At 43.5% G+C, this 60,948-nt stretch overlaps 4 protein-coding genes and 1 non-coding gene across 8 annotated transcripts; 3 read left to right on the forward strand and 2 right to left on the reverse strand.

Moving 5' to 3' along the window:
• The first annotated feature begins 2,511 nt into the window (after positions 1 to 2,511).
• On the forward strand, positions 2,512 to 6,837 carry LOC100830190 (formate dehydrogenase, mitochondrial). Its single transcript, XM_003563826.4, has 6 exons — positions 2,512 to 2,715; positions 3,108 to 3,279; positions 4,730 to 5,270; positions 5,351 to 5,475; positions 6,009 to 6,121; positions 6,452 to 6,837. Exons 1-6 carry the CDS (start codon positions 2,647 to 2,649, stop codon positions 6,563 to 6,565), a joined length of 1,134 nt encoding a protein of 377 aa, XP_003563874.1. The 5' UTR covers positions 2,512 to 2,646; the 3' UTR covers positions 6,566 to 6,837.
• A 10,186-nt stretch (positions 6,838 to 17,023) lies between these two features.
• Positions 17,024 to 31,484, reverse strand: LOC100833641 (ubiquitin-like-specific protease 1D). Of its 2 annotated transcripts, none has more exons than XM_010229395.3 (14): positions 31,065 to 31,484; positions 29,166 to 29,217; positions 27,957 to 28,033; positions 27,640 to 27,887; positions 26,365 to 26,413; positions 24,489 to 24,559; positions 24,265 to 24,294; positions 24,080 to 24,175; positions 23,895 to 23,994; positions 22,852 to 22,946; positions 20,705 to 20,827; positions 20,285 to 20,399; positions 17,796 to 17,903; positions 17,024 to 17,681 (listed from the first exon to the last, which is right to left on the reverse strand). In XM_010229395.3, exons 1-14 carry the CDS (start codon positions 31,344 to 31,346, stop codon positions 17,400 to 17,402), a joined length of 1,728 nt encoding a protein of 575 aa, XP_010227697.1. In that variant the 5' UTR covers positions 31,347 to 31,484; the 3' UTR covers positions 17,024 to 17,399. The 2 variants fall into 2 exon arrangements, with proteins under 2 accessions (XP_010227697.1, XP_024313883.1); XM_024458115.1 differs by lacking the exon at positions 31,065 to 31,484 and adding an exon at positions 30,063 to 30,329 and having other exon boundaries at positions 29,166 to 29,237.
• Positions 31,485 to 39,680: 8,196 nt separating this feature from the next.
• Positions 39,681 to 43,340, forward strand: LOC100833953 (proline-rich receptor-like protein kinase PERK8). Of its 2 annotated transcripts, none has more exons than XM_024458116.1 (6): positions 39,681 to 39,960; positions 40,482 to 42,034; positions 42,121 to 42,191; positions 42,294 to 42,370; positions 42,484 to 42,631; positions 42,750 to 43,340. In XM_024458116.1, exons 2-6 carry the CDS (start codon positions 40,492 to 40,494, stop codon positions 43,107 to 43,109), a joined length of 2,199 nt encoding a protein of 732 aa, XP_024313884.1. In that variant the 5' UTR covers positions 39,681 to 39,960; positions 40,482 to 40,491; the 3' UTR covers positions 43,110 to 43,340. The 2 variants fall into 2 exon arrangements, with proteins under 2 accessions (XP_024313884.1, XP_014751733.1); XM_014896247.2 differs by having other exon boundaries at positions 40,485 to 42,034.
• Positions 43,341 to 48,941: 5,601 nt separating this feature from the next.
• LOC100830497 (putative phospholipid-transporting ATPase 9) lies at positions 48,942 to 56,212 on the reverse strand. 2 transcript variants are annotated; one of them, XM_010229397.3, is made up of 12 exons: positions 55,624 to 56,212; positions 54,902 to 55,420; positions 52,461 to 53,812; positions 52,275 to 52,385; positions 51,896 to 52,172; positions 51,703 to 51,791; positions 51,488 to 51,596; positions 51,071 to 51,283; positions 50,836 to 50,958; positions 50,638 to 50,736; positions 50,369 to 50,560; positions 48,942 to 49,951 (listed from the first exon to the last, which is right to left on the reverse strand). In XM_010229397.3, exons 2-12 carry the CDS (start codon positions 55,298 to 55,300, stop codon positions 49,304 to 49,306), a joined length of 3,612 nt encoding a protein of 1,203 aa, XP_010227699.1. In that variant the 5' UTR covers positions 55,301 to 55,420; positions 55,624 to 56,212; the 3' UTR covers positions 48,942 to 49,303. The 2 variants fall into 2 exon arrangements, with proteins under 2 accessions (XP_010227699.1, XP_014752718.1); XM_014897232.2 differs by lacking the exon at positions 55,624 to 56,212 and having other exon boundaries at positions 52,461 to 53,637; positions 53,714 to 53,812; positions 54,902 to 55,040.
• Positions 56,213 to 56,843: 631 nt separating this feature from the next.
• LOC112270223 lies at positions 56,844 to 56,962 on the forward strand. Its single transcript, XR_002962624.1, has one exon. It is a non-coding gene; the product is annotated as a 5S ribosomal RNA (ribosomal RNA).
• Positions 56,963 to 60,948: the final 3,986 nt, after the last annotated feature.

Raw genomic sequence — 60,948 nt, forward strand, 5'->3', positions numbered from 1 at the left:
GCTCAATGTTTCCATGCGATTTAAATTAAAATTATAATGATTGAATGTGACGTTGACAGAAAAAAGACGTCAGCTGTAACTTTTTTTCGTCACATAAGAAACATCACTGACGTGTTCTTGTTCAGCGAAGTGTCAAAGATAACCATTTCTGACACTTCTTTAGACCCAAAAGAGTCAGCAAAAATACCTCGATATGACCAATGAGACTCGGAGAAGACCATTCCTGACATGTTCCCTAGAAGAAGCGTCAGGAGGTATTCACTACTTCTGACGCGTCTCCACGCGTTAGAGGTTTCCAAGTTATCTCTGACACTTGATTAGAGATGCGTCCATTTTGCGTCAGCATAGAGGTTTTCCGACGCGTCAGAAATAAGTGATTCTGTAGTAGTGACAATACATCCTAAGGTAATGTGGACTAAGTAGGCTTGGGCCGGAACATGCTAACCGTACTTTTCCAATAAGCAGCATCCGTCTGTATCGAGTCGCATATCACATCAAAAACATAAATAGAATGAGTACTATAGAATAGTTAGCTATTGCAACATTGATGTGACATGCACAAAATACGGTACAAATTAACCATAGAATCTATTACAATATATTAAATTGGAATTGGTGGTGATGGGTGGGTGCCGTTGGTCGGTATTGGTCGGTCAACTTCGTTAAAATTACAATCAATATGCCACTATCCCTTATTTTCTTTCCCTCCCACCTTATTCACGATTTCAGTAGCAGAAATTCTACGGTTTAGAGTCCTAAAATAAATCGATCTCCTTAGCATGAAATCCAAAATTCTTCGTATCCATCTCAGTATGGAAATCAATCCGAACCCAAACAAAAAATCTCGGTATCAATCTCAGTATGGAAATCAATCCAATCGAAAAATCAATGTCCAGACTTCGCCTCCACCGGCTCGTGCTTGATACACTTTCCGTTGTTCCGTAGCATCGCATGGGTTCTTTTGCTAGTACTAATAAGATTGCAACACAAAAGTAAATAGAGTATGACAAAAAAGATACAACACTGACAGAAGATGGCCCACGATAAGAAGTGGTGTCCATCTATAACAGGGCTAAAGTCAACGATTGTAGAATCCTACTAATCCTCGGCCCCTATCTCCTGAGTCGGATCACCCAACTATAAATATTCCATCTCTGCATTTTCATAGAAAGGGTAACATGTGTACTTAAGAACTCAACAGTACTTATTTTACAAGTTTTATTAGGTTTCGTAGATATAAGACATCATCATTAATAACTACAAGGGACATTTGACTAAGGTCAGTGATAGTGAACCAATAGATACAATTCCATTTGAAGTATATACATGTTTAAGTGAAAACTGAAGTGGTACACTGGTCATGTTTTAAACTATCACGTGGTAAGTCCAACGGTCTCCACTCAACAACTAAATCTGCGTGGCGAACTGAGAAAGTCTCAGATTTGGCATGAGTTCTTGCATTTCTCTGGATTAATTTTAGGGCTTAACGGCTTGTGCTTTTAATGGGAGTGACTTATCCGTCAACTATGAGGCGGTTGTGGTGACTTCGTCAATCTCAAGATGATGTGCTGGACCGGCCTCTTGGAGGTACTCATAGGATAGGATGTGCGTGCGTTTCATAGGGATGAGTGTACGTGCGTTGTGAACGGCTGCGTCTGTACCGTGTTTCCTAAAAAACCAAATCTGCGTATGCAGACAGACAGTTTGTCTTCACTATGACAACTCCACAATTCCATATCTATGTTGTTGGGCAGCCGTATGCTGCTGTTATTGGAATAAGATGAGGCTATTTTGACTTCCTCACCCCACTTCATACATAGCCTTTGGAGATATTTCAAAATTTAGTTAAGAGTTTGGGTTTAGATCTTAGCCCACAAGTCACTTCGTCAGCTTATAATCATTTCATATGTAATTTGCCAAACGACCAACCTTCGTGACAGCCGTTTCTACAGCATGGCAAAACACCACAACCAGTCCACAGCCGTTTACACGAGAGCCACGGCCCAACAAACAGAACCAAAATCTTTTGGACCGTTCTGTTCTTCCCGGTGGCGAGCAAAAGAGGAGTTGGTTGCGTAGCAGCGGTATGGTTTCCAGAATGTGCAGGCATGCATGACTCACACAACATTCTTCCTGGAAGCAGCAAGAAATTTGCGTGCTTAGCAGTGCTTCGGTTTCCTCATCATTCATTAATCACGGAATCTTCTCGCCTAATAATCCTCGACTACAGTGGGCAGCTTCCCTTTGTTTAAGTCATTTTCTTATCGGAACAAAAGGCAAAAGAAAAACACTACGCACGCAGCGCTCCGCACCAATTTTACACGCGCACGGAGAGACGGACAAGTGGAGCACCGAACGCCACCACGGAGCGGGGGCTCCACAAGTCATCGGTCCGTTCACGTCTCATCCGGGACGTCACAGCCGCGCGGCGCAGTCCACGTGCGAATGAAGCGGCGCTGGCGAGTGGAGCCCACCTGTCGGCCTGACGCCACGGAGCTTTATATCCATCTACCAGGCGGTCCCGTCTTCATCTCTCTCTCTGCACTGGCTGACTCATCACTCTCATCGTCGCTTTCCTCCCTCGCCGCCCCCCCGTGAAGCTTAGCGATTGTAGGTTTCTCCGCCGGGATATCCGTCCGTCCGTCCATGGCGATGTGGAGAGCCGCCGCGAGGCAGCTCGTCGACCGGGCGCTTGTTGGATCCAGGGCCGCGCACGTATGCCATCCTCTCCTTACTTGCTTTTGCTTCCCTTTCCTTTTCCTTCGTTGTTGTTATTCGTGTTTGTTTCGCTCGGTTTGCTTCGGTTGCTGCTGTGGATTTCTGCTCTGCTCTTCGTATTTGGTGTTTATTTGACTGAAAACGGGATAAGGCATTGTTCTCTATTTATCTTCTATTTTGCGTGTGATGGGGAATAATTTGCAGCAGACTGGGGGTTTATGCGGATTTCATATGTTTCCGTAAATAACTACTCCGTATTTTTTTTCCTTTGAATTATGATGAATAATCGGATCCGAATTTCGGATTTTGCTACAAAATTCGCTTTTCTCAAGTAATACTGTTGGTTGATATAACTCTGAAGAATGCCGGGTTTTGATTTATTTTTGTAGACATCTGCGGGCAGCAAGAAGATTGTGGGCGTGTTCTACAAGGCCGGCGAGTACGCCGACAAGAACCCCAACTTCGTCGGCTGCGTTGAGGGCGCCCTCGGCATACGCAACTGGCTGGAATCCAAGGGCCATCAATACATTGTCACGGACGACAAAGAGGGACTGGACAGCGGTCGGTATCTAACACCATACCCACTTCTTTTCCTCTAATTTATTTCCCTATGTCTCTCTAAAGCAATTCTTGTGTGTGTGTAGCTATTGTACTGTACATCAGATAGAAATCTCAAAAGGCTAAATATGGTGAACTTGACCCGACTTGTGAACTTGTGTAGAACTTGGCTTCTAGTGTTTTACTGAGCAGTGGCTGAACTTCAAGTTATCTGGGTTACTGCGTAGTGTATAATATGCAGAAACATTTGGGAAGTGCCATCGGGTATTCGGGTACACATCATATAGCCGTATGTGCCAATAGTTTTAAAATCGGATAACTGGTAGTACAATACACTTACAAATGTTCGTCTACAAAAATCAAAATGAGGCACAACAATCCTAAAACTCATGAGAACATTATACATATTAACTTCTGAATCATTTGTGTACTTGTACAACTTCGTTGAAAAAGATTAATTTAATTTCCTGTGTAAAATGGCAAGTTTAATGCTTAAATTTTGCTTTTCAAAAGCACCGATTTGTTTTTATATTTTGCTGATGTGGGTGCAAAAATTTCTTTTTCAAAAGGAAATTTTACAAGTACATTGACAGAAGACATGGAAATTTTGTGTGTAATTGTTTTCCTTGTTTGAACTTCTCTATGTATTTTTATGAAATACTGTCCTGCTCGCTCGTATTGATCACACATGTGTATGAATACCAGCCCTATGGCTATCAATCAATCATCAACTCAGAACTTTCAGAGAGCAGCTGAGTGGCCGAATTGGGCTGTTGTGTTGTGGGCTGTGAGTTAGCTAGTTGGGCTGTGTGAACAGTTGCAGAGCGTTTTTGTGGTTTTTGCCTGAGCGCCTTTGGCGATGACGTTTGCACCCAGATAGAAGAAGGGCACGACGCTGATTCCCAGGCAAACCACTCTCCATGCCATGGTTGTACACGTGCTAACTTCATCTCTGCTTCAACATCCACATGAGCCCGGATGCTGCCCAGGGTTGCCAGGCCCTATGACTATGAGTATAGGACCACTCTGTTTATTTTTTTATTTTTTGCTAGAGGGAGGTTTCATCTGTTCCGTGAGATATGGGACAATTTGGCTCTTTATTTGGCTAAGCAGCTGTTGTTTTGATAAAATAATTTTCATATTGATGGTTTTCTTCCAGTTTAACCCAATCTCCCAAGCTAACTGAAATTACACTCAAATTCATGTGATGTTCTGGCATGTTTGCTTGCTGCTGCTGCAGGTCGATTCAAATGCTTCTATATTACAATTTGGCATGTATGCTTCAATCAATTATTTTGTGCTTTTGTTCTTGCAAAGATGAAAAAAAATATCAAATATGATATATTAAATTTCTAAGATTGTTGTAAAGCTCATATTAAACTTCTAAGATTGGTGTATAGCTCGTTATTAGATTCTGGCTACATGCATAAATGATGGCTGTTCTTATTCTCAGAACTGGAGAAGCACATTGAAGACATGCACGTCCTGATAACCACCCCATTCCATCCAGCCTATGTTTCCGCAGAGAGGATCAAGAAAGCAAAGAACCTTGAGCTGCTTCTCACTGCTGGGATTGGCTCTGATCATATTGATTTGCCAGCTGCTGCTGCTGCTGGCTTAACTGTGGCAGAGGTTACTGGAAGTAACACTGTTTCAGTGGCGGAAGACGAGCTCATGCGCATCTTGATTCTGCTCAGGAACTTCTTGCCTGGCTATCAACAGGTTGTTCAAGGTGATTGGAATGTTGCAGGCATTGCACATAGAGCTTATGATCTGGAAGGAAAGACAGTCGGCACTGTCGGGGCTGGTCGTATCGGCAGGCTCTTACTTCAGCGTCTTAAGCCCTTCAACTGTAACTTGCTCTACCATGACAGACTTCAGATTAACCCAGAGCTTGAGAAAGAAATCGGGGCCAAATTTGAAGAGGATCTGGATGCTATGCTCCCAAAGTGTGATGTCATTGTGATCAACACACCTCTTACAGAGAAAACAAGGTTTCCATCCATCATATTCTTTTTCTTTACATTATCTTTATATTCAACTTCTCTTAAGTTTTGTTTGGTCCTTTCTTCAGAGGCATGTTTAATAAAGAAAAGATCGCAAAAATGAAGAAAGGTGTGATCGTAGTGAATAATGCCCGAGGAGCAATCATGGACACCCAGGCAGTCGCGGACGCTTGTTCCAGCGGTCACATTGCTGGTACCATTCTTTATCAAACACCACTAAACCAGCATGCATGCTGCAGAATACTTATTCTTAGTATTGTGATTTATCAAATACTCCCTCTGATCCTAAATTCTTGACTCAAATTTGTCCAAATATGAATGTATCTATTCTTAAAATGCGTCTAGATACATGTAATATTTCGACAACAATTTAGGTCGGAGGGAGTACATCATTTGATTGAGTTTGTCATGCTTCGCACTTACCAGTTGTGGGAAAAGCTTAAAATCAGTATAACATAATGCAATGATGCCAAATACTCAAGTATGACAATTTGTTATTTGTAGTGAATATTTCATTACTGTTTAAAAAAACAAAAGGTGAACTATACCTCTATAATTTTTTCTCCCCGTAGCACTGTTTTTAATTGGCTGGGGAACTACAAATTATGCTTTCAATAAAGAAATACTTATTATTGTGCCCCACTGAAAGAAGAGGAGAATGATCCCGTATCTTATATTTCTAGCTTGACCAGTATTCCATTTGACATGCTCTTTCCTATATTTTAGGATATGGAGGTGACGTCTGGTTCCCTCAACCAGCACCGAAAGATCACCCGTGGCGCTACATGCCTAATCACGCAATGACCCCTCACATCTCTGGGACTACAATTGATGCACAGGTTATCTTCTGTTTCTTCTTCTGCTTTTATCACGGGCCTTAGGATTTAGCATATCGTCGATTATAGCTCTGACACCCTATTCTATGCTTTAGTAACACACAAAACCACGGACCATTCTGTCACTTGTCAGCTACGCTGTATTAGGGAGGAACTCGGTAGATGGCAACTCATGTTTCCTGTGAAAGTGGAGCATTAAGGGCAATGTTAGCTAGAACAGAGGCATTAGGCCAGTCTATCATGATCCTACGATAATCTCGTTTCGAATCACACTCGTGTTCCGGGATCAGGATATTACTTTAAACTCAAGTTTATATATATTACTGTGTGCAGCTGAGGTACGCGGCGGGAGTGAAAGACATGCTGGACAGGCACTTCAAGGGGGAGGACTTCCCTGCGGAGAATTACATCGTCAAGGAAGGGGAGCTCGCGAGCCAGTACCGGTAGTAGAAGAAACCAAGACCAGCCTAGCTAGCTAAGCTGCATGATGCCATTTCTGAAGCGAGATGCAAAGAGAAGAAACCAAACCGTTTGTTGTCGTAAGAGTGTGGTGTGAGGACCTGTCGGACACCGGAAATAATTGGCTCCCTGCTTGGGGCTGCAACCATAGTCCATATACATGGCGGTGAATAAAAGCTTTGAGATCGGACTATCAGGCTGTGCTGTGCGTGGAACAATTGCTTTGTTACGATGTGCAAACGCTGGATCTCGTAGCTTCACGATTCAGCTTCACTGCCGTGATCTTTTTGGTTACGACCAACCTCATTGCTCGTTGCACACGACATCTGATCAGGGAGGTGATCTCGTAGGCGCCCAGATTAATCACCGGATCACCCCTGTGATTATCTAGACTCAATTCTCCTGACCAATAGATAATGTCACAATCGAATCAACACGAATATCATCATAATCATACTTGAATAAACATCACAATTTCTTATATACAGATAAACTTCGGAGGTTGGATACTGACGTACAAAGCCATATAACATCTCCAATGGCAGGAGCTACTGAGCAGCTTAACGTGATAGCTAGCTATATATAAAACATAATAACTCCACTCGTTTGGTATCAACCAATTGGTTCTCTGGCCAGCAGCGCTGTCTTGTGCTGGATTCACGAGTTTGTGAGTTCAAGTCATGTGTCTGCCATCATTTGTTTTTTCTTTCCTCTTTGTTATTTCCTTTTCTTATTTATACTTTGTTTCCTTTTTTGTCTCTTGATTTTTCTCGTTTTTATTATCCTTTTAGAATCGTGCATAAAATTTCATGTGCACTTTTTAGAACGGCACATAAATTTCACGTGCAACTTTTAGAATCGCGCACAAATTTCACGTCCAATTAGAATCGCGGATAAAATTTGCCCACAAATTTTGATGTCCAATTAGATCGCGGATAAAATTTCACGTGCAATTTTTAGAATCGCGCACAAAATTTCACGTGCAGTTAGAATCGCGGATAAAAGTGCAATGTTTAGACATGCACAAAATTTCGCGTGCCACTTTTTGAATCGCCCACAAATTATGACATACAATTAGAATCGCGGATAAAATTTCATGTGCAATCTTTAGAATCGCCCACAAAATTTCACGTGCAATTTTTTAAATCAGGCATAAAGTTTCAGGTGCAATTTTTAAATCGCGCAAAAGTTTCAGGTGTAATGTTTAAAATTTGGTAATCTGAAACCTGTTGTTATTAATGAATTCAACAAAAAAACAAAAAAAAGACTAGGCTACCTATCAGCAAAGCCAGCACGCATGGGCACCCACACTCACAGATGCACAAACACGGGAATCCACGCACACCCACACACATGCACACACGGCGCACGCACACACCCACATACATGCACATGCACATGCACACAGGCACACACACCGGCAGACACCCACATCGCGCGGCACTATGCCAGGGAGATCCAGTCGACTCAGAAATTGAATTTCTCAGTCAACTGAGCCCTAGACATTCCCAAAAATAAATGTCAGGAATTCAGGTAAGCAGTTTCTCTTCCGGCGTTGGGCGCTAGTTTCAAGCGCTAACTTCCTCGCAATCTAAAAACTCATACAATGGTGGACGGTTACTTGGCCTAGAATTGCAACAACATTCATCACCCAATTAATGCTCTCTCGTGACCATAGTTAGCATTTCAGCAATAATATATCATGTTTGTCTCCTTCATGCTCTAACACAAAATCTCGAGACACCAAATGAATTCTTCACTCAGTTGCTTTCTTCATGACTTGGTTAACCATGTCTCAACTCATGAGCCCATCATAACCTTTTCTTGAAGCCATATGTTGAATCCTTCTCTTATAATCATTCTCTCATGATCTTGATCCTCCACGGCTTAACTCATGAGCCCAAACATGGTCATCTTTGAGTTTCACCCTTGAAACATGTTCAACACTCAATCTTCATATGAACTTCATCTTCAGAATATTGGGTCGAAAACATCGAACCAAAACTTTATGCCTTGAAATTCTCTTTACGATCTTCTTTATCATATTTGATTCACTCACTGAACTCCATTTTGATGCATTCAAAATCATATCATTTGGTTATTATTGATCATAACGTATTCATCACTTCTACTCAATAATCTTCTTAACTATCTTGTTTTGATTTCTTTCATCATCTAATCAATTCACTGGTCTTCAACATGATATAGGACAAACCTTCATATATAGCTCAATGCAACCACTTGTCCATATGGTTTGTCATCGGTTACCAAGACCACATATTCAATTGTCAACAGCTCAATGTATATTTTTATTTTCATGATGACATTTATCATTGAATCAACCAAGTGCTCTTCATGTATTGCCTATATATGGAACATTCTTTCAAATACATCTCAAATAAAACACTAGTCCATAGGGATTGTTATTAATAACCAAAACCACACATGAGGACAGCATGCACTTTTAGCATGGCTTCAAGGTAGAGGGATCGCGTTAGAGTCATAAGGGTATCCTAACCTCGCTACTTGGAAAGACTCATTCGGTCCAAATCCGAGGCAACCCCGAATGATCTCTCGCTAACGGTGACTCGAGAACACCCGTTCGGTCGAGCGCTTAGCTAACAACCTCCTCCACGCCTTTCATAACATAGGACTAAGTTGCACCCGCAGGGTTGATCGAACCTATTAAAGAAACATCGATGTGTCAGCATTGTCCAAGTATATGACGACCTTCGCCATAAAGTCGTCGTATATGTCCTACTTTACACATCATACAATCAACACATCGGTACCCGTATAATAAGTGTTGTTCGACAATGACAAAAACCTGTGTGTCCAATTGACAATTCATTTTCACCATCACCTTCATTGCAACAAAATTTTCAAAATGAGATCCTATATATATTTATCTTCAGAATAGATTTCGTATGGTAAGTTTTGGTAAAAAAATCGTCTGTGGTCACCAAGTTATATAGTCACTTGCTTACCAAGTTATAGCTAGATTGATCCTCAGCTAATAGTCACTTGGTTGCTAATTTACTGAACATCACTCTACACCCATGATCTCCAGACTGGCGCGGGAGGGGGAGAAGATCTCCGAGGTAGATCTCAAAGGTTTCGCTACTGGCCTACACCAAGCTTTTTGAGTGGCCGTTGTCCCTGGAACATATCTTGGCCATTCTCTCTTTGTTTGGGTGGGAGCCTGATGTGTTGGCTCTCATGGCTGACGATGCGCCGATGGTGGTCGTTGCCTGAGTTGCTTCTGTTTTTGGTCGTATTTTGTGGAATTTTCTCATGTCTTCGGCCAATTCAAAAAAATTGGTGTGGAATGCGTGTGGGCTAAATTCTTTAGCGAAGCGTAGTGCGGTTTTCCAGGTGGTTTCATAATCAGGGGCTTCGATTGTTTGCTTACAGGAATCTAAGCTCCAAGTGGTTACGGCCGGCATTGTGGCTCAGTGTATTGGGCAGGAGTTCGCTAATAATTTCTTTTTCTTGCCGGCGGCGGGTACTCGTGGGGGGATAATCCTTGCCTGGAGAGCTTGTGATGTGGTGTTGACTAACCCCCACTACACTGAACATACTCTGACTGCCCAAATTAACTCGCCAGATGGATGTTGGTGGCTGACTGGTGTATATGGGCCGCACAGAGAAGTGGATAATCCCAATTTCTTGCTTGAGCCAAGGGATGTAAGAGACCTCCATGCTGGGCCTTGGGTTGTAGCAGGCGATTTCAACCTGATCGTTAACTTCGAGGATAAGAGTAATTCTCGGTTGCATCGTGGAATGATGGGTCGTTTCTGACGGCTACTTGCCTATCTGGAGTTAAAGGAGTTCTACCTAGCGGGCCAACAATTCACATGGTCGAATGAACGTGGCGATCCTACCCTTGAGACAATTTACCGGGTTTTTTCTATAGTGGAGTGGGAGGCGATGATGCCAAATGCCTATCTCAGTGCGATGAGTACTGCTACCTCTGATCATTGTCCTCTTCTTTTGGACTTGGCAACTGATCTTAGGATTGGTAGGAGATTTCATTTTGAATCCTTTTGGTCGAAAAGTTCCTGGTTTCTTACAAGTGGTGGAGCCTGCATGGAAGGAGAATGATCTTCAAATCCTCAATCCTTTCTTGCGGGTGGCAGCTCGTTTACGACACACGGCTAAACGCCTAAAGAGCTGGAGTGATAAATTTGTGGGGAATACTAAGTTGCCAATTTTGGTGGCCACGGAGGTTATACTTCGTTTGGACGTGGCGATGGAGACGCGTCGGCTCTTGGCTGAGGAGCGTGGTTTGCATTTGACTCTTAAGCGCAAGCTAAAGGGTCTCTCATCTCTTGAGCAAACTATTGCACGGCAGAGATCCCACTTGCTGTGGCTCAAAGAAGGTGACACAAATACTCGTTTTTTCCATCTAAGTGTGGGGTCCTCTAATCACGACGCAAAAACTTCATTGGTGCTCTGGAGGTGGACGGAGTGAGGTCCTCTAATCACGACGCAATGGCAAATGTGGCTGACGCTTTCTTCTCAAACCTGCTGGGTTCAGGCGTGGATAGGACTTTAGGTCTTGACCTGAATTTTCTGGGTGGGGAGGGTCTTGGCCCGTTGGGCCTTGACGATGATTTTTCTGAGGACGAGATTTGGCGAGTGGTCAAGGAGTTGCTGCCGGATAAGTGTCCCGGCCCGGATGGATTCACCGGGCGTTTCTTCAAGGAATGTTGGGCTATCATTAAGTCTGACACTTTGGAGTCCTTTCGCAGCTTCTGCAAGCTTGATTGTCGTGGATTGGAGGCTGTTAATCAAGCTTTTATCTTCCTCCTCCCAAAAAGGCCGGGTGCAGCGGCAATAGGGGAATTTAGACCCATAAGCTTGATCCGCGCGGTGGGCAAATTGTTCTCCAAAGTTCTAGCAAATAGATTGGGCCCGAGTTGCCGAGGCTGGTTGGTCCTCATCAAGGAGCGTTTGTCAAGGGCCGCTATCTTCACGATAATTTCATGCTTGTCCAAGGCACGGCACAACGGCTGAACAACCTTCGACGGCCGGCTGTCTTGCTCAAGTTGGATATCGCCAAGGCCTTTGATTTGCTCCACTGGTCATTCCTCTTTGACTCACTTCGTTGTCTCGGTTTTGGGCATAAGTGGTTGGGATGGATTGGCGCTTTGTTGGGCTCCGCTTCTACGCGAGTTTTGGTCAATGGTATCCCTGGGGAGACAATTTCGAACCAACGTGGTTTACGGCAAGGTGATCCACTTTCTCCGATGATCTTCATCCTCGTCATGGATGTTCTGAACTTGCTTCTTCGGAAGGCAGAGGAGGCTGGCTTGTTTCAACGCTTGGCCTCGCGAGCGGGCGTCGTTTTTCGTGGATGAGTGGTCGTGCTGCAGCCAGTTGAAAGTGGACTCCGGTCTTGTCTTGCTTTGCTGGATGATTTCACGGTGGCCTCCGAACTGAGAGTTAACTTCTTGAAGACCTCAGCCCATCCTATCCGGTGTTCTAGTGAATGAGAACTTTTGGTTCGTGAGGTGCTTGGTTGTGAGGTTAAGGCTTTTCCATGCTCCTATCTCGGCTTGCCGCTTGGTCTGAGGAAGGCATCGACTGGGCAGCTTATTCCCCATTGTGGAAAAGATAGAGAAAAAACTTCAAACGTGGTCTGTTCTGTTGTTCTCCTCCGGTGGAGAAAATTACGCAAAAACACCACATTTGCGGCACATATCTAGGAAAATCACATTTTTTTTAATTTTTTTCAAATCACCATTTTTTTAGGACCGGAGATACTGCCGCGCACTGATTTCACAGTTGAATGCGTTTTGATGGTAAAACTGACAGGAGGACCCACCTGTCCATGCCACCGTGGTGGCCACGCCGTGACTGCCGCTGTCGCAACTCCTCAAATCCAGGGCCGCCAAAGATTGCCGGCTCGGAGCACCTCCTCCACGTGCTCTTGGAGCCGTCATGCCTCCTCCGTGCACCAGCACCTCCTCAGCCCAGTTCCAATCCGGCTCAACTCCTCAAATCCTCCAAGCAAATAAAGAAAACTCCTCAAGATCCAGCACGCTTGCGGAGTCCATCCCAGTTCCAATCCGGCGACTTGCCAAAATCCTGCCGGCCGCGGGCTCAAGCAGAGGCAGAAAGAGGCGCTAGGCAGCAGATGACTACGAAGTACGGGGAGGCAGTGAATCCGGCTCGTCGGAATCTTGCGGGAGCAGGCTCCAAGCGGCAGCGACGGAAGGCAATGGCTACAGGGCACGACGAATCTCGGGACCAGGGGAAAAAAATCTGGGGACTTACGTACACCGTGAGTTCACAGAGGAGGTCAGGGAAGGAAGAGAAGCTCGGCGATGCGGAGCTCTACGGTGGCCGGCGGCGGTCAAAGCTGAGCGCCGACGCGGGGACGGCTCGGGGCTAGCGGGCACGTGAGGAGCTCACCGGCGTGTTCCTCTCGGTGGCTCGGGCCTCCCGAGCTCGACAAGGAAGACCGTAGCTCGCCAGTGGAGGAGATCGGTTTGGCGGAGCGGTCCCGCCGGACTCGGAGAAGACGAGCGCAGCGCCGGTGAAACACAGCGTCGCGGATTAATTCTTTTTTCTGAGCGGGGGGCTGCAGCTTCTAGGGCACGGTCCTGCTGGTCGTCGTTGGAGCTCACATGCTCTCTGTACTGCGCGGGCTGCGACGACGGCGGGAATCAGAGTCGCCATGGTTGAGCATGACGGCCGGACGGCGACCGCCTCAGCTTCCACATAGACGCAGCTATGCAAACACCAAGGTCAGAGACCTGCAAGGCGGCGGCCGCAGGCGGACGGAGGGGCGCGCGAGGAGCTTGAGCGGCAGCGGACGGACGGAGGCCTGCGCGACTACGGAGCAGAGGATTTTAGGAAGAAGGTGGTTGTCCAGCGTGGTGCCAAGGTGCACCGACGGATGGGCCCTCCTGTCAGTTTTATCGTCAAAACGTACTCAACTACGAAATCAAGGCGCGGAGTACATCCGGCCCCAAACATGGTGATGATTTGAAAAAAATTAAAAAAAAGGTGATTTTCCTATATATGTGTCTCAAATGTGGTGGTTTTGCGTAATTTTCTCCCTCCGGTGGTAACTTGGTAGGCTTACCTTGGTCAAACACACTTTTTGCGCCATGCCTATTTATGCCATGTTGCTTGATCTCCCGGCCAAAACTATTGCGGCGATTGAGAAGCTATGTCGGGGTTTCTTGTGGAAGAGAAAGAAGACGGCCCGAGGGGGTCATTGCCTTGTTTCGTGGCAAACTGTTTCTTCGCCTAAGGAGTTCGGCGGCCTAGGAATTCTCAATCTCAGGCTTTTTAATCTGGCTTTGCAAGCGAGCTGGGGCTGGTTGATGCAATCGGACCCCAACAGACCTTGGGCGGAGTTTAATTTGCAAATTCCAGCGCCTGCCCGAGAGATTTGTCTAGCGGCTGTTTCAGTGACAGTGGGAAATGGCAGACGGGTGAATTTTTGGAATGACCGCTGGCTTCACGGTGCAGCTCCGTGTGATATAGCGCCAAATCTCTTCTTGAATGTGTCTGGGAGAGGAAGAAAATTATGTGTGGCTGATGCTTTGGGTGACAAGCAGTGGGTGAGAGGGATCACACCAGACCTGAATGCGTTGGCCATTGATGAATTCCTGAACATTTGAGATCTTCTTACAAACTGAAGGGGCTGGACTCCATTATAAGTATCCACGACGGTATGTGCGTACCGTTGGCGATTATACTAATTGACAGGAAACGTACCGTCGACGTTACCGATGCCTGACAGTGCAAAACCTCTTGAGTATATGATAGGCCGACTGGAACTTTGGACCGTCGGCTATCTTACAAACTGAAGGGGCTGGACTCCACTCAACTATCCGCGACGGCGTGTGCGTACCCTGTGCGATTATACTAATTGACGGGACACATACCGTCGACTATTAAACATGTTGACGGTGAGAAATAACCGTTGGCCAAAACATATTCGACGGGACACGGTCGGCTATCAGAGTCACATGACCGAGCGGCCAACCGTCGGATAATTACCGTAGGTAAATACAATACCCGACTGTACCATCGGCTATTACAATAATGGCTGACGCCGCATAGCCGACGGGGGATAGCCGACGGTTCACCGTCGGTTAAACTGTTGGCCGACGGTGATTTCCCCCTCGGCTAAAATGTGATATCTAGTATGGTCCTCTCGGATATTGATGATGTTTTCCGGTGGAAGTGGGAAAGCAACGACTCTTACTCGGCGTCATCATCCTATGCGGCCTTTTTTGGTGGGCGAACTGACATGCCGGGTGCGGCAGAGGTCTGGTTCTCGCGGGTGCCAAGTCGATGTACATTCTTCCTGTGGCTGGCTTTGAGAGGACGTTGCTGGATGGCAGATCGACTGCAGAAGCGTGGACTGCCTCACCCTCAACAATGTCCTTTGTGTGATCAAGCCGATGAGGACATCAACGTACCATATTCTCCTTGGGTGTGTGGTTGCCCGTCAGGTATGGGCTGTTGTGTTTGGTCGATGGCAGAAGCAAACTTGGGTGCTGAGTGCTCACGATCGCTTGGAGTCTTGGTGGCCGAATTTGGTGGTTGTTGGGAGACATGACAGGAAAAATCTAAATACTACGATTAGTTTGGTGTGTTGGAGTATCTAGAAGCATAGGAATGAGGTGGTGTTCGACAGGGCAACGCCGAGTGCACATCACATCCTCCAGGCAATTGGGCAGGAAGGAGAAGCTTGGCAGCGCGCGGGTCTGTTTGTGGATTCGAGTCTTTTTTGTGATTTTGGTGTTGTGGATGTAATGGCGATTTTGCATGAGTAATTCCTGTAATTCGACTTTTACCACGTCGCGGTTCTCTTCTTTAATGCATGATATACCCGCTAAGGTATATTCTAGAAAAAGAAAGAAAGAAAGAAAACTCAACACCCATGTAAGACTTACATGATTGTACTTTTGTGGATAGATATCATCTCTTGTTGGTAAACTTCAACGATCACTTTCTATAATCGCATAACATTATAAAAAAGGGAGCACCTGTTTGGCGGCGTCCGCCCAAAGCAAATTCAGCGGACGAATTCCAACATCCCATTTCTTTTGCATTTCTGGAAACTTTTTATATTTTTATTTCTGGCTTTTAATTTTTTTGAGCTGCAAATTCAGCGGACGAATTCCAACATCCCATTTCTTTTGCCATTTCTGGAAACTTTTTATATTTTTAGTTCTGGCTTTTAATTTTTTTGAGCTTTTAATTTTGTTTTTGAACTTTTAATGTTTCAACTTTTAATTTTTATTCTAAGTTTTTAAGGTTTTAATTTCAAACTTTTAACTTTTATCTTTCTATTATGAAATTTTAATTTCCAAAAAAAGAGCCGGGGAGGGTCGTTGCCGGGGGGAGCCATGGTCGCCGGGGCGGGAGGCACGGCGCGAGGGAAGTGCGAGGCGGTGGCGCAGTTGGGTCGCAGTGGTGGTGCAGGCGAGGTGCCTCTCGGTTGGGCGCAGGAGGGAGAGAGAAGGAGGCATGAAGAGGAGGAGCTCCTCGCTCTTAGAGGAGGAAGTCGACTGAACGAATCGGGCGAACGAGCGCCCAAGAGGGAATCCGTGTAAAACATGATCATGTGAGATGATGGGACCCATCAAGTAGGTGTTTTTAGTAAGAAATGATGTCTCCAACATGTATTTGGTTATCACTTGTGTCATGGTACATGATCCCAAGCAGTTTCCTGTCAGGGTTATTGTTACGTCACTAAGTCACTTCATTTCATCTCTCCCACCGCAACATAAAAAACCTTAGGGCATGTACAATGTGTTCGACGTCCCTTAGATAAGACAACAAAATAAGTTGTACAATAGGTCATATCTTAGTGCCATATCTTACAATTAATGCCTACATGAATAAAATTAAATAAATAAATGTTACGAAAACTAAGCTACTTCTTTGTCTTGTACAACGGGGGATTTGCCTTTTCTTTGTCTTATCCGTCTTGTGAAGAGATCATCTCTTAGTTAAGGGAACGTTAATGTCTTTTTTATTCCTTTCTCTTTCACATCAGCAATTATCCTACGTGACATCTTTAAGAAAAAGCTAACATCACCCCTTCTTGCCCACCTTATATAGCATTGCTTTTAATAAGGCATGTTTATTGTTGGAGATGCCACACTCATCCAATAGCAATAGTAACACATGGTAGCTACTATTATAATCCGGTAACTGGTTGCGTAGAAAAATATATCATTAGAACGCAGTGAACTGTTTTGGAATCATCATCTAGACCGACAACGGTGAAGACAGATCTCAAAAATCAGAATAGTGGTCCGTGAGATAAATCATTTTCAATTTTGAGATTAAGCAATTAATGCGGTTGATGCCTAGTACTATTAGATTGTCCGAATAATCAGCCAATCTTGCGGTGGCAACCAATGCAGAACATGAGCTGATGAGCGCAGAGGTCCGACGAAAGAAACATCGTTCAAGTCAGCAGTCATAAATTAGGAGCACCATCCGGTCAAGCCTAAAGAACAAATGAAATCTGCCTTGCGCGAACCCGTTGCTCACGCACCACCAGGTTCCTAATTAACTGATCTATACAAGACAGAAATACATTAACATCAGTGTTCAAAGTTGTGCAACGCCACCTCAAATCACCCTACCATGTACCATAACCCCCAGAACACCTGCCCTCTATAACACAACTGGACCCGGAAAACCCCACGCCAAAATAAAAAAAACGAAAAAAAAAGCCTGGAGCGTGACCAGGAAGCGAAGAATGTTCCCCTTTGGGATAGAGGATTATTCCGAGCTACTTTCTATGGCAAACTAAGCTGCTTCAAAGCTAGTTACATCAACTGCATTCCAAAGGATGCTCAAAACTTGTTGGCTGAGTTGAAGTGCCTTCCAAGGGGTATGGCGATGTCATCTCAGCTGAACTGCCTTCCAAAGGTCGTTCTGACATTGTCGCTTCCACAACGTTGTTCTCAGGTTTAGCTTCCACAGCAGACTGCGGCGCTGCATGCTCCAGCGTATTGCTGTTAGGTTTAGCTTCCTCAAACAACTGAAGAAGCAGAGTCTGCATTTTCTTTCGCAGTGCAGAAGCCTCTTTGGGTTGAAACCATGTTTTGCCAAACTAACAGAAAAAAATACAGAGAAAAATGAGCTACAGGCATGAAGCATCTGCGCACAGGCCAGAGAAGCACACAGAACATAGAACGGCAAAGACATTAATGAATAGTGGCCAAACCATAGAGAGTTCTTTCTTGTGAAGCCTTTCAGGTGCCTCCTCAATGAATCGCTGCATATAGTACAGAACAAAGAGGCCACAATCGTATTCATTGTCCTGCTGCGGGACCTGAAAAGAGGTAAGAGTGTAAGGAGATAACAGCTGGAAGGACAAATGACAAAATACACCATCTATGCTATCAACAGCATATATAAATAACAAAAAAAGTATTTTCGGCCTCTAAGCTATATGTAGAGAGTAGATATGGTCCCACAACTATCCAAACAGGTATTTCTGCTCTTCAACTCTTGAAACCGTGTAGTTTTGGTCCGTCATCACAATTGAAATGTGGTTTTGGCTGATGTGATGTTTACATGTAAGCCAGTACGCCACATAACCACCACATGTTCAGTGGCGCTGCCAGGATTCTAATCCTGTCATGTCAAATCCAGTATTATGTGAAAAAATTACCCTGTTTATATGATCCTACTTGAACGTGACTTTGCCACTGCATGTGTTGGCCACATCACATTTTTGCCCATAAATTCCATATGTCTATTGTAGAAGCAGAGAAAAGGGAAAAATATAAGAAAAGGTAAACAAAACAGATAAAGGGAATGTAACTTCACCAAATCTGTTTGGGCGATACTAAGGCGTTGGAATGTCATTCCAGCTTCTGCTATTGATAAATTTGATTCTGTTGAGGATTGGTGGAATGCGGACAGGGCAAAGATCTCTCGTGATCTTAAGAGACATTTCGACGGGCTGCTCATCTATTGTCTTTGGAATGTGTGGAAGGAGCGTAACCGCAGAGTTTTCAACAATGTGTCCATGGAAGAGGAGGATGTCGCTTCCAAAGCTCAGGAGGATTTCAAGTCCTTTTTGTGGGCTAACGAGGTTAACCCGGTGTTTAACGGTGTTAGAGTGTAATCGTCTGTTGTGTTCGTGGGGGTTATGCGCCTTTATTCTAGGCGCTTCTTGTAAATATACTTTCTATCTCTTTTAATGAATGGCAGTGCTCCTGCCTTTTCCGTCAAATAAATAAATAAATAAAAGATAAAAATGAGAAAAATCAAAAAAACAAACCTTGGGATAGCAATGTTTCTGATTTAGGATAAATCCCCAAAAATTCAAAAATCAAGAAAAAAGTACGTAATTCAGACAAAATAGAAATAAGATTGTTTTGAAAAAATTAAGATCAGTCCGAATTTGCTGTTTTTAATTATATTGATTAACTAAAAAATTATTGATTTACTCGGTTTGTATGCTTTTGAATTTTCATTCAAATATTCTAAAAATATCACATTTTTCCGATTGTCTAGCATGTCCTGCTTTAAAAATAAATAGGTGAAATTTCACATCAAGTCAGATCATGGGAACATCACGTTATTGCATCAAGTCAGATGCATCCCTTCCGGCAACTGATAAAGGTATCAGAGCTCAGATTCTTCCTTGATTTTGATTGTATTTGATTCCGATTTGAAGAGGTTAGGGTTCATGTCCAACTGTCCGTGCACCGTATAATCCCCACAAACCAAAATCCAGATCAAGTCTGGCAGCAGATTGTGAGGAGACTCGTGGTGAATAAGACAAATCCCTTCCTCCCTAAGGCATATATGGGATATGTTCCTGCTCCAGTCAGGGTTATGAGAAACTCAATGGTCATTGTAAGCAAAATCAGTGCTGCCTTGCACTCATGGTGAGTTGACCACTGCCACGTAGGCTGAGGGTCTGCCTATGCTAACTAATATTTGGAGAATTTTTCAAAAGGCCACCAAAATTACTGGATTCAGGAAGCAACCCAGCCAAGCACTGGGCCCACTATTGTTGTGGACATCACTTCAAGAATGAGACCACGACAACGTCGGTGCTCATACAAGGGGGGGGGGGGGGGGAAAGATGGAGGTAAAAATGGAGGTAGTCGATTTGGGACATCCGTGACTCACTCATGTACTTTTTGAGATCCAAATATGCATTTCCATACTATCAGGACTAACTTGACAGCCCTGACATACTTCTATGACCTCCGATTTCACTCATTTCCTAATAGCTATCATTCTGGACCTAAGTTAAACTTTAGAACTTCAACTGCAAATATCTTTCACAAGAGTGTTTCAAAATCATGTGTAAATATGTTCCATAAAGTACTTTCACAACAATGTTGTGCGATTATAAATATTTCCAATAGAAATTAGTGGCCAAGGTTATATTTCGGAGAGAGTGTCAATGTCTAAACATCCTTCCGTTGCTAACACAGAATTTTGTCAATAATATAGGTAGAACATAAAACCAGATTTCAGCAACATGGAAATTAACATCACAGGTGGGCCCATGTTATTTTCTCAAGAGAAGTCCAAATAACAGTTTTGTTATTAAAATCTGAAATGAACATATCAATGCAAAAACTGTTGACTGCAGCAACCATATAAGCACCACGTATCAGCTAAAGCTAGCATGAAAAGCACACATTTCAGCACATGCAATTCAAGGAAAGAAAGCACTTGAGTTACCTCAATTGGCTTCTTCTCAATTTTACGAGGAAGGCTCTTCCAAACTTTTTCTTGTATAGGACATTCTGCTAAAGAGCAATTTTCATTCAGGTATTTCCATTCTTCTTTTAAGAATCTGCAAACAGATATAGACTGTTTTAAAAATAGAATAAAAATAATACAGTACAAACGGGACAATAACATGGAAGACCTCACACCTAGACAAGCAAAAATAATAATACGCACCAAATAATAGTCCTACATTCTAGAAGCTGGCCTTACTTGAATGCAAACATGTGTGAAACAAATGCGATTTTGATAATGAAAAGTAACTAAAACAAATTTTTAGGCTTCACGTTCATGCATTTATGTTATGCCAGAAAAGCCTACACCAAAATAAACCAGTGTTTTTGTTTTCTTTTTGTACTACTCCGTACTTACCTCTCGACAACACTGAAAATCAATCTGCTTCTGTGAAACTTCAGTGAATCCAAATGAAGTATGATGGGACCTGATTGATCTTCCTTTGCTGGCATACATATAATGACCAGGCTCCAGTGTGTACTGACCATTTGGAAACAAAAAAGGAACCATGTTGAGGAACAGAACATTGTAACAGATACTCTAGCATAGGTAGGTAAGGTTATGCATCAATTATCATGTCATGTCCCAATAAAATTTTGAATTCACTAACGCCACATAGGCAGAGACAGTAGATTTTCTCATATCAGGTGATCAATGACAAGACGACCAAGGGAAAGTTCTACATAAAAAACGGTGGACATGATCAAAGGTGCACGATTCTTCACTAAGCTCTACTTCTCCTTGGGTTATAACGAAGTCTGCATGCACTAGCCAAACATAAGGAAGATGGTCTTTCAAACCACGAGGGCTTGTCTGTATTTTTGGTAATGTCATTTGGCTTTGCAAATGCACAGCAACATTCTTGGCTCTTAAGAGCGATATCTTTCGTTCATTCCTTTGTTGCTCTGCGCTTTTTTTATGATGTTTTCATATACACCAATTCATAGGTTGATCACCCTAACACGGGCATGCATGTTCCGTCTCCTTCGCCTGTACCAGCTCTTCCTCAAGCGACCCAACTGCTGTTTCGAGGAAACTTCTGTCGCTACCTTGGCCAAGGTGGATCGCATCATGGACCGGCTGACCCACAGTCGGTTCATGCGCTCCATGCCTTCTTAGGTCTTGAGGGCCCCAACTACCACTTCATTTAGGCATCTAGGATAATGACATGGTTGCAGCACCAGTGACCCATTTGGAGCCGTCTTCCATGTCAGCCTCATCAAGACTTGTGACATTCGTCATCCAGAAGCTCCTCCACCACTGCCACCCCTCCTACATGGCAAGGTGACCCTCTCGCCAGTTAAAAAGCCATCCACGCCCACCGAGCTTATGATACCTATTAAGAGCTCATTTCATTTGAAGGCGTGTCTGCAGCCTATGCTTCCTGGAAGGACCTCACAACTTTCGGGGATAAAATCCTTCATTTGAGCTAGACGATAAGTTATTTGTCAATGGAGGGAGAGATGTTACGCAGAGGCAACAATATAAGCAGCGGGGCCGCCCCTAGGTGCGCCCAAATGGGCCAGGCCGCACCAAGCTATGGGCACCCTGGCCTTCGGTGCCCCCCTAAGATTAGATTTTCTTGGTTTCCAAGTTAGAAGTTTCCTTAATTTCTCCCGGTCTTTCCCCTCTCTCTAAACCCTATCCGCACCACTTCCCCCTCCAGGTCCCCAACATGGACCAACTAACCACCAAACATGTGAACCGGTTGCATGACCGGTGGTGCTGTATCGACCCAGCTATTTTAATCATAAAGTCATTCCAAAGTTAATTCAAGAAATAAATAAATATTTTATATTTGAACTACACTCAGGCCTGCCAAACAACAGGTCACCACAGCATCAAACCGGTGAACCGGATGCATGGCCAGTACACTAACCTGTTCGGTTTTAAAAAAAATGTTTTTAGTTCATGTTATCTGCAAGGGTAAATGAATTCGACATATTCCAACTAAGTTTAATATTACTATCATTTGTAAACAGTTGTTTGCACTTCATACCGTTCCAAAACAAGGTTTGATGTATCTGTATTACAGGGTTCTGCTGAACGTCAGTCAAAATAACGGACTACTCATGATTGCTCTCGATCAATAGTATGATTTTCCATTCAAGACCAGCCAAAAAAACTGACAGTGATCAACAAGAAACTAGTAATCCAGTACGAGACGCCTATTGGTAAGTGGTAACTGATCTAGTATATTTTCAATTAGCGGCACATTAGCCCTATATCCCACCATTGTTCACACTTTGGCACCTTCGTTTGCTTTTAAAAACTTCTCAACTCCTACAGCACCAATAATTATAATAGCTATATGATAGCTACATTTCTTCTCCAAACAATTTACATTTGCTCAAGTATGTGTTGTGTTTTACCATAAAGATCAAATCATCAGGAATGTATCTCAAACTTCTAACCAGCAGTGGTCATTGCCATTATACAAGTAAATCAAAATATCTATCTGAAGAAATGTATATTACCAAAGAAGAGGCAACAAAATTGCTTACTCTGCATGCACAGGCAATAATATATATGACTTTTGAAATATGTCTACGCCTTTCCACCATCTTCTCAGCTTTAAGAAATAAGAGGCCTTGTCGTCCTTCAGAATACAGAAACCAAAAGGAGTTTAGTGTATAAGACAGGAAATATGTTGATACAGATCAGTGACAGACATCAAATGCTCATTTCAATATAAAAAAGGTATTATATTCCCAATCTCCTTCAAGCCATCACCATTCGGCCATTCATCAGCCGATTTACTAGACAAACAAAGGTTCATAATAAAACCAAACTGTAGTAGTGTCCTTGACTTTTTTCGTACTTGCACAACCTTTCTTTCTTTTCTTCTTTTATCTAAATTGTATTGCACACCATTTCTGATTGCATGTAAAGTTAATTACTTACAGCTCCCCACTACACCAACACCAGCCCCAACCACATTAGTCTCCTTGATCTATCCAGTCACTACCCATGCTAGTCTTGCATACTACTTATGCTATGCTAGGCGGATAGGCCTGCACAACCATCCAGTTAGATAAAACTGCACTGTTGCCTTTCAGTTTCATTAGTTTTAGACAAGACCACATCAGTTATCTAATTAAATTAACTTATTTGGGGATAAGATCTGGTAAGAGATATAAGCTTTAGTTAGTCAGGATAGTTACATGTGTTTACATTTAAGGACACTCAAGCAGTACTTATCAAGCAAGGAATAAACAAGGTTCTAACTTCTATGGTCTCACATCTTATTCAGCCCACGTGAGATCAGAGCAAAGAGAAAAAGATATGCTGGCTTAAAATCCTGTATTGATTCCTTTAGATATCTCTTTATGTACATTCCCTCCGTGTGCTTGTAAATATTTAACTCTTTTTAATAATTTTTTTGCTGTAGATTTTCACCAACTGTCTTTCCTATTAAAAAGAAACCCGGAATGGATTATGTATTAGTAGCATACTTCATAGCAAGTGCGCCAATCACAGCATGGAATATTGAATTTGAATAAGAAAGTAAAGACAATGCATTTAGGAATTCAGTACCGAAAGTTACCTTTGATGTCAGGGCTTCAAGTTTGCTAAAGAAGTATGTGTTGAAAATGTGAAACTTGCCTCTTAGTGTACTAATTGATGACATTGGTCCCTGCAAGTACCTATAAGATGTGCAGTGATGACTTATTACAGTTATGAAAAAGGTGGCATATGAAGAATTAAGAAAATAACAAGAGCAATACTTACATAATGTAGAAGTTCATTATAGGTGAGGAAAGTAACGACTCAGGCTCGAGGCATTTTATGTCATCATCGGAAAGCTCAACAGAACCAGGGTGTTTGCTACCGGCAAGGGAAAAAGGAAATAATCATCAACTATATACAATAAAATATTAAGGTCGGCTGAATTTTTTTTAGTTCACATGCCAAACCTTGAAGGATAGTATATCTTCATTGCATCCCTAAAGAAGTAACAGAATTAGTTAAATCAGCCACCAAAACGTGCAGGCGATACAATATAAAAACAAAAAGATTATTATTATGTTGTATGCATCGAGTCATGGGCCAACCCCCATAATGTCTACACAGTACGCAGTAGTACACACTTATAAGAGCACCAACATAGAAAAATGGCAAGTTCTGACAACTTATTTACCATTTAATGGATGCATTTTTGGAAGATTCTGAATGGTGTGCATCTCCATCGAGTAGAACAACCTCTGGAACCTGAACCATGATGCAGATATCAGACAAACTTGTGAGTAACATCGTCACAGTTGAAAGCAAACCATAACCAGCTTAGCTTACTATTTCCCAACAGTTAGCCAGTTACGGTGATTCATTACAAGAATAATCAAGAAACACCAAAAGAGAAGTAAAAACATTTATATTTGAACGGTTAGGTCACCAAGTTGCATGTAGTACAGTCCAACGTCTAACTGAAAACTTGTCACGATCCTTTGCAAGCATCCAAAACTGTCAGTGGCTGTTTATTTTCTGGTACTTTCCCAAAAAAAAAGTTCCTCGTTTCCCATATAAATTATTTCCAGACATACACAATATGGTTTAAAGTTTACAGGTTCCCAGCTACTACTCATACCTAGATACTACCATCAGTACTTAGGGAAAGTTGTTTTGACTAGCCATGGTACCACAACATACATTTATCACTGCTACATTTATTCTTAAATGTCAACAAGATATTGCAGATTTATCATCGAGGATTGTTTTCTAGACGTATAATAGAGGATATTGCAACCATACAAGGAGTGCAACAGTTCATAAATGTATAACAGCCCTGTAAGTAGTGCGCATGTGGTATTCTGGTGTTGGCATCCTATTTAGCGTCTTGCAGACCCTAAAAAAATTAGTGTCTTGTCAGCAACATGGTTCCGCAGTATGGCAAGAAAGTATCCCTATCTTTACTATGTTAACAAACGACACCGTTTGCATTGATCGTCACATTATATGTACCATCAGACTTTGATTACAGGCTTCATCTTCCTTTCACCTTCCTCAATAATGTATGTCAGTGTCACCCCCCAATCCCACTGGCACAACCTTTCTGCTTGACATACCAGTTTATGATTTTACTATTTCATGTTGCAATTCAAGGATAATATGGCTATTTGTTAAGTATAAATGTGCTGCTAATCCTGCTCTCTTGCAATTTGATCTATGTTGCACTGTCATAATTTGGAGTGGCTCCAGTTACGGGAGTTAGTCAATGTCTTTTCCACGACACCCCTGATGGGGAATGGCTTTACAGCTTTACCCTATAATATACTATATGTGAACTCAAGGGGTATAAACTAATGGTCAAACGCCAAAAAGTTTGACCATTGTACACTCAGGAATGAAATTCCATTTGGACCAGAGGATAATATGCGGCAGAACATCAATAGCTCAGCTGTCAGTCTTGATTCTTAATAATACAAGCCTTCCGTCTTGCTTCCGTAAAATAATAAAATGCTCTGACCGTGTCCCAATAAGGGAAAGTTGACATTCTGCCCATAGGTTACAATCATAAAGATTTGTACATGGCCACAAAGTTGACGGATCTTGGACCATGAGCAAAAATTTGACACCATCATTACACATCAAGGTCTTTTATCTTAGCTTGAAGTTCTGCTAATCTTTCCATATTACTCCGTATTAACCAGTATGAGACGGTAAACAAATAAACCAATAATCACATCTACTGCCAAAAACTTGACTGGTGAGGAGCTTTGCCAATGCTACTACTTCAATACTACCTACGTCTCAAAATTTAGGGCGTATTTTCACTGTCCAATTTTGAACTTTGAATGCAAATTTATTGCACATTATTTATTAAAATTAAAAAAATTACAATGACAAGAAACTGCTTTTGAATATTAATCATGGTAACAATTTGGTCAAGGCATAGATTTTTGCAAATCAAAATACGCCCACATTTTGAAATGGAGGGAGTGTATTCAACATAAAATGCGACACAAAAGGAGCATTCTAAGCAGCCATGGTGGTAGGAGATGTATAAAGTATGTACGAACCTTTCTTGATCTCAATCGCATTGAGAAATCCACTTCAAGATCTCGTTTCCTAGCAAAGGTAGATTACATGATTCAATACTTACAAAGTCCACATGACACATAAATGATGACAAAAGTTCATATAAATCTGACATGCATGCATAAGATGTGGCCACATATACAATGTTTTACCTTGATACAACTGCGTACGAGGTCATTACTGAGGCATGCATAGGAGCATGGAAGACGAATACAGACAATTTCCTTGTCAAATTAGATTAGATTATTTGAAGAATGGTATGCCTTGATAAATGAGCACACGACCTAACTTTCCTTAGATAGATGCTACGCAAGTCAAACGTAAAAAATATGTTATGTAAGCAGGACTCCACTTTACTCCTAAAAACTACTCCCTCCGTCCCATATTAAGTGGCATTGGTCCTTCCAAGGGATATGGATACCATTTTACGATTTGGTTATAATGATTCTTAGTTAGTTTGCCTCCCATGTTGGTTTAGTTTATCCCCAAACTGATCACCTAAAGCATGTAATGCAGGCTATACAATGTATCGCCCTCAATCAAGAAAAGAAGTAAGAATTATCTCCCTCCCTCCCCACCTCCTTATCTAGCTTTCTTGGATAGACATATTAAGAAATTAAATTCTAAAAACTAAGTTATTATAAGCAGGAAGGACTCCATTGGACTCCTGCAATGTTATGTAAGTTAAGGTACGTTGAGTAGATATCTATTACTCCCTCCATACAAAGTTGTAGTAAATTAAAGAGACTTATTATGGATCGGAGGGAGTATATGGTAGCACGGCGACGCGTCAGTGCCCTACGCTCACGGCAGGAAGGCTGTCCTGGACCTTGCTCTCCTGTTGAGCAATCATATAACCTAAGATCTAATCCAGGCCCCCTTAGTTCCCTTGTACGTGACATCTCGCCCCTGTCAGCTCTGTGCTTGCTAGTATATATGAACACATAGAAACAACATAGCATGAATAGCATGGGACCATCTTACCTGAGCCCTCCTAGTTTAGTTCATCAACTTGCCTTTGTATTCCCAAATCATATGTTTTTGGTATTTACTAAACATAATAAAAGTATATCTAACGAATCTTTTACAACTACTGTAAAATACATCATTATCATGGATGAAGGATAAGAATTCTGATAGATTTATGCACCAAGTGCAACACCATGACTATTTAGAGATAGTTAACAGAACGTCATTGCAATAAAAAAATGGAGGTCCAGCTTGACACGGTGTAACAAAAGAGTATACATACTAACCTTTTTCGAGAACGTGTGGAAAGTTCACACATCCTACTGCGGCCATTATCCTTGCAACCATCATCCGGAGACATAGTTTCGATGTCGGTTGAGTTATCGACGCATAATACTTTGGGAGATAAATATGTCGGTTGCTCATCAGTTTTGCAATACTCATCCAATTTATACAAATTCCGCTCATTTTCTACTGAATGTTTAGGCTTGCTAGGGCCTGTACTTGTCTCCAGACCAGATACATCAATGCCTGCCTAATGTACATGAAATATAACACTTGTGCAGAATACATAGATTTAAGTACCACACAATATTATAATTACCTCATCATCCGCCTCAAATGCAGCAATGAAATCAGATTTGGTTACTCCATGATTTTCATTGGAACCAGTAGGCAAACCTATAAGTCGTAAAGAAATTGAAAAGCAAATTAATTAATACTCCCTCCGACCCATAATAAGTGTCTCGGATTTAGACAATTAGTACAAAGTTAGTACAACTTTGTACTAAATCCAAGACACTTATTATGGATCGGAGGGAGTACTAGAGAACGGTATAATAAAAATCCATGCTTGAACATAATCAAAGTGTTATGGAAAAAGGAAATGTGATCTGACAACTCTTCAGGCGTTCTTTTTCGAGATAGGTGGAAGAGTATTTGCAGGCCTAGAGAAGCCCAGCACAAACACACGCAAGACACGCGTCTCGTTGTATTGACAACTATTCAGGCCTTCTGGCTGTTTAACTCTTGTAGTGGCAGAGGCTTGAAGCCATTAGCCCTAATGAGACCGTCATAAAGTCTGGGAGTATATTAAAAACCTTCCGTTCTGTTTTTCACATAGCTGTGAGCAAGACACAGTTGAAAAGCATATAGTAGCTCCTTGGAAATGGCATCCTAAGCCATGGTTTGGGCACATTTACTATAACCACCCTACTTCAATTATCTCTGGATTGCATCAATATTTCGATTAGCAACATGCAAAAGCGCATGACACTCCAATGACCGAGTTAGATCAAAACTCAGGAAAAATATCAAACAAGAAGCGAGTGTTCTCATATCAGGAACTTTAGTACACTCTTCCATAAGATGTGTTATTTATTTCCATCCGAACAACACAAACTTGCACTGCATTATTCATGCGTTTTTTATCTACAGAGAAGATATTTTATGTTGTATAAACGGTTAAAGGACAGCAGGGAACTTGCCCATTCCTTAAGGACAAAAGGCATGCATCCAACAGCAGTTATACCAACAAGGTAAAATAACATGTAAAGGAAGATAATTTATTACACAGAGCAGGGACTATATAACCAGTCAACACTGGCACTACAGTAAGCAAAAATAACCAGTGTTGAATTTTACAAAGATGAGCAAGCACGGATTTAGGACCGCAATATCTAGATAACCCTAATTATTACCCAATCAATACAATTGATGTAATCATGGTAAGAACAATTAGTTTCCATAAGATGGTAGAGTGCGGAAACTGTCAATTATGACAAGTTGTCAAGATGGTAAGTCAATCACATACCAGATGATCCTGCACAGCTTGACTCATTTATTCTTCCGCGTCTGTTTTTATCCTGCAAGAGAACATTCCAGGCTGAGGCTTATTAGCGCACTGTATAATCCCATAAACACCGAATAAAATTAACCGGCGGCAACCATCTTGGTACGAACTCCCCGTCACCAAAACCTAAATAGTTCATCGGCTGGGCTGGGAAGCCTAATTAACGTTACATGATCTTCTTTCTTTCTTTTTCTTTTTTTTGTTTTTCTATAATTTCTGCTATGAGGCTGGGATTTTCTTGGCTGTTTTCCAGTATTTGAAAATAAAGATTAGCAAACCACATCCACAATTTGAGAAACAGAGATATATACTCCCCATCGAACTCAATTCCTGGAAAGCGAAAATAGCGAATGTCTCACGAACCGAGCAAACTGCAAATCTGACAACTACAAACCGGCTGTCATGTTTTCCACAGCATCTTCCCTGTCGTTGATGTAAATTTCTCCATTCCCGAGAACTCCTTTCATTCCCCTATGATCCGTCCTACCTTTGGATTGTCTGTTGCATTCTGTTTAGTAATTCTTTTTGTTTTCAGTATTTTCTTTTTCTCCCTGTGAAAGAGGTTCCTAGCCTGACAGCTACTTCTGTCCATGTTCGTATTCTTCCAATCCCACGGGAAAATCCTTCACTACGTTTGGAGATGACTGAGCATCAACCTATTTCTCTTTCGGTGGAAATTGAATTCGATGAGTTGGCTGCCAGCCATAATATTGCTGTCTTCCTCTTTCCCATCTTAACCTTCTCTTAGCCTTAGGCGCCTCTCAGAAACATCATAATCTGAATCACTTTCCTCTTCGGGTAGTAACCACAACTTGAACTAGCAACTCAGAATTATAAGACCGAGTATTCTTTACTTACTGAGTTTTTCCGCTTTCTCCGACCTTTTAGCTGCCGCCACTTCATCAGTTGTGGGCCCCCATGTCATAGCTTTCAGGGCTCGGTTCTGACAGAACTCTATCCATAGAGACCTCCTCCCTTCGCTCGTATATAGCACTTAGAAGAGTGACTTCTCCCCAGTAAGGGTTTAGAGTATAGAGAGGATGCCTTTCCCTAACGAATAGTACTATAGTAAAAGTCAGAAAGCCTAGAAAAGATTAGATATTCATTCTGCCTGCATTTCTTTTTTCTCGACTTTTTCAGAGATTGATTGTAACTGGCACATTTCCCTGGGGAGCTGATCATAGTCTTTTTAGTTTGATCATAGTCAAATACATCAACGACAACAAACTGGACTAACCCCAAGAAAGGATGCCAACCGCTAGGTATGTGTAACGCTAAGGTTATCTTGATAAGTTTCTATGTAACTCTCCCTAATCAGATACAACAAACAGTTTAGTATTGACGCTAGGAAGATTAACAAATTTGAAAAAATAAGGAGATGATATTTTATCACTGAAGGAAAAGTAATAGGATTACAGTGGTTTGAGTAACCACCGCCGTACACATGGAATTCTCCTACTGCTGAACCAAACAATTGTACTCGACTTGCTGACATTTCATCGAAAGGCTTGAGAGACCCACAACGTTTTGCCGACCTGCCCCAGTATCTTTTACTCAGAGGCTTGAAACTCACAATGTTTTTGCCCACCTCCTCCCAGTATCTTTACTCTTACAAAGATTTCAACCAGCAGCAGCAGTCCGTACATTATGTTTTCTCTCTATTCCACCACATTAGAATTATGGAACCATTTGCAAAGACATAGCACGAAACAGATGGAGTACCGATTTAATGTACTTACCCCTAGTATCGCACAGTATCCCCACCATGCCCAAATTCGAGGAAGCCATGCAAATAACGAATTTGATCCCACGCTGCCCCGCAGCAAGAAAATGAATATTAGAACAGGAAAATTGTCTCACCCGGTCGCTTTGGCAGCCATGCGGGCGCGGTGGCGGCGGCGCCGGCGGCGGCTTGGGAGAGGTCATGACCGAGCGAGCAGCCTGGCGACGAGCGAGCTCGCGGCAGATGGCGCGGAGCAAGAGGTCGAACTTCTTTCCACCGTCGGGGAGGCGGCTTGTAAAGACTTTGCGCCCTTCCATGCGCTCGAACCTCTCCTTGAGCACCTGGTCCGAGAGGTTGCGCAGCTCGTTGCTGATCCCCACCTCCGAATCGTCGTCCGGCTGCGGCGAATCCGCGCCCATCGCATTCACCGCGGCGCGGATTCTCGAGTCGGCGGAGAAGCGGGGAGCCGGGGAGGGGAACGGAACGGAGGGGGAAGTTGGGGGAGAACAAAGGAGACGGCGGCGTACGGGAAAGAAGACGGGGCGTAAGTAACTAGGCCGATGGATGGACTGAACGGCTGAGACGTGGGGCCTTTCGTTTGTTGAGCTGGCACGTAGGAGACCCGGTTGGCTGTCATGAAATTTGCCGACACAGAGAAATAATAATGGGTAAATGCAGTATTATCTGTCACCTAAACGCTAAGACGTGCAGCTGCACTATTTGCGTCGTCCTGGCGCACGCGCTCGCCGATAGTTCGATGCGTTGGTTCAACATATCGTTTCTCTGAATTTCTGTCCTAATCTTCCTTCTCTTTCTCCACTGACCCGTACATAACCCCATATCTTCCTAGTTTCTTCTCTCTCCCTGCACCAATTCACTTGCCCCGATTGCGGTTAGCCATGGCTGATGCGTCACGCCTGCGCATGCCTTGACCAGCCGCGGCGGGCCCTGAGCCCATCGTCCTTCGCCGCCTCCCACGCAGACCCGCCTATCCTCCTCCTCATCGGGAAACGGCGACGCCCCAGCCGCCCCGATCTGGCTCCGAATCCGCCGCGCCCGCGCTGCCTCCTCCTCTCATCCTCCGCCTCCTCCCTGTAGACCAGCCTACCCCTCTTCCTTCTCCTCGCCAGACGGTGATGCCGGCCGCGGCGCTCGTCCAAGAAAGCCCGCGTCTACCGCCTGCTGTCAGCCACCTCTATGGAGGCGCCAACATGTTCTGGCGTATGACCAGCCTCTTGGCGGTCTCTCCCGTGAGCCCCTGTGCTCGTAGCTGCTCCCTCCCATCTCCCTCGCATGCGCTCTCTCAGGCTGGTTCCTTCCGTTCGTGCGTGAGCGAGAGTTGGGAACTGCAGTTGGGCTTGGTCGTGGAAGCCGCGCCTGGGTTGTAATCGTTTGTTCTTATTTGCTTTCTTGGATCGGAGATTAGTATCCATGTGCCGCTGCTGCTAGCTGTGTCAGTGTGATTTTGCACTGGTGAGGTCGTGCGTCTGATGCTCTTATTTGGGGCCTTGGCTCAGATTTTGGTCAGGTTTGGGAAGGGCCGTATCATTGCGTAATAGGTACTGCACTTGATATTCCAGGCAAGGTTGTTGTGCTGTTAATGCTGAATCATCTTCTTGTGTGTAGTACTATTTGTTGTTGAGCACTATCATCAACTGAAAATCATATTCTTTGCCCTCTAGCATTGTTTCTCTAAGAATTTGCATGTGCCTGTGTGGTAGGTACAACAATGCCACATTATACTGGGTCTTCCTTTTTTTTTGCCACTCTTTTGAATTTGATGTGGGAGAAATTTGATGTTGATCCAAATTTATTGTACCGCACCTAAAGGTGGTATTATCTTTGAATACAACGTTGCTAAAATCTGTAGTTAGTTGCAAAAATAAGCCAAATAGTTGCTTAATACTGATCCAAAGTTGCTGCACCCAACAAAAAAAGATGATCGTGCCTGAAGAAAAAGGTGCTAAAATTTGTAGTTTCAAAAATAGGCTAAATAGTTGCTTAATATTGATACCAATGTTGACACACCCCACACCAAGGTAGTATCATGCCTGGATTAAAACATGTAGTTGGTTGCAAAAATAGGTTAAATAGGTCCTTAATATTGATCCCGAGTTGCTGCACCCCCACAAACGGTATGGTCGTACCTGAATAAAAAGTTGCTAAAATTTATAGTTCGTTGTAGAAATAGGTTAAAACAATTCTTCAATATTGATCCAAGGTTACTGCATCACCACACAACAGTCTGATCGTACCTGAATAAAAAGTTGCTAAAATTTGTAGTTAGTTGTAGAAATAGGTCAAATAGTTGCTTAACGTTGATCTAAAGTTACTAGCACACCCAAAGGTATGATCGTGCCTTAATACAATGTTGCTTTAATTAGTCGCAAAAATATGTCCAATAGTTGTTTAATGTTGATCTAAAGTTACCGCACCACACCCAAATGTATGATTGTGCTTTAATACAAAGTTGCTAAATTTTGTAATTAGTCGCAAAAATATGCCAAATAGTTGCTTAATTTTGATCTAAAGTTACTGCACCCCACCCAAGGGTATGATCGTGCCTTAATAGAAAGTTGCTAAAATTTGTAATGAGTTACAAAAATATGCCCAATACTTGCTTAATGTACTGTACCACACCCAAAGGTATGATCGCGCCTTAAGACAAAGTTGCTATATTTTGTAATTAGTCGCAAAAATATGCCCAATACTTGATTAATGTTGATGTAAAGTTACTGCACCCCACCGAAAGGTATGATCGTGTCTTAATACAAAGTTGCTAAAATTTGTATTTAGTCACAAAAATATGACCAAGAGTTGCTTAATGTTGATCTAGAGTTACTGCATCCCACCCAAAGGTATGATCGTGTCTTAATACAAAGTTGCTAAAATTTGTAATTAGTCGCAAAAATATGCCAAATAGTTGCTTATTGTTGATCTCAAGTTACTCCACCCCACCCAAAGGTACGATCGTGCCTTAATAGAAAGTTGCTAAAATTCGTAATTAGTGGCAAAAATATGTCAAATAGTTGCTTAATGCTGATCTAAAGTTACTGCACCCCACCCAATGGTATGATCGTGCCTTAATAGAAAGTTTCTAAAATTTGTAATTAGTCGCAAAAATATGACCAACGGTTGCTTAATGTTGATCTAAAGTTACTGCATCCCACCCAAATGTATGATCGTGTCTTAATACGAAGTTGCTAAATTTTGTAATGAGTCACAAAAATATGCCAAACAGTTGATTATTGTTGATCTCAAGTTACTACACCCCACCCAAAGGTACGATCGTGCCTTAATAGAAAGTTGCTAAAATTCGTAATTAGTGGCAAAAATATGTCAAATAGTTGCTTAATGCTGATCTAAAGTTATGGCACCCCCACCCAAAGTATGATTATGTCTTACTACAAAGTTGCTAATATTTGTAATTAGTTGCAAAAATATGCCAAATTGGTGCTTAATGCTGACCAAAGTTGTTGCACCTCACACAAAGTAGGATCGTGCTAAAATACAAATTTGCTAAAAAAAATGTAGTTAGTTGCTAAAATATGACAAATAGTTGCTTAATGTTGATCCAAAGCTGCTGCACCTCACACGGGTAGGATTATGACAGGATGAAAAGCTGTTAAAATTTGTAGTTAGTTGCAAAAATAGGATATTAGTTGCTTAATGTTGATCCAAAATTATTGCACCCCACACTAGCTAGGTATGATCGTGCCTGAATGAAAAGTTGTTAAAATATGTAGATAATTGGAAAAATAGGCCTAATAGTTGCTTAATGTTGATCCAAGTTGCTGCAACCCCTCAAAGATATGATCACACCCGAATACAAAGTTGTTAAATTTTGTATTTATTTGCAAAATGTGTCAAATAGTTTGCTTAATGTTGATCCAAAGTTGTTGCACCCACACGAAGTAGGATCGTGCTTGAATACAAATTTGCTAAAACTTTGCAGCTAGTTACTAAAATGTGCCAAATAGTTGACATATATGCTCATATATGATCCAAAAATTAATTATCAGCACAAAAGTCAAAGTTCCTAGTATGAGAATCGAAGTTGCCAGTATATGAACCAAAATTGGTACTATGGGAGTGAAAGTTGAGAGTATATGAGCAAAGTTGCTAATATGAGAGTCAAAGTTGTTGTATAAAATACAAAGTTGTAACTAAATAGTGAAAGTTGCGACCGAACACACTAAAGGTATCTGCAATGGAGTAAAACGTGCTAACAGTATGAGAGCCAAATTTGCTAGCATGTACCAAACTTGTCAGTATGAGAGTCAAATGTTTCAGTATAGGGTACAAGAAAGTTGCGAAAAAGTAGAAAAAGTTGTATTTTATAACATAAAAGTTGCTTTTCAAAAAATATTTGTCAAAATATACCAAAGTGGGATCTAGTTTTGAAGATCTCACTGCGATAGAGCCAATGGTGAAAACAGATCATAATTTCGACACTCGGTTTGAAAGTTACAGCGTTTTGAAAATAAAAAAATGCATTTAGCTAAACAATCCGAACATATCTCAGTTTGCATGCACGTGGCTTTGCGCCAATACGAACTCGTGACAGCCTAGCAGCGTGGGATCGTGGAGGTTTGGTATTCGTCCGTTTAGAATATTTCCATACTGAGATACAAAGCAATTATGGCAATACGCAAATTTTCTAATCCGGCCGTTGGCTGGCTGGGCTTAACCAGCCAACGGCCGCCCACTAGCAGCCTCCTATCTGTCATTGCAAAATGTGAAAAAGCATGGCGCTACAATTACATCTGCCTTTAGTATTGCTTTTAAGACGTCAATTTTAATGCACCATACCTTAAATAAATTTTGTCATATGCATTAAACATAGAAATATAAGTTTACTTTACCCAATAAACTTGTACAAAAATATAAACTACAGCCTCCAAATTCTATTTGGTTTGGCCTCCTTTTTGTTTAGTTGTGGTTTGGCCTCTTTGGTTCTCAGTATTGTTAGTTAGAACACAAAAATACGAGACAAAAAATAAGTCTACTTTTAGTTTGAATATATATGATTCAAATAATGTTTGATTGTGCATAAAAAACGTAGGATTCTTTCCACCATGTCTGAATCGATGAAAAATTTCATACAAAGTCTAATGCAAATGAATTTATAAAAGTTCCTACGTCTGCCTCCGGTGGATGTACAACATCTCTTTACGGCTCGGGATGAAGTGGAAGTACATACACTTTTTTTTTGTCATTCAAGGCCTGAAGCAACCGGGAGCAGTGCGAACGTGTATCAAAAACTAGTGCTCGAGTAGCTAGATAAACAATGGAAGAACCAGAGGTTCGGATTTGGGACACACTTACGAAGGATACTACTTTGATATGAAAGTTATGCTTCTCACAACGGTCCAAGACAATCTAGTTTTCAGATATCAATCCGGCCAGTGCGTCCACAAATACAAAGAATCTGCTCTCAAGGATGATACGACAAGTCGTCGCCTACCAGTTTCTTCGAAAATCATGTACATGGGACACGGAAGATGGCTTCTATATAATGGCCCATGGAGACAGGATTAGCAAAGTTTAAGAATAGTGTCGAGAACCACATACTGCCTTGTAAGAGGAGCGAGGACAAATTTTATGAATTGCTAAACTCTTGGGGCCAATGGCCTGAGGCCGGAAATAATCAAAATGTGGTAAAGCCGTTGGAAGGCGTGTTGAAGAATAAATATGTATTCTAGGACTTGCCTACTGTTGTCTACTGGAGATATCTCGACAAACATCACTGCAAATATAGATGTGATGCTCACTGGGGAAAAAAAAGATTGAGAGCTTGCTTGATCTATTCCTCTAGATGGTACTGTAGACAAGATAAAAGATGGGCTGAAGACATGAGAGGACTTGCAAAATCTCGGGATAAGAAAAGAATTGCGGACAACAGAGAAGACCACCAAGTTGTGGACTATCCTCATGCATATATAGACTTTTTTTGCGAACAAACATGCATATATATAGATACTTAGCAAAGCATTAGCCCGCTAAGCACATTGTCAAAAATAAATCCAAAATTAACTCCGATGTTAGATGTATTTTCGGTGATGCAGTTCAAAGGCACGAGTGGCACTCATCCGTCCTAACGACACACCTGTATAGAACAAGATGCATGATCTACACTGACTTCTTAGGCACGAGACGACACAACGCAAAGAAACGCCTTTGAGGGACACACCATGGTTGACATGTCCACTGGTTCACCATCACCAATGGTCTTCATCAATGATCTTCGCCAGCACGCCACTTCCATTATGTCCACGAGGATGGACATCTCCAATGCGTCATCTACATATTGCATCGACCGAGCGTGTCTAGAGGCAACCGCTGCATCAAACACGATATCACTATTGTGATAACCCCCACGCGGCGGACAGAGTTCTGTCAAAACCGACGTATGCTCGATGGGCTCATTCAAACTCTAACAAAAGCGGCGGTCTCATCGAAGACTCTTCTGACGGCATCCTCTAACATTTTTATACACAATCGTAACCGCATTTTTATACACAAAGTGCAAAAAAATAATTGCAATCAGTCATGGGAGATCGACTGGGATGCCAACCTCTCTTGATGCAATCAGTCAAGCGGCAATTATCGATCTGCGTTTGTGGTGCAGCTTGCTCTTGCATCTCATTATTGCTAGCTTGATTCCTGCAGAATCTAATTTGTTTTTTTCATACCGATGGCATTGGCCAGGAGGAATTGAAGTTTTGTGCAATGGTTCCTAATGCGTGTTTAACTTAGGGAATTTATATGGGATATGTTCTCAATTGTACCACAAACATTAATTTCAGGCATATATTAGCTTAATTTCATTTGTTTGGTTTCCAACATAAATACTTATGAGCCAAACGCTCACGAGTTTCAAAAAAAGGTGTTCATGTATTTCAAAGGGCAGTTCTACAGTACTTTTTTTTGAGCCGTCCATTGTGTAAGATCTAACGGTCAAAGATGGATGGTACCTCTGGCTACCATCACGTGAATGGCAACTGGCCATGGAGAGGTACCGAGTAACTGCCGACGACTGCCATCTTCTCTCCTCAATTCTCCTCTTGTGCAGCCGCGGCAATGGCCCAATGCGCCCAGCCACCTGCGAATCCCTGCTAATCCCCAATTATTCTTCTTGTTCTTGAGCCGGGCGGGTCTTACACTCCGGCTTGCGGTAGAAAGAGAGCACGAGTAGGCGTGGAGGTATTATGTTGGACAAGATGGCGATGAACCTCTCCTCACGAGTCCCAAGGAGGAGGCACTGCCGTTGCGGCTGGATCTCCTGATGGGGTCCCGGTTCGACCCGACGGACGAGTATACCTGACAATCAAGGTTCTCGACCGCTGCTTCTCCTGCCCTACACAAATCAACAATGGATTAGGAGGGAGCTACCGGTACATGGTGGTACCTCCCAAGCAGGGTAGAATTGCTCTATTTCAAAACCGACGTTCATGATTTTAAAAATTGTCGTCTGCAGCAAAACAAAAAGCTCTTAAACATGTTGTTTACAATTATAACAGTACTATTAACACTTAAACCCAACCTACAAAACTGCAGGAATATTCGGGTCACTTTATTACATTTCAATTTCAGCCAGCCGCCGAAAAAAAGAGAGTAAATATCACAAAACTCCTAATTTCTGACGAACTGTATCATTTTTGTTTTCTTTTCACTTAACCCGTATTTTTGGACTAATCCGTATTGTCAAACCCGTAATTTTTCTGTCAACGTTGCTAATAGGGAAACTGCCATGGTGGGTCCACCTGTCGTCCTCTGAAACCAAATCTTACTTACCTTAGTAACACCTGCCCTGCCCCCGTCACCATTATCCAAGCACCGCCGCGCTGCCATTTTCACCGCTGAGCGCTCCCGCCTCCTCCTGCTGCTCTCCGGCCCCGCACGCGCCACCCCGACCCCTCTGAGATGACCCGTTCCCGCGCCCGCACGGCATGGAAGCCGTGCGAGCCCCAAGCCCCCTCCCGCAGGTCTTCTTCCCCAAGACCGGCGGAGCGCCGCCCGCACCAATTCCCCTGCTTGCAACCTCCCGCGCCAAGACAATGCCAGCAAAAACAACGTGACGTCTCCAAGATCCCTCTGGCGCACTTGCCCTCATCCTCGGCTGCCCCCGAGCGCCCCCGCACCGAGCTCCTCCTCCACCGGCCGCGCCTCACCATCGACTCGCCTCAACCGGTTTCCTCTTCCCCGACCGACCCCGCCTACGAGTTCGTGGTGAGCTTCTCCTTCTTTCCCCCTATTTTCCCCATCGGATCCACCCCCGTAGAGCTCTGCCGGATTGGACGCCGCCGGCGAGTTTCTCCCATGAGCGTTCTGCTCTCCTGTGCCGTCCATGGTGGGAACATTCCAGCCCAAACCAGACCCGCAGCCCAGCCGCACCTGCAGCCCCCTGCCCCGCTCAGCCGCCCTGCTGCCCAACCGCGCCGCCCGCTCGTCGTCCCGGTCGGAGGCGAGGCTGCCACCGCCCGTCAGTTTTCCTGATAGCGTCGTTGACAGCGAGATGTGTAAGCGCGTGTTGTTAACATCTGTGTTTGTACTGTGTTCTAGAAAAAAAAATGTAGGTAATAGTACTATTATTTGGTAAGCAGCAACTAGTCGACAATGGCAGGGCTGCCACTACTAACCAGGCCTCCCGTCGACCTTCCTCTCGTCCGGCCGGTGCATACTTTATTAATATATGCATGGAAGATATATAAACTTTGATCACCGACGTGCTCCAGCACAGCTATTCCGGAGAGTCGTCGCTGCCACGTTCTTCGACCGAGTCCCAACAGCAAAAAGAGATGATCAAGAGAGACGGCAGCAATGCCCTGCCTGCCATTTCTTCTACACCTCCTCCTATCATCTCTGCGTCTTCCAACTCCTCTTCTTCTTCCGCACCCCGCCTCTGTTCTTGCCCCAAATGCAGCATGAGCGTTGAGATTGAGTTGTTCCGTCCATCAGTTTCATCGGCCCCGGGCGCAGGCATTGCGTGGTTTGGTTCGATTCTTCGTCTGATCTTCCTGTGATCTTAAGGTACGGTTTACCGATTCTTCTTCTTCCATTCTTGTGATCCATGTCCCGAACGGTTGTTTGTTCTCTTGGTTTGGGGAAATCTTGAACATGCTCTATCATGTTTACATGGAATGATTTGTTTTTGGTCGGGATTACCTTGTTCCTTTGTTTTCTTATTATACTCCGTAGATGCTAACATGCTCGGTACGTAGTCTATGGATGTTTCCACGCGGTTAGTTCTCTTAACGAGCTGGAAGAATCTTGTGCTTGCCGGTTGGTTGTCTAAAGCAAGTGTGTTGTGAGTTGTGATCCGCGGGAAGTGGAAGAAGATCCGTTGGAAGGTCTTATGTTGGGGAGGTCCAGTACGTAGGCGTTGTTATGTTTCTATCATCAGATTTTACTCACCGTCATTTTCGTTAACCTTTACTTTAAACAATGTGGCTTGATCAGAAGAGAATGACAATGCCTTGGTAACTTCAGAAATTTTTTCCAACAAAAGTGCAAGTCCTGAATGTTTGTTTTTTCTTCATTGGTTCTGACAGCAGTCACACAATGAGAACTCTGCTCCAAGCTCGAGGCGGCGGCCCCGGCGCCGGCGCCGGTGGCGCCATCGCAGCGGCGGCGGGCGGCGCAGCAAACACGCTGCCAACCTCGGGCGCCACCCCTCCCCCCTCCTCGTCCACCGGCTCTTCGTCGCCGCCGCCTCCCGACTCCAACTCTAACTCCGACCCTCCTCCTCCTTCCCCCTCGTCGTCCTCTGCTCCTCCGCCGCCTTCCCCATCATCCCCACCACCTTCCCCGTCTTCTCCCCCACCGTCCCCGCCTATTGCGCCGCCTCCTTCACCGGCGGCGTCCCCTCCGCCTCCACCAGAGGCATCGCCGCCCCCGCCGCCGGTGGCGTCCCCTCCCCCTCCACCACAGGCATCGCCGCCTCCGCCACCCTCTCCCGTGCCCCCGCCTCCCGCAGCCACCGCGCCGCCCCCAACGGAAAACGCCGCGCCCCCACCTTCCCCCACTCCACCGCCATCGTCCGCTCCATCGCCGCGGTCACACGCCAAACCGCCATCTCCATTAAGATCTTCTCCCCCTCCTCCTCCTCCTCCTCCATCCGCAGAGCCAACAGCGTCCCCAGCGGACGACACGCCGCCGCCGCCGCAATCGGACGTGCCCTACCCCCCGCCTCCGTCCGCGCGGACGAGCTCGCCCGCCGCCGCACGCTCGCCTCCTGCCGCCGCGTCCGCAGTGGACACGACAAGAAACACGAGCGTGCCGCCCAGCAGCAGCAGCGGGCTGAGCTCCGGCGCGACGGCGGGCGTGGCGGTGGTGGCCGTGATCGCCTTCCTCTGCTTCGCGGGCGTGTTCGTGTGCCTCTCCAAGCGCCGCAAGCGCAAGTACAATGATCTCTACTACCACGGCTACGCGCCGCCGCCATCGTCGTCCTACGGCACGCCGCGGCACATGTCGGGCGAGGCGCCGTTCCTGCGCGTGCCGTCGGGCCCGGGGTCGTCCAACTTCAGCAGCAACCAGCATCAGCAGAGCATGTCGCCGATGACGATGCCCGCGAGCCAGTCCCAGTCCTACGGGAACCATCAACAGCAGCAGCAACAGAGGTTCGTCTCCGCAAACTACAGCAGCACGATGGGGAGCCAAGGCCCGGGGCGGAGCGTGGCGGCGGCGTCGGGGGAGCTGAGCGTGGGGAACAGCAAGGCCTTCACGTTCGACGAGCTGTACGAGATCACCGGCGGGTTCTCGCGCGACAAGCTGCTCGGGGAAGGCGGGTTCGGGTGCGTGTACAAGGGCACGCTGGGCGACGGCAGGGTCGTGGCCGTGAAGCAGCTCAAGGGCGGTGGCGGGCAAGGGGAGCGCGAGTTCCAGGCGGAGGTGGAGATCATCAGCCGCGTGCACCACCGCCACCTCGTCTCGTTGGTCGGGTACTGCATCTCCGAGGACCACCGCCTGCTCGTCTACGACTTCGTCGCCAACGACACCATGCACCACAACCTCCATGGCAGGGGACGGCCCGTCATGGACTGGCCCACCCGGGTCAAGATCGCCGCTGGGTCGGCGCGCGGACTGGCCTACCTGCACGAGGATTGTAAGATTGAATTATGTTGTTATATCTTGATTCATGGGATTATATATATTCAGCTGCTGAATTGTTCTCTGTTGTTGTATTTGCAGGTCATCCGAGGATCATCCATAGGGATATCAAGTCATCGAACATCCTGCTCGATGATAACTTTGAAGCTCAGGTTCGGTTCCCATCTTTTTCTCAAACTCAACGGGCACAATTTGGCTATACGTATGTCAGTTCCAGATGTACTAAAACTGAAAATGTCGTGTTGATAATCCAGGTCGCGGATTTCGGGCTGGCCAGGCTGGCAGAGAACGACGTCACCCACGTCTCCACGCGTGTCATGGGCACTTTCGGGTAATTAATCCATCCAGTAGAACACTCATTCATCTCAGCAGGTGAAAAGAAAAAGAGGATTCAATCAAACGAGTATCTGGCTGTGAACTCTGCATTTTTTTTAATACATACAGGTACTTGGCTCCAGAGTATGCGTCGACAGGGAAGCTGACGGAGAAATCGGACGTTTTCTCCTTCGGCGTCGTGCTCCTGGAGCTCATCACCGGCAGGAAGCCCGTCGACTCGTCCCGTCCCCTCGGCGACGAGAGCCTCGTGGAGTGGGTAATAAGCCGCTTCTGACTCTCAACACAGCAGACCAGCAGTAGTAGCACCATGGCTCCTACTATATCTGCATGTAGTATATCAGTTAATTTGACTCGATTATTCCTCATTGTGGCAGGCGAGGCCGCTGCTGAACCGCGCCATCGACGAGCAGGAGTTCGAGGAGCTGGTGGACCCGCGGCTCGGCGGCGACTACGACGACGTGGAGATGTTCCGCGTGATCGAGGCGGCGGCGGCGTGCATCCGGCACTCGGCGGCGAGGAGGCCCAAGATGGGGCAGGTGGTCAGGATCCTCGACAGCCTCACCCTCAACGACGTGGACCTCACCAACGGCGTGCAGCCCGGGAAGAGCCAGATGTTCAACGTCGCCAACACGGCCGACATCAGGCAGTTCCAGAGGATGGCGTTCGGCAGTCAGGATTTCAGCTCCGAGTATACCCAGTCCAGGGCCAGCATGAGCGGCAGGAGGGATTTGTAGCACGCACAAAAGAAATACCCAGGGGCTCTGCACGATTTTGTTTCCGGTGATTTGTTCATTCTTTATGATTATTTTTCTTTTTACAGTGAATCTTTAATGTATGTTCGTTTCTTTGATGCGTTCATTGACAGGGTACATCCTCATTGTTATGTAATTTTAGGGGGGGTTTTGTGAAGAGAGATGTCATGTTTCGTCACAATTTGTCATCTGAAAATATGAACTCTTACCACTCTTTTGGACGGAGATATCTATTCTATTATATAATAAAAATACATGACGAATCTATTATATACTAAATGTACATGACGAAGTAATAAAAAAAAAAGATAGAGAAGCTCCAAAATCTCACAAAAAAAAAAACATCTGGCCTTTGATTTGGTGGCCACTGTTTTAGCTACGAAAACATCACCGTCCAATATAAGGTCGTCTTCCTATTTGTTTATTCCATATACCAACTCAATTGCCTTTTCCATATACAACACTTACGGCCAACTCAAACATACCCAAATCAATCCCGTGTGATCACAAAAAATCTGCAGGAGAGTACACCTTCCTATTTAATTTGTTTATTCCATATACCAACTCAATTACCTTTTCCATACACATCACTTACGGCCAACTCAAACATACCAAATGAATCACGTGTGATCAGTACGTTCAGAAAAGAGAAAAAGCCTCTCTTGCCTCTTCCTCCGGCGATCAAGCCTGACTTGCGAGCGCCCCGCCGGCTCGCCTCTTTCTACGATGAACACTTTGCAGAGATCTCCACTCTTCGTTCAACGACCACGAACTCATCTCTCTGTCCCATTGTCTCGCCTACTTCCGGTAAGTACGGAAGTACCACTTATATTAAATCAAATCGACGTAATTCCTTTAAGAGAATATTGTTTCCCCACAAATCTCTCTAAATTTAAGATAGAGATTCTTCATAGCCTGTAGCATAACTATTGTTTTCCCATGCAGTCCAAGAGATTATAAGATAATTTTTGATGCGCCGCACTGTAGCAAAGCATCAAGCAGTGCATGCAATGTTGTTTTTCGTCTCTCCCATGAACTCTATTTTGCTTTGTACTTGCCAACTAATCCATCTACCAATAAACATATGAGCACTGATATGATTTTATCGGACAAGAAGGTACGATTTTCACTTAAATATTAATGTCCTTTCTATATTGAAATTTGAAGGTACGATTTTCACTTAAATATTAATTTCCTTTCTATATTGAAATTTGACCTAATATATTTATATTCTTACTATATAGGGCAATGCAAATACACACTTCTGTAAGAAACGAACTGGTGAAGAAAATTTATTCCAAAGATTAAAGAGGACTCCATCCATATATTTAAGACCTTCAAAGTCTGGGAGTATGGAAAATATCGAACACTGAAGAACAATATGAAAATCAGTTTCCTCTTTAATACTCCCTCCGACCATAATAAGTTAGATTTGATACAAACTTAGTACAACTTTGTATTAAATCTCCGATACTAATTGTGGATCGGAGGGAGTACAACAGTGAGGGCAGTTGATGAAGAAAGAAAAAAAAAATCCAAATTCCCGAACTACTATTTTGAATTTGCCAATAGCATCACCTAGCATAGTAGAGTACAAATTGATAGCAGTGCTCAGGTATGCAGACAATCCAAGTACATGAAGAATAATTATTTTACTAGATTTATTAGCATGTTTTACTGTAGAGGCAAGTCGCGGGACTCAGACTTGATCACGAGAGGAAGATGAAAGATAGAGTGAGATAGAGAAGCCAATGACACGGGCTATAGAAAGACTTGTAAAGAGTACCCCGGTCCCCAGAATAGATCTTCCAAATAATTCAGAGATAAAGGAAAGGATCTTCCCTAATCTGAACTTTGAACAGCGGTATGCATCTGATTCAATAATGGAATCGGTTGATATTTATTTGGGGAAACAAAGATAGTGAGATGCCCTCGGGGGGTAAGATAGTACTAGGGGTCACGTGGTATTGTAGCCCTGCTTCTACAGGGAGGAAGGACATCACACTCAAGGTTCCATGTTCCACTAATTTTTACGGACAAGTCAACATGTGGCAGCAAACAAATTCAGACTTGGCCGAACTATTAGAAAAAAACATCGCTAATACAAATGCTTTGAGATACCAATGGCAAACAATATATGTTTGGAGGCCCTAGGCATAAGTCTAAGAGATATACCAAGACACAAAAAGAACAGCAGCAGCGAGAGGCCATTTGGTGGCATGACAGTGGTCCTAGGAGGAGATTGATTTCATCCAGATTCTACCAGATCTACCGAAGGGAAGAAGACAAAACATAGTCAACATAGTGTGAGAGAGGAACATAGGTGATGGGAAAAGGGGATTCAGATTTCTGCTTACATTTAGGAAATGAGGGAGTAGATTACATTTAGAGACAGAGAGAAAGGGGCTGGGGGAAGGACTTTAGAACAAAGATAAAACATCTTACGTTTAGGAACAGAGGAAGTAGAATTGAATAAAATGGTAAGAAATATATTTATTCAAAGAAAAGGTAGAAAGTTATGAATAAAATATGGTATAGCTGAATATTAGGGAATTGAATTTGGAGAATCTGAGGTGAGGTATTTGGCAAGAGAATCGTTTATAGCCGTGGCGGAGCCAGAAACTGAAAAAGAATGGTGTTAAGATGTGACTAATGGTGCTATACTTATGTATTTTTCTAATGAACTTTTTTTTGCAGATTCTACTAATGAACTTAATACTCAGTATATCCTCTTCTGACGATCCTTGCCAGGCCGGTGCTACAACACAGGTAGCACCGGGCCGGGCTCCGCCCCTGTTTATAGGGAGCCTTGTATAAAAGTTTCGGGGAAACAAATATGAGGAAGCTGTCGGCGTTATTTAAAGAGTAGGGAAACACAGAGGCAAACAAAAATGATATGTGATTGTGATGCAAAGAACATGACAGAGAGAAATGCAATGGGATACAATGAGTATGGCATATTAATTCTCATTTGTACTGAAAATTTTCAAATGAGATCTTCTTAAATTAATATTAAAAAATTGTAGAAGGCAACGTTGATTGCCCGCGCTTTTGTGCGGGCCACTCCCCTAGTTGAAGCTTAAAATTCACAAATTAGAATTGAGTTTTGCGAATGTTGTTGTTTGGATGTCTATAGAATTGAGAACTGGAATTGGACACTCAATTCCTTGGCAGTGGCCTCGAACTAAATTTAAGCCTTACCCATCTAAATTGAATGAAATTGGACAACGGTGCCCCACCACCATCTACTCTAGTGAAATACGAGAACGAACTCTCCTGAACTCAGGTGAACTATGGAGACCACTCCGACGAACTTCGGCGAGCTCCGGTGAACTTCAACAACTCCAGCAACCTTTCGACGATTACTCTGGCGAGCTCCAATCGTATTCACATATTGAAGCTTGGAATTCTTTCGTCACAATTTGTCACCGCAAAATATATAGTTCCAAAGCAAGTTCAATTTGAAGGAATTTCTCAAAGGGGCCATCATCTCTGGATTTACTAGACTTATTAGGATAAGGTAAAAACTTATTCATCCAAGTCCTCTTTCCTTACAATGATTTTTTAACAACCTTCTTTCTTACCCTTGTCTTTATATGGATTAGAGGCTTTATTGTCCTTATCATTTAATTCAAGTTTATCTTCGTTATCATCCTCAACCTGCAAGTGTTCTTCCACTTCTTCATCTTGTGCTTCCCGACAGAGAATTTCAATACTACATGGATATTCAGTTTGAACATCAGAGGTGTGGTTGTTGTAAAAATACACTAGTTTCAGGGAGTTTTGATGGTCTAGCGTGTAGTTGTTAGTATGGGGTGTATGCCGACACTATTAGTTAGGGTTGTTGTACACTCGACAAGTTGACACATCATTGTTGTTTAATAGGTTAAGTTGTCTTGCGCACCGTAACTTACTGCTATTAGGAGAGGGATGGAGTGAATAGTCACTCAGACCGTAGCGAGACTTCCCGATTCGGTACCTGTTGATGATTCCCAACACTTCTTCCACCGATGCCAACGCTAGGAGCTCCCTGCCAAAGTGAACCTTGGAGCTCCCTAGCGCACCCTCGCTCCTGAGAGCTTCTCGTCGAGGCAGAATTTGGAGCTCTCTAACCCCGCCTCCCTCTTTGAGTTCATTCAAGTGAAGATGAAACGATTCCACCGATCCGGGGAGGTGGTTAGACCCCTCGAACCTTCTCGACGCTAGGAGCTCGCTCCCTGCCAAAGTGAATCTTGGAGCTCTCTAGCCCTCGCTCCTGGGAGCTCCTCGTCGAGGCAGAACTTGGAGCTCTCTAGGCCTACCGCCCTCCTTGAGTTTATTCAAGTGAAGATGAAATAAATTACACAAAAAGTACCGATGGCATGTTTTGTCCTAGGTGCAATGGGTTACACAGAGACATGTGTGCTCTTCGTTTTAGTATGGGCATCTGCTTCATTTGTTATATAATTGTCTATTATCCCATGCAGGACGGTATTTTTTGCCATAGTTAAGTCCTATAAACACTGCACATTTCGTGTACACGCAGACATTGGTTACAATCTTCATTGACATCACAGTCCCAACATGCGTGCTCTTGTTTTGGTAGGGTCATTTGTTTCTTTTGTTTCAACAGGACTCTGAAATCTTCTAAATCTAAATGAAGAGCAGATTTTCATCAATCGTACATGTTATTTTTTCCTCCTTTAATTCATATCCATCCATCCAAAGAGTTTCTTCATGGCACTTTCCATCATTACAAGAGATGAGACGAGTTCATCTCTCTTCTTGCCTATATACATACAACATCTAACACAACATGGCCCCCATCGTTCTTGCTTTGGCCATTTTCCATGCATGTTGGCGTCCACTTCAACCTTCCACACAAAATAAAGCTGGCCATGCAATGCAAGTCTTTTCCTGCTTTTTCCAGGCGTCTATTAATTTTCTAATTTATTATTCAAATCTTCTCTACTGCTACTAGTCCTGCTGCTATTACTAAATTTCAAAAGCGAGTGAAACTTTTGCCCACTCCTTCCAATTCCATTCCTTCCACCCAGACTCTCCATCCTGACCCTCCCTGTTCAACGGGCGCCTACAGCTGCCCCGTCAACAATGGCGACCGCCACGCCGGCGGTGCCATTGCCGGACTACCAGGTGTCCGGCGCTGCGGCCCACCAGCGGAACGGGCCGGGGTCGTCGTCGTCGGTGGGCCTCGGCCCATTCTTCGGGATGCTCGCGGCCGTGCTGCTGCTCACCGCCCTGTCCTGCTTCTTCGGCCGGGTCTGCGCGGCGCACGCGGAGGGGCCCGATGAGTGGTATGACTGCACCAGGCTGACCGCCGGCCGCCGGAGATGCTGGTGGCGGCGGCGCTGGCGGGCGCCTCGTCGGCCCGCTGAGGAGGCGAAACAGCCGCCTGCTGCACCCCCGCCGCCTGCCTTAGGTTGGGTGGCGCTCTGAACTTTGCAGGTTAGTACAATAAGGAATTGAGGAGAGAGTAATAAAAGGATACCGATCTGTACTATCGTCTTGTTTTGCATCCTTCAGTTTTCCTCGTTGAATCTCATGCCATCAAAGCAAAATGGTTCGCCTGGATGGTTGCTTTGAACACAGAAATAATTTGTTTCTGCAAAATGCAATTTTCCATTCGTCGCCATTCTAACCCGAAACTTTGAAGCAACTGTCTTGGCAAGTTTCTAAATGATCTTTATATGGAAATGAAGGAATCCGGAGTAATTAACGCAAAAAACATGGAGTTGAGGAATCAAAGGTAAAACGCAAGAAGGTGCTGCCCTGCCCTGTATGAATGAATTATGAATAAAGAAGGGAACGCCGACCTAGTGCAATTCTCTCAATGCAAACCATACCAGGGTTAGTTTACAGTACAGTTGAGGGAGAACAGTTATGGCATGAAACAAAGAAAAATAAAATCAACCATCAGATTGCAGACATAAACAAAAAAAAGGAAAATAATACACATCTCTAAATTGCTAAATGAACTTGCACCTGTACTCTCTTGTCTTCTTTTGACCTATCTAAGAAAAGCTATGATCTAGCTCTATCCTCTGGACTAGAACTCCATGGAACCACAGAAGTATCAGCCCAAGAATATTCACAAGTTTTGCCCAGTCCATTTTTGTCATCTTTCAGGAGACAACGTTCTATAATCTGTACAAAACACAAAATCTACTAAAAACACGCTATCCCTCAACTTCTAGATCGGCTCCCTTCGTTACTTGCATAGCCTTGCCATCACGACGAGCAGAGATCCCAACCATCCTTGGGTGTGATGATGTCCGGTGTCGTGAAGACAATTGCCTTGCCACCTCTGGATCTTCAGCCTTCCCCAAGTATCTTTTCCACTGAATCTTGTTATGGAACATTGGGAAGAAGCGGATCTGAACTGCTGCATAGCAGAAGTAAGGAATGAGTGTTGCCATCACCACGAAAAGAGTCACCAACCAGTATGACAGGGCCGGCGCCAACTGTTCAATGAAGACCATGTATGCTGTTGTTGAGTACTTTGGGTCTACAGCACCATAAGCCAAGAGGAAGAGGTACCATACAGCAATGCTACCCCATATGAATATGTGCTGGATTATGGTGAAGTAGTTTACTGAGAGCGCCATTTGGCAGTTCACAACCCATACGACGCAAGTGTACATGACAGCGCCTAGCGCATCCAAGCCTGCAACTTGGCCATCCTGGCGGAATGCTTGGTCATTCAGGGCGGTAGTGCAGAAGAAAAATATCAAGATGGCATTTATGACACCATTAAGCATCCAGCCAAGTATTCGACGCCAGCTGAATAATACATTCTGCACTCCTTCTTGGTATAGTTCCGGATACTGTTAAGCAACATGCAAACAGGCACTTCATTAAAAACAGGTTGATCAAGAGTACGGAAAATGAATTTGCATTGCTTCTGCATTTTAGTGTGAGATCTCTTTTAGCGTAGCATGAAAGATAAATTTTAATCTTTTGTTTGTTGAAAACAATGATAAGGTACTACAAGAAACTTGAGGCATCTTTGGGGTAAGAGGTCTGCTTGGATTAAGTAGGAAATCGGTAAATCTATAAAAAGCACATACAAGGTGAAGTCGCCTAACTATTTTAGCTTCTCTGCAATCATAGAGTACAGTGATAGTAGATTGAGTAAGTTCCTTCAGGAACGATGTAGTGAAACATGCTTCCGAGTATTTAGATTTGAGAAGGTACTATTGTGAACGATAGTATCTTTTCGAAGCGGTTCGGTGTTGACGTACCCGTAGACACAGCCGGGAAGACACATCTTGATCAAATACTCCCAATGCAATTACAGGTAGTGAGGTGAAAAAAACATTATACAGTGACAAGAACCAGTCATTATAAGCTGGCTTCCCTGAAAAGGATGCAAATGCTTCATACAGAAAGATAGTGACTCCAAAGGTCACATTCTTGTAGAAGAAATAGCATATCTGCGCCAAAAATATATATTAACATCATGATTGAATTTTAAAAGTTGAATATTAGGTCAAACAAACCAAAAGTATACCATCACTGAAATACGTCGGTAACACCAATGCCCATGCACCAAAAGTAACCGTTCCAGGAAGCGGAACTGAGCGATGGCAATATCACTTGCCATGACAGCCTGAAACATTGTTAAGAGAAACAACTAACATTAGAAAATTACATTAAAAAGAGAGCACAAACACCTTCACAAAATTTACCAAGCATTAAAATTAGCAACCTGCATCCCTTCCACACCACTAATGCCAACTCCTATGTCAGCTTCCTGTAGCATGCCGACATCATTTGCCCCATCACCAATTGCTAAGGTAACTTTATGCGAATGTTTAACAAGTCTTGTAACCTGCAATTGGTGAAACATATTAATATCTTTGCACATATGCTTTTAGAAACAATACTAGGAGAATTATACATAGAAAACAGAAATATGAGTTTTCAAAAAGCAAGAAGCTGACCAATGCCTTCTGCTTCGGTGAAGATCGACAACATATGACTGATGCACACTTGACAGCAAGATCCAAGAATTTAAACTTGGTATCATCTTCCAAAGCATAAGTCAATGATTTACCATCAATTATCAGTGCAAAAGATTCTGTGCTGGACTGACTTAAAGTTGGAATCTGTTTTGTTCCATCCTCTATCTGATCCATAACACTTTGCTTTGATGCCTGAAGAGTCAATAAAGAGAAAGTAGCTATTACGATTTCAATTGTTTAGGCCTCTAGGATTAGAATTGTGAATGCGAATGCATGTTCAGTCAAACTTGTTTTTATGTAAACATTTCCGAGTGATTGATGTGAATAAAGTCATCTGAAAATTACAATTACATAGGCAATAATTCAGTGACAAAAGCAATTTAATCATTTTATCACCTTTGCAATGGAATGTTTGTCTCCACTTTTCTCCAATGCAAGGATGTCAGGTGCTTCCAGGGTGATGATTATCTGTGTCATCCCTTGTCTGAGTAGGCTACATGCAAAGCTGAAGAATAACAAGAATTAGAAAAGGAAATAGCCAGCTTATACTTCTTTAGAACAATAGCCAGTTGTACTAAAACGATCCTTGATAATCGAAATAAACTATGTACCCAATATTGATAGCTGTCTCCATTTTGTCACCAGTTAGCACCCATATCTTAATTCCTGCTTGTGCAAGCTTGTCAATGCATTCTGGTACCTGAATATAAATGCGCACAAATGAGCAAGGGCTATTTACATTTATTAGAATGGATTTCAGTAAAATGAAAGGACTGGAAAACATAGCTGTTCAAAATAGCATACCCCTTTCTGGAGCTTGTCTTCAACAGCAGTAGCACCAAGAAGAAGCAAGTCCCGCTCGATGCTGTCAGCAGCCTCCTCAATTTTTTCATCTCTATCGGCACCTCCAGATATTTTGGCAGTGCGGAATTTTTCAGCGAATTTCTGATATTCTTTCTCATCCAAGACACGGTATGCAAGAACCAAGGTTCTTAGACCAGAATCAGAATACTCATTTATGTGCCTTTTAGTCTCTTCCTCAAATTTTCTTCCAGTTGGTGCAAGCCTACTGAACATCACACTGTTGACATGGAGAAGACAGATAAGAAAACATTGGCAGTAACATAAGCTCGACAGTTATCTGTGAGAAGATACAGAAATTTAGAACAGATGTAGTACTTACCTATCAGCACCCTTGCTAAAAAGTAATATCCTTCCCTCTGGTTCTTTTACTATAACAGACATTCGCTTCCGTGAACTACTGAATTCCAAGACATTTAGGAGCTCATACTTTCTGTATTAGATTGTCAAAAGGTCAAATTTACATAATAAACAGTATCATTTAAGGAAATAAAGAAAACTGACTTGCCTATATTGATGATGTAGAACATTCTGGTTAGGATCCTGTTCACGTACAACTATACTTGTCTGTGCCCTCTTGTAAAACTCAAACCCTAATTCTCTTGCTGCAATAACAAATGCAGCTTCATCAGGAGACTCGGCTTCATATGAAACCTTATCTGTTTCATCTACTTCAGGTATGCATGTATGGCAGATGGCTAGGAGACGGAAAAAATCTCTTATCACATCTCTATTAGGCTCATGAATCCAATTCCCATCCATAATACGTGGATCCTTCAAGTTAAAACCTTTAACATGAGAACTCTCATCAATTTGTTTCTCCTTCTGCCCTCCACCTTCTACCTCATCATCTAACAGCACCCCTTTCCTCAGAGCCATAGCTTTCTCAACTTCTGTGACACCCTGACCATAGGCAGTGCCAGCAATCGAACACTTGATAAACTCCATCATGTTGCAGGTCAATGTACCAGTCTTATCAGAGAGAATAGTGTCAACTTGACCTAGTTCCTCATTTAGATTTGAGGTTCGAGCATGAGTTGGCTTATCTGATTCTTCATCATACATTTCAATGTCCTGATTAATGAATAGAGCCTGCAAGATCTTGACCATCTCGATGGATATGTACAAAGAAATTGGGATGAAGTAGTTGTACAGCATCAAGGCTGTTAACAAATGAAAGAAAGATGCCAGAGCTGCTCGTTTCGGATCATAGAAGACGGTTGAATCATCTGGCCGAAGATACCATCGTTTTGGCTCACCATTCCTTAAATCATCTTTCGTCCATATACCGAAAAAGACTGAACCAAGCAATGCAATTACGAGTAAAGAACACAACAGCAGGTAAATGATTTTATCCATTTTCTTCTCAATCTTGCTTCTTTTGGATGGTGGATCAGTTGCATTTTGCATCACTTTTGTGTCATGGCCTGTGAAGATGACAGCCCCATATATGTAATCAGTGTTCCGCAACTTTGAGTCCCGAAGAAGAAGTTGTTGCGGAGATAGAGGATGCTGCATGTTGTTCCATTCCATAGTACCAATAAAAGAGTAAAGATTCGCATTCGGATCTTCGCATTTGATTATCTGTCTGAAGTTTCTGAAACTAGTATCGTCTTGTAAATCCAATGTCACCTCAAGAGCTTGTTTAATTTTCAAATTTGTTTCACCATCCAGGTTCATGGTCTCTACATAGCATATTCCATCCGGATAGTTAGATGAAAGCAGAATCAAGTCAGCAGGAAAGAAATTATCCTTCTCCACCTTTATCACATCTCCAATTTTGATATACTTCCATTTGGTCTCTTCAAAAATGCCATTCCCTCTATGCACTTTTACTATCCGATTGTTGAGCTCATGATCCTGAGTGAAGATTTGCATATCAACTTATGAAATTCATATCAACAACATGAGAATGTACATAAATTTACAAACCAATTAAATCTTAGAGATAATGCAGTGAAATTTCAAGGTGAAGATATGTCAAAAAGATCATCACAAAGATGTGTATTGCACCAATGCATTTCAAATTTCATAACAAATTTAGCTTTGATCTACTTTATTGTGTATCGTGTTAACGAATTGAGACCATGGGGCTACAACTGAGATTACAAATTCTTGCTAAATCAGTTTATGAGCTGCCTATTCGGATCCGGCATAATTCCTGATGATATTTCTTGACCACATCTCTAGGATGCAAAATGAAATAACTGAAAATTTAATGCTGAAACATAAGTAATTTGCAATGTGGTTCAGGTGTACAGAAGGAAGGTTGTGACTTGGTTGTAACTACTGAGATTACAAATTCTTGTTAAACCAGCTTACCAGTTGCCTATTCGGATTCGGCATAATTTATGATGATATTTCTTGACCACATCTCTAGGATGCAAAATGAAATAACTGTGATGCTGAAACATAAGTAACTTGCAATGTAGTTCAGGCGGTTGTTCAGAAGGAAGGTTGCGGCTTGGTTGTAACTAAGCGGTGCATATTACTTCCCTCAAAAATACAAAGTAACACATACTATGTTTAGATTCATAGTCTCCAAAATTCATTTTCATCTTTTGTGATTGTTATCTGACCTTAGGTTACTTGTGGTTTCTTAAAAACTTCAGCTTTTATATTTTACGAGGAAAAAAACTAACTTTTTTACTTCCCTAATGATTTATGACCCTGTATGGTTGATCCAATAAAAAAGCTCCTTTAGATTTAAATTCCTTCCTACTTTGGCTCTTCAAAACAGATATGTGGCAAGAAAAAAGCACCTGACCATTATGAAAGGAAAAGCATATACAAAAAAGATGCCAAATCTGTTTCAACTCATGAAACAATTATTGGATAGGTCAGATTATGCTTAAGCCTGTTAAGTTCTTGTGGATCACAACAACGTACTACTCACATCAATCAAAGCAAGTTCACTAAATATCGCTTGTGCTAGGATTTGAGCGATACCTGTTGTTTCCTCCTCCAATCCTCAACCCCTTCTTTAACCATGGTCGCAATAATCACCACACACAGTGGCAGTAGCGCACTGACTGCCGAGTAGGGTGCAAGGCGTGTCAACGTGAGTACACCCGTGACAAGGAAGTAGAAGTTGGCCACCCTCCGGAACTGCTCGAAGAGAGACTTGGGCAGGAAGGTGACCAACGTATACTTTGTCGTCGCGACCTCATTCAGCGGATATCTGAAGCCCTCTTCTTCATGCCTGTTTGGATCATTGACGTAAACAACTCGGGAGAACCCCGTGGTACCAATCTTGGAGTGATCTTCGCTGGAGCTCTTGCCGCACAGCGCAAAGCTGTACAATGCACTCAGCTTGAGCTTCTCGATCCTCTTCCTTCCTCGTGCCATTTTCCGTAAAAACAATCAGATCACAACACCAGGCAGGCTACTCACCAAGGCAACAGGCTCAGGGCTCTTGGCTACTGCTGAGCTTACTGGACTTGAGGTCTGAAACTTATTGAGCTGAATCTGGAATTCAGCCCTCAATAAACACAGAATCAGGTACAGATTACTGGACTCCCCCTCTGAGGAAGAACAACTCAGGCTTCAAGTAAAAGAAAAAATCGAAGTGGAAAGACCTATTCGGGCTCCCCTCCCACCCAACAAGACTCCACCTAAAAAAGCAGGCACAGGAAACTGGAGTGTACTGGGACCAAGCCTGGCCAAATCACCTGACAAGAACTCCTCAACAGAGCTCCAAGATCCCACCCAGGCAGGGCGCGACGACGGCGTCAGACCGAGAACCCCGCCTTTGGCCACCGCAGCGAACGGCCGGCTCCCGGAATCCCAGCTGGAGGCGGCTATTACTGCGCGGGGGGCCCTGATCCATGCGCGCGGCTGCAGCTGGAGGTTTTCTCCAAGAAACGTCCCCAAGAAAGAGACTCGAAAAAAGAGTTATTACGCGCCCCGCATGCGCGGGCGCGCGCGGGGGAAGGGAGGAATCTTCGGGGGTGGCAGGCAATGCGCGCGAAGCAGCTGCGGCGAGGGCAAGAAAGGAACAGAACTCCCCCCCACACACGGTTTCTTCTCGCGCGGCGAACGAATCAAAGACGGCGGACGCGAAAGCGGAAGGTTTTTGGGATAAGGGGAAATTCGAAGCCTTTCCTTGGGGAGGAGGAGACGGGGGGAGGGTGGGTCAATGGAAGAAGAATTCAGACTGGCGTAGGCGACGGGAGATGCAATGCAAGAGACGGGGGAGAGAGTCGTGGGCGTGTGCGACGGGGTTGTTCTTCTTGTTTTGGCCGGTTCGGTTGTTGGCGTGGCCCTCTGCTGCTGCTCCTGCGCCTCTCCTCCGACTGTCTGTCTGCCTGTCTGTTCTGGCTCGCGCTTTCAGGGTTGGTAAAACGTGTGCTGTTTCCTGATGGTACGCTAGATGCTGTGACACTTGGTATCTTTCTCTGTCGTTTTACTCTTTTCAACCATGTACTGCTGCTACTCTTTCCATGTATGTACTCCACTTTGCAGGAGTACTCTCTGGAGACGACCAAAAATTATGTATCGATGCCTGATAATTTGTCCCAATTGGTTTGTCTCAAACGTAGAAACAGTTTTTTTTTATTGTGGTTTCGTGGTAACTGAAATTTACTTCGACTGAACATAATTTTGTTTTGTACGAGATATTTTGTTTCCAGAACATCATGTTGTTGTCTCCGTCAAATAGAGAATTTCTTACAAGGAAATAAACGTTTTGTTTCCATCAAACCGGAGAATGTTTCCATTTTCATGATTGTACAAAACAAAATGTGGATGTCTTGCAAAAGAAAGAAAGAGGAAAATTTGCTTCTTTAGAATGGGAATTTTCTTACATGCAATTGTGAGGTACTACACCATGTATGGCTGTGAAAACATTGTGGAGAATGTATCAATTAATTATGCTTCTAGAAGTAACTTCGGATGCGATCATATCAGCACCAAAGCATCGAATCCCATCTGAACTCCGAAGTTTAGCGTGCTTGGGCGAGAGTAGTATTAGGATGGATGACCTTCTAGAAAGTCCTTGTGTTGCATTCATCTTTTTTTTACTTCAAAAAAAGAAGTATGACTTCTTTTCCACAAAAGACAACGACGACAACGATGGCAAGCGGTGATGATGCCACGACTGAAGAGGACGGAGACACGTAGTACGTAGTCAAAGATAACAGGGTGCCGTCACTGCTGGCTGGAATGAGAATTTGGAGGAAGACACACCGGGAAGTGGAGATGCCGATGGAGTAGGGCATGTTGGTTGGAGAAGACGTTGATGGAGGAGGCCACGTCGATGCGGTTGTGATAGAGGAGGGTGTCGAATAGTGCGGTGGATGATAGCATTGGGTCGTCAACACGTGTGATTAGACTTCCAAATAAATTGTTCACTTGTTTCGCGTGATCCATGGTGTTGCTATCGGGAGGTTTAGAAGTGAGGAAAGATAAAGAATAGCAGTTGTAGGATGAGAGACAGATCAAGGAACTATATCCGACACGACGAGTTCATTGGAATACCTGCTCAAAAAGTTACACAAAAGTTAAAGAGATCTTAAAGGGATGGTGAAATTAATTTGTATTTACTCGCTAGTTTTGTTTAAGTGGAAAGCATGTCAAAGTTGACATGAAGATGCTATTGAGTCAGGATCACTCTCAATTTGGGTAAATGGGAGCAGGTTCAAAGATTTTGAAAACTAAGAGAACTATTTAGCTGTGGAACTGAGGGTTCAAACTTTAATTGATGCTATAGTTCTCCTATTTGTAAACATATGTTGGGTTGTTTTGGTATGTCATTTAACAGGGTCGATACGACCAAATTCCATTTAATAACATTTGGCATGTTGGGATGCACTAATTTAACAAGACATGGTTCATGTTTGGATGCACTAATTTAACAAGGCTAAATTTATTGTTGTGTGCATCAATTGATGAAGAGGCCTGAGGTTATCCATCTTTTTTTTTAAGAAAAAACTTAGTTTGCTTTTGGCTTTAGGGTTGATCATAGGAATCCAGTTTTTCCAACAACTTTTTACCATTTGTCTAACCAATTTTACAACTTTTGAGTTTATTTTTACAGCGGGTCATAAAATATCTAGCACAACACATTTGGGCAAGCAAAGACTAAACCTTAACTTTTCAACCAAGAGATATATGAATTTTCTGACATGGATCACATTCGCCACGTTGCTGAAGTCAAGTCATCTACGCTTAAAATGAACATTGTACTTATCTATCATTTTCTACATGCAGCGAAAGAAGTCTTACAAGAATTGAATCTTTTTCTTTGCCTCCATCGGTCTGTCCCGTTTTTGTCTGTGCACAAAATTTGATGAGAAGAGGTTGCATCCTCGGTTGGTTAGGTAGCAAAGGTTATCCAAAACTCCAAATAACAATGCAACTTTTTGTGTGAATTAGGCAGGCTTGTGCTTTCAGGTTTAGACGTCTCAGCCTTATAGATTATTTTTCTAGAGCTTCTTAGTTTGTTTTTCTAGATAAGAAAAAGGAAAAATAATTACTACTACATACCATTTTAGGCGCTGTTAACTAAGTGTATATAAGGTACTCCTTCCGTTATTAAATATAAATTTTCTAATTTTTCCTAAGTCAATTTTTTTAAATATAACCAAGTTTTCAGAAAAAGTTGCCAATATGTATAACTTCAGTTTAGTTTAATTAAATATGTCATGATATATCTTCATAGTATACTCATTTCATATTGTAGATACTAGTATATTTCTCTATAAACTTGGTCATTGTCAGACACATCTAAAAGATCTTACATTTTGGAACAAACGTAATTGTGTTTATTCTTGACACAAAATTGGCTGTGAATCTTTGCCCTACGAGGAACCATAAAGGAGGAAGACAACCTAGTTGTTTGAGGATAGGTTTTCACTTCTTCTTTTTGAACCTCAACGATGAGCTTTTTAACCCATTTCTCCAATTCACGGGATAGAAGAGAACAAACGATCATGTTTATGATTAAAAAAAAAAGAAGAAGCCAAAAACCCTTACAAACCTAGGTGAAAGCCCTATCAGCAGGCCAGCTACTTACAAAAATGTTCCAATTTTATTTATGGACTATATATTGGGTTATAATCTTTTTCTAGTGTCCAGTCATGTTTCAGAAGACAAAAAAAATGTGAATGTCCTCGCTCTCTCAAACCGGGAGGTACTTACTGCATGCAACCTTTCATTAGAGTAAAATGCATTAGATGTCCTAATTCTTTTGCAAAAGTCCTAAGTTAGTTCTAATTCTTTGAAACTGCATGTTTTGAGTCCCAATTGTTTCATAAGTAGTTCAGAACAGGTTCTAATGTGGCTCAGGCGCGTGTCTCCTGCCAACATGGCTCTTCGGGCCCACTTGTCAGGTGCCAACATGGATGTCTCTTTTGCAAATAAACCCCTGCCCCTTCGTTTCTTCTCCCCCGTGACCCCTCTCCCCTTTCTCTGATTCTCCACCTTCTCCGGTCCTCCTCAGCTATGACAGGTAAGCCATGGAGAGGAAGCCGGCAGCCATTGCAGCAAGGACTCTTAATCAACTACCGATTACTTTCATGTTAATTAGAAAGAGAGAGGAGAAGAAGATCTCAGCCAAGTCCCTCTTCCCTACTCCCTTTTGTGACACAAGACCAGAGGCACCCGAGCTTTGCAGAACGAGACACGATGGCCTACTGATGCTTGTGTGCTCTGGCCTCGGCTCGGTGTGTAGCTTCCATTGACGCGTGGGTTGGAGGAGCCCACCTGGATGGGCGGTCGCGCCTTACCCGGTGACGGCGTGGCCCGGTGGTGGATCGGCGAGCCGCTCCCGTGGTGCACCAGCGCCGGAGCCTGCTACTGCCTCCTCGGCGTGGAGTAGGAGAAGGGTCGCGCGGTATCCATCTCCAGCGGCATCACGTGCTGATGGTGCTCGCGGTGGTCCGTCGATGCGCGGCCCGGTGCCTCTGTCGCCGCGCCCGCCATGCTGCTCCGGTTGGTGTCGAACGACGCGCGCGAGGCCATCCACCTCTCCGCCCACCGCGGCTGCTCCCGGTCCATCTCCTCCTCCACCGCCGGCGCCGGGTTCCTCCAGATCTTGGAAAACACAACATAGGAATAAGATCGAACACTTGGAACGCAATGAATCGCGCAAATAGAACAAAACAGAGTGTTAACAAGTTCCAATCTTACTTGGTGGGAGAAGGCGTAGGACAGTGCCTCGGCAAGCAACCTCAGATCGATTAGCTACTTAGCTTAACAATAGCGGCCGGCCGGGGGTTACCATGGAGCGACGCGACGTACTCGTTTGTGTACTTGGAGTCCCATAAGGCGGAGGTGTCGACGCGGTAGGAGGAATTGTTGCTGCCAGCTTGTTGCGTTCTGACAGAGGTTGAGCGGAGAATCAGAGAAAGGGGAGAGGGGTCACGGGGGAGAAGAAATGAAAGGGCAGGGGGTTATTTGCAAAAAATCTTCCACGTGGCACCTGACAAGTGGGCCCGAAGAGCCACGTCGGCATGAGACACGCGCCCAAGTCACATTAGGACATGTGTTGAACCACTTATTAAACAATTGGGACTCAAACGTGCAGTTTCAAAGAATTGAGACTGACTTGGGACTTTTGTGAAAGAATTAGGACCTCCGATGCATTTTACTCCTTTCATTATTTAGTCGATGAACAGCTAACCCACACATCTGTTTATTTTCTTAGACACGTCATTATAAGACCATCTCCGATATAGCAAGACCGTTACTTCATGCATCAGGTCAACTCTTTTGCTTAGATGGAAGAGAGAAGTGGAATTGATGTGATACGTTGTATGTTGATGAAGGAATGATACCTGCACTGGTACCAAGAAACATGGAGGAGCAAATAAAGAATGATAAGCATCTCCTCCGTCCGGAAATACACTAAAACGCGTCTAGATACATATGAATCTAGAAAAATTCGAGTTATTTATTTCTGGATGGAGGGAGTATGACTGTAGACTCAAGGAAAAACAAGCACGGTTTAGGAATATTAAATTGGGAGAGAAATGAAATAAAGACGAGATGAGGTG

This window comes from Brachypodium distachyon, chromosome 1 (assembly GCF_000005505.3).
Source record: "Brachypodium distachyon strain Bd21 chromosome 1, Brachypodium_distachyon_v3.0, whole genome shotgun sequence".
NCBI lineage: Eukaryota > Viridiplantae > Streptophyta > Magnoliopsida > Poales > Poaceae > Brachypodium > Brachypodium distachyon.

Bases quoted from the DNA above. Each gene is read 5' to 3' on its own strand.
- LOC100833641 (XM_010229395.3), bottom strand. From the start codon at position 31,346: ATGGGCGCGGATTCGCCGCAGCCGGACGACGATTCGGAGGTGGGGATC. The intron at 29,218-31,064 runs GTGAGACAATTT...GTTCTCTTGCAG, and splicing joins ATGGCTGCCAAAGCGACCGG to GATAAAAACAGACGCGGAAG. The intron at 20,828-22,851 runs GTAAGCAATTTT...CCAAATGGTCAG, and splicing joins TTATTGCCTGTGCATGCAGA to TACACACTGGAGCCTGGTCA.
- LOC100830497 (XM_010229397.3), bottom strand. From the start codon at position 55,300: ATGGCACGAGGAAGGAAGAGGATCGAGAAGCTCAAGCTGAGTGCATTG. The intron at 52,173-52,274 runs GTAAGTACTACA...CCATGTCAACAG, and splicing joins TTTAGCAAGGGTGCTGATAG to TGTGATGTTCAGTAGGCTTG. The intron at 49,952-50,368 runs GTACGTCAACAC...GTTGCTTAACAG, and splicing joins CTTCCCGGCTGTGTCTACGG to TATCCGGAACTATACCAAGA.
- LOC100830190 (XM_003563826.4), top strand. From the start codon at position 2,647: ATGGCGATGTGGAGAGCCGCCGCGAGGCAGCTCGTCGACCGGGCGCTT. The intron at 2,716-3,107 runs GTATGCCATCCT...TTATTTTTGTAG, and splicing joins TTGGATCCAGGGCCGCGCAC to ACATCTGCGGGCAGCAAGAA. The intron at 3,280-4,729 runs GTCGGTATCTAA...TCTTATTCTCAG, and splicing joins CAAAGAGGGACTGGACAGCG to AACTGGAGAAGCACATTGAA.
- LOC100833953 (XM_024458116.1), top strand. From the start codon at position 40,492: ATGAGAACTCTGCTCCAAGCTCGAGGCGGCGGCCCCGGCGCCGGCGCC. The intron at 42,371-42,483 runs GTAATTAATCCA...TAATACATACAG, and splicing joins CGTGTCATGGGCACTTTCGG to GTACTTGGCTCCAGAGTATG. The intron at 42,632-42,749 runs GTAATAAGCCGC...TCATTGTGGCAG, and splicing joins ACGAGAGCCTCGTGGAGTGG to GCGAGGCCGCTGCTGAACCG.